Raw genomic sequence first — 72,089 nt, 5'->3', positions numbered from 1 at the left:
AAAGAACATATACAAAAAATAATTAAAACAAGATGTGATTTAGAGTGAGATAGTGGCTACTTTGTATAGGCAGCCTCTTAAGAAGTGAATGACAGGAAAGAACAAATGAAGCCAAGCATCAGAGGAAGAATAATTTTTTCTGGAGTCCCTAATGTTGAACGATATTATTGTTAAAGAAATAATAAGAAGGCCAGTATTACTGGAACATAGTGGATGAGTTGGAGAATAATACAACATGAGCTGAGAAAGGTGAATATGAACAATATCAGGATAGAGAGTTTGGATTTTATTCTTCGGGCAAGAAAGCTATTGGAATGTTTTGTGCAGAGTGTAATTTAAATGTGTACATTACCACTGGCTACTGGGCAAAGAAAAGGCAGTAAGAAATCAGAAGTTGAAAAAGAGAAGCCAATTAGAAAGTATATTAGTCTGCACAGGCTGTCATAGCAAAATATCAAACACTGGGTGGCTAAAATAGCAGAAATATATTTCTTATAGTTCTATGGGCTGGGATGTCCAAGGTCTCAGCGTGGTCAGGTTCTACCGAGGTTTCTTTACCTGGCTTGCAGAGGCTGTGTATTCACATGTCTGAGAGTGAAAAAGAATAAAAGCAAGGTCTCTGTGTCTTTTTTTAAAAGGGCACTGATCCCATCATTAGTAAACTACCCACCTGACCGCATCTAAATGTAATAACCTCCCAAAGGCTCCATCTCCAAATAACAGCACATTGGGAGTTAGGGCTTCAATATATCAATTTTGAGGGAACAATTCAATCCACAGCATTTAAAGCAATAGCAATAGTCTGGATGAGAACAGCTCAGACCAAGTTCATATGGAAAGCAGAGAAGAACACATAACTTTGGCATCTATACCAATGGTAGAATTGAGAACACTCATTAATGGATTTACTATGGTGTAAGGAAATTTGATGAGTCAAAGTGACTCCAAGATGTTTGGGGTGAGTGGTGGAAACTGATGCCATTTATGAATGTGTGGAAGATTGGAGAAGAGCACATTTACACAGAAATATCAAGAATTCTGCCTTGGCTAAGTTAACTTTAAGCTTCCAAATGAGATTCCAAATTACAATATCAAATAAGTAGTTGAATGCATGACTTTGTATTTTTCTGGAAAGACTGAGATTAAAGATAAAGTCTGAGGAACCATAGCATTTAGGTGGCATTTAAAGTTAGATCATTAAATAAAATCACCTAAGGAAATGTGTAAATAGAGATAAGTAGATGGCTCTTAACCAATACAAGACCAAATAAATACTAATATTTAGAAGGTGAGTAGATGAGGAAAGGTCAAAAATAGATACTAAGGGAGTCTGGTGAGAGAGGAAGAAAACTAGGAGAGTATGGAGTTAAGAGGCCAAGAGAAGAAAAGATTTAAAAGTGTAGATGAGGTCTACTCTCTTAACAGTTTGAAAGTTAATAGGCTGTGTGTGAAATATTATCTGTAATAAATGAAAAACAATATAAGGTGGAAAAGTGAGGATGCTCCATATGGACAAGTATTTAAATAATTTTAGTTGGAAAGGGGAGTGAAAATAATAGGGTCATAGCTAAAGAGGAACATGAGACAAAAACACATACTTTTTATCTTAACTGAAAATTCCAGGACATATTTATACGTTGAGGGAAATTATGACATGAAGCAGGATAAATCAAGTATGCATGAGAGAAAATAATTGGAAAGCAAAAATTGAGAAGGCAAAATGGCAAGATTCCAATGTCAGGCAAAATAGATACCTTTGATAGGAGCAGGACATGAATCTGTAGGAATGTGGCTGACAGCAGAGGGCATATAGGGGACTGTCCAAAAAGTATCCAGCCATGCAACTGTTTTTGTTATATTAACAATGGTTGGATACTTTCTGGACAGCCCTCATATACACATAGAGATCAGTTGGTAGATTTGATGTGAGGATGATGAGAAATTTTCCAAGGGATATTTCTAGGGTACATTTCCATAATTGCAGAGAGTTTTATTGTATAAGCTCTGCTCTAGATAAATTCTACTATCCTAAGATTATGGAAATATCCTTTTATTTTTCTGCAAAAATTTACATTTTCTATACTGTATTTAAGATTTTTAACCATAAATAATTACATCAGAATTAAAAATGACATCTGAAAAATAATGAAAACAGTTTATATGATTTTTTTTTTTTCCTTGGTAAGACTGACTTTCTGTTGAATTTAGCCAGGGTATTTCTACGTTTTTTTCTTAACTAGAATGTTTTCTCTAGGTTTTCAGTAGATATTATTTATCAGAATAGGGAAATTTCTTTTGATAACTAACTAAGAGTGAATATTAGAAATGAATATTATTGCTAATATTATATTTTGAGGTTACCTGGCAAAAATACATATTTATAACCCATGTTGAATAATAATCAAAATTTAATAATATAAATCAGACCAAAGTATTTCCTGCTGTGAGAACATAGTTAAAAATATTCCACACCCTTCTCTTTCTTGGATCAATTTTTTATTTTTGTTATGGCACAGCTGTGAAAAATTCTTTCAGAGGGCATGGTAAACTTCTGAATCCTGGCCTGGATAAAAATGTATTTTGCCTTTTGACTTTAATTCATGATTTTCCTGATGGAGAATTCTCTTTAAAAGAGAGTGTCCTCAAGATTTTCAACTTATCTTTTATCAGCTGGTGATTTAAAAAAAAAATCTGATGCTAATATAATTATATATGTCTAAAATATGTGGATAATTATGTCTTCTTTTTCTTATAAAACCTGTATGGGCTTTTAATTTTTGTTTGTTTGTTTGCATTTGGTTTCTGAAATGTAATCACTCTGTCTCTAGGAAGCTCTGAGGAATATTATTATAAGGCATAATAATATCTAATAAATAATAATTATTGCTATTATTACAATGGATTACTTTAGAATACTTTCTCTTCCTCTGCTGAATTTTCCTTTAGATGGTTACGAGAAAAGCTAATCTGTTCTCCTTCTTATAACCTTTCTCCCACCTTCCACATCTGTTTGGATTTTTGTACCTCCTTCTTAAACAATACCATAGCACACACAGGCTTGCAGTAAAAAATGTCAAAGCCTGTGCTATGGTACTGTCATTTTTTTCTTTTTCTCATCAGTTTTTTCCACCATTATTTTTAATTCCTCTAGTAAAACTTTAATATTTTTAATTTGCACATATTCTGATTATTTTTTGCAGCCCAGCCTTGTTATTTGTTTGCATTTGGATTTTTTCTTTGTAATATTTGATATATATAAACTAATATATGTAACACAGGAACAAGATATGACTCACAGTAACAAAATGAACAAAAACATAATTGAACTGGTCAAATTTTCCTGCATCCTTTTCCAAAATCTCATTTCCCTGCCTCTATGCTTTGAATTTTGTTATTTTTTGAATTTTTTAACTGAATTTTCTTTTACATATATGATACTAAATATATTTTCTAAGATTTTTAAGAAACAGCATCAAAACATATGTAGTTTGTAGCTTTATGTTTCTAAGATATGCATGTTGCTGTACTCACTTTTTTACAGGACTCTATAAAACTCCACTATATGCACAGTCCATAATTGACTTATCTCTTCTCTTGTTGATGAACAACTACCTTGTGTCTTTTTTATAAATTATTCAATCAATGTTATTCATGTCTCTTTATCACATTTGCAAGTGTTTTGCAGATAATATAACTAAGAGTGAAATTTCAAGGCTGTACCTATGTTCAGTTTCACAAAATAATATCAAATAATTCTCCAAGAGTGTTGTACTAAATCACATTTAATGTTTGAATTGTTATAACTCCATAATCCTGTACATTTTGATACCAGTAAAAAAAAAAAACATTATTCCTTTCCATTTATTTTTCAAAAATATCACGATTAAATTTTGTATTCATTCTCACATTTAAATTTCAATGCTCCTTGTCAAATTATTGTGATTTTGAGTTAAATGCCATTAAACTTTAAAATTATCTTCCCATGCATTACATGAGCTGTCTTGTCATTTATCCAAATATTCTTTTACAATTATCAAGAATATTTCATAGTTCTAAGTAGCTCATTCCCAGACATTCTATTGATTCATCGTTACTTCATATAATAAATTCTTTCTATGTGACACTTTTTAAGGCCATTTCTTTGGCTGAATCACTCAAATCATATCACAGAATGCTGCATATGTGTTATTGTTTGCTTATTTGTGTACTTGAGTAACACAATTTAACACATCTCCTCCAAGGCTAAAGCTTGATTTCCAAGTTCTTTTCACATCATCCCAACTTTGTGGTAATATTCTAAAAGCATATCAGCACAAAGCAAAGCAGAAAGAATATATTTCCTAGAAATATACCTTATTTGATTGGCAAATAAGGTATTTGTTTGGACCCTGGTAAAGGCCCAAATCTGGCTCAGTATGGCATATGGATTTAATCTGAAATGCAGTTTGTGACAGTAACACAATATAAATAATTTTTTACAAAGTCTCATATTTTAACCCAGATGTCATCTGGGGTATCACTGCCTAATAAAGTCTTGGTAAAACTAATATAAAGCATGGACATTATTGCATTTACTTTCCATAACTTCATTTGTGACTTTTGGGGTTGGGTGCTGGGCTATGTCTTTCCTTATAGTTACCACCTGTCTATGACTAGGTGCTTATATTATTCTTTCATTCTCTGTTCACCATCACTATATTTTTATTTTTTTTCTTTACGTAAAGAAAATTTCCTTGTAGTGATGCAATCATAGGTTACCTTTTCCTTCTATGTAGCTACTAGGGGTCAAAAAGAGAATTTTGTTTGGGGCAGGTAATGAGAAGGAAGCATTATTAGGCATCTTGGACAAATTCAAATATTTTACAATACAGAGAATTTTCTGCCAAATTATAGTGTTGTTTGGATATACAATCTCTTCTTTTACCTCATCTTATAAGCCTGACCACTCCTCAGAAGTACATCCAACAAAACAATGTTCTCCCATTTTTGTATGCTGAGATAGTTCCTTGCTGTTTTGGGGGAGGCTTTTTTTCCTTATAGAATATCTGGTAATTTCATCATTTCTCCCAAATCTATGTTGAATCCATTGCTGCTTTTAACAAACTTAACCAATGTGAAGAATGAGTAAAAAGGGAAAAATAGCGAGGCTGTCTTCCCTTTGGTAGTGTAAGAGATTGGTCACACAATGAAGGATTGAATGAAAACACCATCAGTAGAAGAGAACAGAATATGGAGGGAAGAAATATTTCCTATATTTATCATAAAACTATCATGTGGAATCAGCCAAATAGGTATTTTATTTCTAGTTGTGCTGAATTTATTTGAAACAATATGTTACCAAAACCAAAACCAAAAGCACCTTCTTACACAGGCCTTTTAAATTAAGTTACTGAGTCTGGAGAGGAAGATTATTCCTTCTCAGTTCATGTTTTCCCAAAAGCAGCATGAGGCCAGGACTTGAACTGAGGTGGTTAATTTCAATGGTGTCCCAAGGAGCAGAGGTGCGGGACCTGGAAGAGAAATACAAACCCGTATAAGAGTGCATTGCCCAAGTGGCTGCTTTGTTGATTTCTTAACATTAAAAATAGCAACTAAATGAAATATCCAATTGAAATATAATCTGAGAGGAAGAAGAAACATGTCCTATATGTACCTAAATCAAAGATTTCAATTATAATCTGAAAAATCCTACTCAGGAAATGGGTAACCAACAACAAATGCTCTGATGCCCTCCTGCTAAAATAGAATAAATAAGGCTCTTGGAAGATGATAATACAAGATTCAAACAAAATATTCTGAATCTATAAATTTAGCAGTAAAATGAACTTCCAACTTCAAAGTCAATAAACCATACTTGTTGATTGACTTATATACATATTAATGGGTTATTTTACTAGTTTTTCTTCTAGATGGAAATGAATGCACAGAAACCATTTTAGAATTTGATGTTAGGGAACCAAGCCTCCAATGAAACTCTGGTAAGTTTCTTTTCATCTCCTAAAAAGATTTGTTTTCAAAATTCCAATGTACCCCTCTCATCTAAAAATGATTGCTTAGTACTAAACAGTTGATGAAGCATATCTCTCAAATATTTGACATTCACATGTCTCCAAAGGTCTCAATTTCCTTTGTTGCATTATTTAAAAATTAATTTTTCAAAAAAATAGTCATTTTTTCTGTTATTGCCATTTATAATTCCAATTTGCCCTAGATGAAATTTTATTTTTAGCTTCCATCTTCCACAAATACAGGATAAGAGTGTTATTCATATATATTTTTAAACAACTGGGGAAATGTATTCATGTTTTTTTTTTTTGTTTTTTTTTTTTTTTTTGCTTTAGATAAAAACCAAGATATTAAATGCTTTAGGAAATTATTCCTTCTATAAAGATGAGTGCTAGTCAGTAAATTTTTGCATACGCTAAATGTGTTAAGGTAGAAAGTAGAGTTAATGATTTGATTTTCCAGTGATGGAGATAAATTGTTAATATAATTCTTCAAGCCCCCAGCCCCTACACTCACACACACACATAAAATGTTCAATGTGTGTATCTGGTTTAGCTTAATTAATTCAAGCACTGGTATTCTTTCACAATCATGTATTTTTAATGCCATTTTATATGCATATAGCAAAACAGCATCTGTTTAATACCATTATTTTAAACTTAATATGAATAGTCACAAAAATCTTAAATCTGCACAGGATATTTTCAACTATAGTAACTTTAGGCATGTAGACAAAGGTGCTCAGTTGCTTACATTTTCACATAAATGTACGAATGGATGCCTGAGGTAATGTGAATAGCAGCTCTCAAAACTTCAAAGACTCTATGAAGGATTCTTGCTCAGCTCTTGCCATCCTGAATTGGCCTATGCTCAGGGAGCAATTAAAATTAAATAGCCTCTGAACAGCAAAAAGTGAAAAGCTCTAGTTCTGAGTATGAACATACTCTATCACAGTAGTGGCAAAGAAGTGTTAAGAAAAAATAAAATAACAGAGCAGAGAGGAGGGTCATGGCATTTTGTATTCAGATTGTATATTTTCTAGACAACACTTAATTGTAGGAAAATTTCTTCATGTTCTCTCTCTTTTGGAATAAATATATATGTGTGTGGTATATTTTAATGCATATATATGTATATATATCCCAGAATATATGAAGGATATCTTTTTAACATTCATTCGTGCAGTATTATAAAGATCAATATATTCTTGGAAATTAATCCTTTTAGCTTGTTAAGTAGTTGTTATATTTCCTAATTTCAGCAGAAGTTCCCTAGAATTAGTAACAAAAGTCTTAGATATCTGTTAAAAGTACAACAAATTCTCACTTTTCTGAGATTATAGGTATACATTAGCCTGGATGTTTAACATGTTTTTTAGCTACTAAATCATCTTTTTAAAATATGTTATCCTAAATCATTCAATTTTGACTTTATTTGGCTTAAGCTGAATTTCAGGAAAAAGTCAATTTGAAATTTGGAATTAGCTGTTCACATTGAGAACCAAAACCACACACACACACACACACACACACACGTGCACACACACACAACACACACATATAATACTACCTTATTATTCACGTGGCATGATCACTGGCATTTTCCATGCCCATGATTTTTCTATCCCTGTATCTTCTTTATATTACATTACCACTTTAGGGAACTCTTATCCAGGAAGGTAGTTGAAAATAACTTTATTGTTAAAGAGCTCTTGAAAACGCATTTAAAACTGCCCATTTTTTCAAATATCAAATGCCTGTTTATATTCCAAGAATCTTCAAAATCTTTGTTCCAAAACTTGCTGTGGCCACCTGTCCTGAACTATGTCACAATCCAAATCTAATACAAAACACTTGGATTGAAAGATCTAGTTTAAGCCAGAAAATCAATACCATAAATATTGCAACTCGGCCCTGTCCACACTGGGCTTCTCCCTAGACTCTGTCAATGTAGTGCCCCTCTCACTACAGTAAGGAAAAACTAAGCCTTTCCATATTAAGAGGTTGACATTGTGGCAGTTTCATGGAGCCAGGATTCAGCATCCAGATGGTTGATATACATTCAGACAACTGAAAGGCAAAGGCAATTGGAAGGGGCTACAGTAGGTATTACGTCCTTAGGTTCATGAGACAGTTGTTCTTGACCATGAAAGAGAACAAGAATTGACATGTTCCTCAACATTGCAAACATAAGTGAGATCTAATTTCAGAACATCCACATTCCAGTGAAGTATTTATATAACATCATGGCATCATCTAAATGGTGTAACTTAGATTTTTCTCTGTGATGCCATCAATTTTGCCATTTTTTCATATTGTTTTCAAATTTTTCCTTGTATTCCTCTTACCTGCAATTCATTGAAAATACACACATCAAAATAAAAGGAAAGAAAGACAGGAAAAAAAAAAAAAGAAAGAAAGAAAGCTGCCATCTCTACCAGATTCTCTATACAGGAGACAGAAAGTATTATATTAAGGGAGTGTAGACACTCAAGATTTGGATGGAAAATTAACACAAATTAAAAATGAGTACAAATGAGCAAATCTGTCTGCGAAAAATAGTTTTAACAATGCTGGAAATCATGGTTATCAGAGAAAGCTAAACCTGTTTGAATAGGAAGGTTATTTCAAGGGCATCCAACAGGGGACAGAAGAGATCAAACTATTGCTCTTTGCTGAAGATAAGATCTTATACCTAGAAAACTCCAAAGATTTTGCCATGAGACTACTGGAATTGAGAAACAAATTCTGCAAAGTCTCAGGTTACAAAATCAATGTACAGAAATCAGTAGAATTCCTCTATGCCAACAGTAGTCAAACTGAGAACCAAATCAAATACTCAATACCATTCACAATAGCAACAGAGAAAATAAAATACCTAGGGATATATTTAACTAAGGAGGTAAAAGATTTCTACAGGGAGAACTACAAAACACTGAGGAAAGAAATAGCAGAGGATGTAAACAGGTAGAAAAACATACCATGTTCGTGGGTCAGCAGGATGAACATTGTTAAAATGTCTATACTACCCAAAATGATCTACAGATTCAATGCAATCCCTATTAAAATACCAATGTCATTTTTTTCATATCTAGAAAAATAATTCTATGCTTCTCATGGAATCAGAGAAGACCCCATAGCAAAAGCAATCTTAAGCAAAAAGGACAAATTGGCAGGCATCAATTTACCAGACTTCAAGCTATACTACAAGGCTATATATAGTAAGTAAAACAAAATGGTACTGGCACAAGAACAGAGATATAGACCAATGGAACAGAACTGCCCAGATATAAAACCATCCTCATGTAGCCTTCTAATCTTTGACAAAGCAGAGAAAAACATACACTGGGGAAAACAATCCTTATTCAGTAAATGGTGCTGTGAAAATTGAATAGCCAAATATGGAATACTGAAACAGGATCCACACCTTTCACCTCTCACAGAAATCAACTCACAGTGGATAATACACTTAAACCTAAGCCATGAAATTATAAGAATTCTAGAAGAAAATTTTGAAAAAACTCTTACATTGGCCTAGGGAAAGATTTTATGAGGAAGACCCCAAAGGCAATCTGAACAACAACAAAAATAAATAAATGGGACCTGGTCATGTTAAAAAGCTTCTGCATAGCCAGGGAAACTACTATGAGAGCAAACAGACGACCTACAGAATGGGAGAAAATATTTGCATGCTACACATCCAATAAACAGCTGATAACTAGAATCTTTTTTTTTTTTTTTTTTTTTTTTTTTTGAGACAGAGTCTCACTTTGTTGCCCAGGCTAGAGTGAGTGCCGTGGCGTCAGCTTAGCTCACAGCAACCTCAGACTCCTCGGCTTAAGCTATCCTACTGCCTCAGCCTCCCGAGTAGCTGGGACTACAGGCATGCGCCACTATGCCCGGCTAATTTTTTCTATATAGAATTTTAGTTGTCCATATAATGTCTTTCTATTTTTAGTAGAGACGGGGTCTCGCTCAGGTTGGTCTCGAACTCCTGACCTTGAGCAATCCACCCGCCTCGGCCTCCCAGAGTGCTAGGATTACAGGCGTGAGCCACCGCGCCCGGCCTGATAACTAGAATCTATATAGAACTCAGGAAAATCAGCAAGAAAAAAATCAACCCAATCAAAAAGGGGCAAAGGACATGAACAGAAATTTTTCAAAAGAAAACCAAATAATGGCCAAAAAACATGAAAAAATGCTCACCATCTCTAATCATCAGGGAAATGCAATTCAAAACCACTATAAGATAGCACTTAACTCCAGTGAGAATGGCCTTTATCAAAAAGTCACAAAACGATACATGTTGGTGTGGATGCTGAGAGATCGGAACACTCCTACACTGCTGGTCGGACTGGAAACTCCTATAACCTCTGTGGAAAGCAATATGGAGATACCTCAAAGAGATACAAGTAGAACTAACATTTGATCCAGCAATCCCATTATTGGTCATCTACCCATAGAAAAAAAAAAGACATCTTTAAAAAAGACATCTGCACTAGAATGTTTATAGCAGCACAATTCACAATTGCAAAGATGTGGAAGCAACCCAAGTGCCCATCAGTACATGAGTGGATTAATTAAATGTGGTATATGTATACCACAGAGTACTATTCAGCCACAAAAAACAGTGGTGGTCTAGCACCTCTTGTATTATTCTGGATAGAGCTGGAAACCATTCTACTAAGTGAAGTATCATAAAAATGGAAAAATAGGCACCACATGTACTCACCATCAAATTGGTTTTAACTGATCAACACTTAAGTGCACATATAGTAGTAACATTCATTGGGTGTCTGGCAGGTGGGAGAGAGAAGGAAGGGATGGGCATATTCACACCTAATGGGTGCAGTGCACACCCTCTGGGGAATGGACACTCTTGAAGCTCTGACTCGGTGGGGCAAAGTCAATATACATAACCGAAATATTCATACCCCTGTAATATGCTTAAATAAAAAAAATAATAAATACATAAAAAAGAAAGAAAGAAAAAAAGAAGGAAAAGAAGAAACAAAGAAAGAATTAAGCTGTTTTCATATACAATGATTACAACTGATTTTATATTATTTTATTCTTTATTATGTGACTTTCCTTTTTGTGGCCTTGCATTTATTTAATAATCCTGCCATGCCCCCCTGTCTGTTTCCTTTTCTCCATTCCTTGCTTCTATGGGAGAAAGAAAGAGAGCTGTTTGGTAGACCTGGAATTAAGTTGTGGAAATTCAATGAGTGTGTATAAATGCTTAGTAGAATATCTGGCATACAGTATTCATTCAATAAATATATTTAAGTACATTGAATATTCACCCCTCTATTGTTATTATTCACATAATTTCATGGGAATTTTGTTAATATTGTTAATATTCAAGCTTTTTCAACATTATTAATTATATAGTTTATGAATATTAATTTAGAAACTACTTGTCTTATATATTTATGTCATATTCATCTTGAGACATGATATATTTTCCACTTTAGTAAATGTCACAGATTTATGTTAAATCATAACCTGGCTAAATTTAAAACTTTATTAAAAAATTCTTATGCAGTATGCTGTTTTTCAGCAACTGGTTTAACAATAATGGGCTTTGAATTCAGACTTCCAGGACTTGAATTTGTCGATTATTAGCTATTTCACTTTGGATTCTTAATATCCCTGTTGCTCAGGTCTTATCTGAAAAATAGGGGAAAAGTACCTCACAGAGATGTTGTGAAATTAAATACCAGAATTCATTGAAAGTAGTTATTGAATCAGATTATACCTGTTGAATAAAATATATCAATGTGCTTAAGGTCATTTTCTCATAAATGCTGTTAAAGACAAATAAATAAATAAATAAGAAAGAAAATATATCAATACTGTAAATGCATTCTTTGGTTAATAAAGCAATATATTTTAGAATAAAATACATTTAAAATTTTTATTTGTATTCAGTTGTCTATTGGCAATCTTTCTGAGATGCGTCCCACATACATCCTCTGCTAAACAGTCCCCCTTTGCTATAGCTACTCTTTAGTATTTTGGTAGTTCAGTCATGACATCTAATTTGAAGACTGTCATTGTCTTATTCTCACCATTACTTCACTACTATTCTGTGTATAATATGATATCAGTGAACATTCTTTTTTTTTTTTTTTTTTTAGAGACAGAGTCTCGCTTTGTTGCCCGGGCTAGAGTGAGTGCCGTGGCATCAGCCTAGCTCACAGCAACCTCAAACTCCTGGGCTTAAGTGATCCTACTGCCTCAGCCTCCCGAGTAGCTGGGACTACAGGCATGCGCCACCATGCCCGGCTAATTTTTTTTGTATATATATATTTTAGTTGTCCATATAATTTCTTTCTATTTTTAGTAGAGACGGGGTCTCACTCAGGCTGGTCTCGAACTCCTGACCTCGAGCGATCCACCCGCCTCGGCCTCCCAGAGTGCTAGGATTACAAGCCTGAGCCACCGCCCCCGGCCAACAGTGAACATTCTTAATGCTACTAAGAACATACTTAAAATTCAGCTTGGATTGCTTCTTCATAAATTTATTTTGTAGTCACTGTAAGTGGAAAGGTCTGTAAAATGGTTTCATTCATTCCACTGCCAACATAATCTCTACAGTTAAACACAGGAAAGTATGAAAATACACACACTCAAACACACACACACACACACACACACACACATAAAATGAGAGCTGTTGAGATTCTCATAGGGTAGATAGATGCAGACAAACATGAATAATGCAGAGATACCATCTCCAGAGTAAAATGAACATCAAAAGATGTGAAGTCAGTTACCCTTGAGGGACAATGAAACTGTAGGTAGCCTGAAATATTTAAATTAAATCACATTGTAATATGCATTATACTCCCTGAGAGAAATAACTGAGGAGGAATTAGCTCTTTTAGTCCTCTAGGATACTGTTTATTATGTAACTGAATTAAAAACATATTTATAGGAATATATATGTACACGTATATGTATACATATAGGAATGGATGTTTTAGTTTTATATTGCTGTCATAAATTACCACAAATTTAGGGGTCTCAGAAAACACAAATCTATCATTTCACAGTTTTATAAATCAGAAGTACAGTAGCAACCTTAATTCCATCTTCAAAGTCTATTTTGACATGGAAGGTTAACATATTCATGTATGTAATGTCAGGAGGTGAAGGCCATGTATGTCAAAATCCTAGCTACCATAGCACATGAATCTTAATCTTTTATATACATATTCAAAACCTATTTTATAAAGTATAAATTGTATGACAGGCAACATGCTAAGAATTTTACCCTCAATTACTTGATTTAATCCTCACAAGGTATATACTGAATGTTACTATAGACAGACACCTTATAAATGAGGATGCTTCTATTTAAAATAACTAACTTATCCAATAACATAAAATTAAAAATTAGTTCAAGATCAGCCTGAATTTGACCTAGAGCTGTCTGACACCAAAGCTAAGACTTTTAACTACTATGCTTTTTATTAGTGTGTCAACACTCACGTGCAAATTCTTATGTTGGCTCATGTCTAAATATGAAATGTTAAATCAATTATTGAGTGAATTTTTAAATATGTCAATAGAGTTAATAATAATGTATGTAGGTCAGTCCTGGTTACAATTAAACACACATATACCTGTTATTGTTGCCTTAAGTTTTTATTTTAGAGAGCAATTTTATTATTTTTAAGACAGTAGTATAAATTCACCAATAAATAGTTGTAATTAAATCTAATTTTAAAAGCTTTTATAGAAAACATTCAAATGTTTTTTAACTTCCTTTATAGTGTAGCATAAGTGTAAAATTCAAAAAATCTTTATCATTTTCTAGTTTTCAAAATTTATTTTCTGATTTGTGGTACCTCTATTTTTATAGTTGCCTTGTATCAACACATTAAAACAACAACTTTGCTGTAGAAGATAGTAAATTTATGGAATATGATCTACAAATTCTTCATAAGTGCAATTACATATCCTTAAGTCACTAAGGGCAAATTATTCTTTAATCATCTAGCATTGTCTATGTGTTTCAGATAATATTCATGATTATGGAATCTTGCACACAAACCTGAAGAAAAAGAGACTTTTAAGTCATTTATTCTCCAGTAATTTATCATGTTATTTGTTTCATTTGATTTTACTCACTTTTATCCTTGAAAGTGGCTGGGCAAATATATTCTCAAGCTTGTCTACCTTCGCCCTGCACTTGAAATATATAGTCCTCTAATGCTGTCAGTTATGCCTCTGTGTCCTTTCAGAATACATAGAGGACCTTACAGCCTCACATATCTAAGAACACAGTCAACATCTGTCATTCTTGTTACTCACGAGACAATGATATTGCTCAGGGGAGGTGGTCACACTGCTGCTCCTTGGTTTTAATCTGTCTGGAAGAAAGCAGCTCACAGGGAAGAGTTATGTTGGATTCCATGTGCTTGTCAGCTTTGCCATATCTTTTTCCTCTGGCTATATACTTTGTGATTATGTTTTCATCATTTTCTGCTGATTATATTTCTGAGAGTCCTTTCCACAGTGACAGTTTCTGTCTGACATTAATTTTAACCATGAATCTGAGTTTGGGGACAGGTAATAAAAATTTAGATAAGAATACTGTCCTTTTTTTTGGTACACAATTTTTTTTTTTTATGATTGGAATTTCTATCACAGTTCAAAATAACACAAAGTTATATACTCTGTTTATTTAAGGGTTACAAATTTATGCATTCAGTTTTCACTGAATTAGTCTTAGAGAGGTTTTGGTATTACACAACTAACTTTTGGCTGGCTTGTTCTAAGGGTATCATAGAGTAAAATAAACTCAAGTCAGCTATAAGAGAGGTCAGATTACCAAATTTGGCATTTAATCCTACTGGTAATAATATCAAACACTCCAGACACTCTATGTCTTAGAAATTTTGTCAAAACTGAAAGAGAAGAAGTCAGAGATTTCCAATCAAGAGCTTCTAAGAGCCAAATAATTTTTAGTTGATTAGGGATTGACTTTGAATAAAATGGAAATTATTTTAGTACGTTTTTGTCATAGCATGTAATTTTTAAATATGATACTATCTGCACTTTGTCTTGCAGGAATTTAATATGAAAAGATGCTTTCTAATTTGCATAAATCTTAAAATACTATGTTCAAAAATAATAATAAGAGAGTGGCAAAAGGAAAGGTCTATTATCATGTGTCAATAATCACCTATATAATACTTTCACAGGAATAATACTCATATTTATTTGCTTACTTATTTTGCTTCTTTTCTTCATGCCCCTCTCCTTCTCAAATGGCAGGCATATTAAACAGTAGGATTTCATACAAAAAAGATTATACTTTAATATGATCTTTGTCTCAGTGCTGGATTTCTTTCCTTAAGTGACACATTTTATTGAATCTTATGGTTTACAACTATCCCAGTATTCTTTCCTGCAATTATGCACAAAGAGGCCCTCATGGTTGGAAAACTCGAGACCTTAAAATTCTGCACCCTATTTCCTTTTAGTTTTACCTAGCAAAGTGGATAATTGTTGTCTGAGTCAATCCATTCTGCGTAATAGCTTGTTATAAGCAGTGAAGAGCAAACAATGCACAGTAACATGCCGGCTCTGTCCAACCACTTCCCTTAGAGTACAGACTCAGTGAGCATGGGCTTTGCCTTCCAAAGTAATGGAGGCAAAAGGTCTATATCTTCCCATCCAGGGCTAGTTATTTCCCTGTTGCCTGCCTCCCAACTACCTACCTACTCAATGCTACTTGCATTAGACAATTTTATTCATAGAACTTCCCTTCAAATTACCAATTTCTATGTAGGTTAGTGTAGCACTAGCTACTACAATAAAGAAAATATTGATGTAAATTTATTTCTTTCTGATAATCCTGGACAGTAGTTGTCATTCCTCCATAAGATGATTAGGAGAATCTGACTGCTTCCATATAATACCGCCTACATCTCTGTTGTCATATGCAATTTGCTGGGAAGTGGAAAAGAGAACAAGGTGAAAGCACATCCACATCATAAGTGCCTTAGCCTGGAATTGTTCTATTTCACTTTTATTTTGGTGGTGGGATACAGAGTTTAATTAACTATTTATTTGTTTTACTTTAACATTCTATTACTTTTTCAGCATATTATGGGGGTACAAATGTTTAGGTTACGTATATTGCCTTTGCCTCACCCAAGTCAGAGTTTCAAGAGTGTCCATCCCCCAGATGGTGCACACCACACCCATTAAGTGTATATATACTGATTCCCTCTTCCCCCCTCCCATCTGCCTGACACCTGATGAATGTTATTACTATATGTGCACTTAAGTGTTGATCAGTTAATAGCAATTTGATGGGGAGTACATGTAGTGCTTGTTTTTCCATTCTTGGGATACTTCATTTAGTAGAATGGGCTCCAGTTCTATCCAGGATAATACAAGAGGTGCTAGATCACCATTGTTTTTTGTGGCTTAATAGAACTCCATGTTATGCAGATATCATATTTTATTAATCCACTCATGCACTGATGGGCACTTGGGTTGTTTCCACATCTTTGCAATTGTGAATTGTGCTGCTATAAACAGTCAAGTGCATATGTCTTTTTTATAGAATGCCTTTTTTTCCTTTGGGTAGATGCCCAGTAAGGGATTGCTGGATCAAATGGTAGGTCTACTTGTATCTCTTTGAGGTATCTCCATATTACTTTCCACAGAGGTTGTACTAGTTTGCAGTCCCACCAGCAGTGTATAAGTGTTCCTATCTCTCCTCATGCAGGCCAAAATTTATTGTTTTGGGACTTTTTCATAAAGGCCATTCTCACTGGAGATAAGTGCTATCTCATTGTGGTTTTTATTTGCATTTCCCTGATGATTAGAGATGGTGAGCATTTTTTTTATATGTTTGTTAGCCATTAGTCTATCTTCTTTTGAAAAGTTTCTGTTCATGTCCTTTGCCCACTTTTTGATAGGTTGTTTTATTTTTTTCTTGATGATTTCCTTGAGTTTTATATAGATTCTAGTTATCAGCCCTTGATTGGATGTGTAAAAGGTGAATATTTTCTCCCATTCTGTAGGTTGTCTGTTTTCAGTTATCTTACATCTTTTGGTGATAAGTCATTACCTGACCTACCCATATGAAAGGGACTGAGAAATATAGAATCTGACTGGGCAGTTACTTCACAATAATAATAATGCTTATCAATGTATGGAAAAGCAAAATATTAATAAGTATGAAATTCTACTTAGAAGGTAAGGGATGAGTAGATATAAAGAAAGTTTATTTTATGTTGGTCAGGGAAGAATGGAGAGAATATTGCATACATTATTTTGAAAACACCTTAGAATGAGAAAACTTTATATTTCTTTCATACAGACAAAAATATTCATGCAAGGGGAAGAATAGCACTAATTTCATATGGGAGTTAAATTAATTTATAAAGCAATTTTACTGACTGAGCTATAGTTCTTTGTTGTTATTCCTTTTATTCTTATTAGTATAAAAAGTTTTATATAGGTCACAAATACTTAAATACTAGCAATTACTTGTCAGGCTGATCATATATAGTAGGCAGGATATTTTGGCTCCCATGACCTTCATCTTTTGTTGTTACGACTGTAAATATGTTAATTATATAGCAAAAGGAACATTGCAAATGGAATTAAAGTTGGTAATAAGCTGACCTCAAAATAGAGTTATTCTAGACTAATCTCAAAGTAGAGTAATTCTTGACTATCCATGTGGGGTCAATGCAATCACAGGGCCCTTAAAATCAGAGGAAGAGGGCACATGCATCAGTGAATGATATGCAGCAAAAAAGTGACATAAGACAGAAGGCATGAGGACTAGACCTGTCTTTGCTGGCTTTGAAGATAAAGGCTGGGAGTCAAGGAATGCAGACGGCCTTGAGAAGATGAGAAAAACCCCTGGAACACAGCAAGAAATCTGGGACCTCAGGCCTACAACCACATGGAACTAAGTTCTGCCCACAACTTACTTGAGCCTGAAGGGAATTCTTCCCTCAATACTCCAGTAAAGAACTAATTTCTCCTGATATTGTGATTGTAGCTCAGTGTGACCTGTGTCAAATTTCTGACCTACAGAAAAAAAATAAAAAATGAAAATAAGAAACAATAGATTTTTGTTGGTTCGAATCACTAAGATTGAGGTAATTTTTAGGGAAATAATAGAAAATTAATGCATTAAACTTTACCATATATTCTGAGACTAAACTTCTTTTTTAATATTTTTATATTTTTCTTTTTTATTTCAGCATATTATGGGGGTACAAGTATTTAGGTTATGTATATTGCCCTTGCCCCACCCCAGTCAGATCTTCAAGCATGTTCATCCCCCAGATGGTGCACACCACACCCATTAGGTATGTATATAACCATCCCCTCCTCCCCCTCCCATATGCCCCACACCCAATGAATGTTATTACTATATGTGCTCTTAAGTGTTGATCAGTTAAAACCAATTTGATCGTGAGTACATGTGGTGCTTGTTTTTCCATTCTTGGGATAGTTCACTTAATAGAATGGGCACCAGTTCAGCAGATGTTTTATATCTGGGTTCTCAGTTCTGTTCCATTGCTCTATGTCTCTATTCTTCTGCCAGTTCCATGCTGTTTTAGTTACTATAGCCTTGCAGTATAGCTTGAAGTCTGGTAAATTGTTGCTTCCCAATTTGTTCTTTTTGCTTAAGATTGCTTTTGCTATACAGGGTCTTCTCTGTTTCCATATGAAGTGTAGAATTATTTTTTCTAGGTCTGCGAAAATGCTGTTGGTATTTTAATGGAATTTCATTGAATGTGTAGATCACTTTGGGTAGTATAGACATTTTAACAATGTTGATTCTGCCAACCCATGAGCATGGCATGGTTTGCCCCCTCTGCTTACATCCTCTGCTATTTCCTTCCTCAGAGTTTTGCTACTCACCCTATAGACTTATTTCACCTCCTTAGTTAAATATATCCCTAGGTATTTTATTTTCTTTCTTGCTATTATGAAGGGTATTGAGTCTTTGATTTGGTTCTTAGTTTGACTGTTGTTGGCATATAAGAATGCTACTGATTTGCGTACACTGATTTTGTAACCTGAGACTTTGCTAAATTTGTGTATCAATTCCAGTAGTCTCATGGCAGAATCTTTGCGGTTTTCTAGATATAAGAACATATCATCAGCAAAGAGAGATCGTTTGACCTCTTCTGCCCCCATTTGGATACCCTTGATTTGCGTCTCTTGTCTGATTGCTCTGGCTAGGACTTCCAGAACTATGTTGAATAGAAGCGGTGATAGAGGGCAACCTTGTCTGGTTCTAGTCCTAAGTGAGAATGCTTTCAATTTTCCCCCCTTTAGTATGATGTTGGCTGTGGGTTTGTTATATATGGCTTGTATCATTTTGAGGTCAGTCCTGTCTATGCCTATTTTTTTAAGCGTTCTTATAATAAAAAAGTGTTCTTTTGTATCATTTACCTTTGCAATAGTCATGTAACTGTTCTCCTAGCTTGCACTGCCACCAAATCAAAGCACTTTTCCCTGTGGTGGGCTGGATATTCCCTTAAGAATAGGAATCAAATACTGTCATTCTCCTATCTCAGCCTCTTCAATGGCTTTCCATCCTAGTTTTACTTAAATACAAAATTCTCTCTTCATCTATAAATCCTTATCTTTCCACCAATGAATCCCTTTCCTTTGTACAAGGTGATCCAAATACAATGATCTTCTTGCTTCTCAAACATGCCAAGCACATTTCTATCTCAAGAAATTTTCACATGCTCTTCCCTTTCCTACACAGGTCTGTTTACAATATTGGCATGTTTTCTCTCTCCATACTTTCCATTCTCTATTCAAATGCCACACATTCAAAGGTGACTTTCACATCATTGTCATGAAATAGCACATCTTTTGCATTTTCTGTACCTACTCACACTGCTTTATTTTTCTTTGTAGTACTTATCATTACCTAACATTATTTTATGCTTCTATATTTATCATTTATTTAATGATCTTTATAAGAGCAAAATTTATATTTATTCTATGCAACATTATATTCACAGAGCCTAGAAAAATTCCTTGAAATAGTAGTGTTTATTAAATAGGTGGTAAATCAGTGTTGGCTTATGAAACTATGATTTGGGTGAAGCATTCTGTATCACATTTGCCTTAGGGTACAAAGAGTAAATTCGGTGAGATACTGATTAGATAGTATAATATTATCCTCAAAACTGGAAAACAATACCAGAACCATTCGATACATCTTTTCTCAGATATCTGGCTAAATCTTCAACTTTTGCTGTAAGCTTTCAGATTTATATTTTGAGTCTTTGAGTTCTTTTCTTTATTTACACTGTGCTCTCCTTTTGAATGATCTCATTTACAATCCATTTGTAGTTGCTTTTCAAATACATATTTCTCTTCTTGATCCAGACCATTGTACCCAACTTTTCATTATCACTGTTAACTGTACCATAAAAAGAATGTTGCTACTTATTTTAGGAAGGAAAGTAATCTAACGGAAAGTCAAAACCAACTCACTGTTTTTCTGAATGCTTCCTCTACAAACCTGGCTACATATGTATCGGACCTCAGTGATTACACAAGAATCCATCCAGAATCCCAATTATAAGCTGGGTATCATCCATCATTACTCCGGCGCATACCCTGCCTCAAATTAGCACCTTATCATTTGTTAGTTTCTGTCCAATAAAAGTATTTATAGTCTCTCAAATCTGTCCACTTCTTTCTACAACTAACATTTTAATTCAAATCTTCACCATCTTTCACAGGTTGCAGCAACGTATGAATTGGCAATTTGTGTATAAGACTGAGTTTGCTTAATCACTACAGTTCATGTAGCCCTTGTGTAATTATTTTAGCACTTAAATACATTACATAAATGTTAGGAAGCATACATTACTTTATCCTCATAAACTCTTATAACTTTTTAATATTATCAAAATATGGTGGTTACACACATATTACCATTATTAGACTAATAACACTATTGTTTGCCCTGCTGTGTGTTTATTCTTAAAAATGATAGTTTTAATTGGAATTACATTTAATCCAACACTTTTTGTTTCTTTTACCCAACCTACTACTTTTGCTACTATATTTTAATCCAACTATAAAATCAAGTTGTTACCATCTAGCTTCACAGAATATTTTCATCAGAATCATAACATTTTAGGTATAGATTACTCTAGGAATGTCCATTGCTTGTGAATCATCTACTTCAGATACTACTTTCATAATATTCCTAATTTGATTCTTTATAACACAAAATGCATGCCCATCTTTCTCACATGTCAGAATTTTTCCAAAATTTCCTCAACCTCATCTAGAATTTTTGTTTTTCCATCATAGACTCCCTGTTCCCAGCAGCCTCACTTGACTGACTTTGCCTGCATATCACTTGCTCATTCCAACCTGCAGCTAATTCAACAAACAGATGGCAACTGTGAAACAGTGCTAGACACTCTTGTGCATGTGATTTTGTTCCACTTCATATTCTTCTGTCTCCTTGTTTAAAATCCAGTTTCCCTTTGAATTTCTCCAAGAATTTCTTTTTCTTAATCAGATGTTTCTAACTCCTCACATACTCCTTCTGGATGCTTCAGGCATTCATGAGTGCGGTTCTCACCTTGTATATTTGGACTCGTTTGTACTCTGCATTGTGAGCATGTGAAGGAAGCTCAGGAGCCCATGGTCTTTATGCACAACTACTTCATATGTTCATCAAAAGCAAATCCTTTTTATTATATCTTCCAACCACACCCCCTGTACATGGTTCCATACAGTGGACATTCAGTAAATGATAGTTGACTATCACTTGAAGTGAGATTAAAATAGGATACATTTTTAAAAAAAGTATAATAAATGATATAAGAAAATGAGGGCAGAAATTTAAGAAATGAAAAAAGAATAGAAACTCAGAAAAGAGAATTAAATAGGAGTGCCTTACACAATCATGATATGTAACCTGTCCATAGCCTTCATTAAATAGGTTTAAATCTAAATAGTGAAGAGATTTCTACCCTGAAAGATTCTTAGTCACACAATTTTTAGTGATGCTGCTTCTTATTAACATAGATAACAAGTCAATTTAACTTCATAAGTGAATACTGATTTTCAAGTTCTTAAAAAAAGGGGAGTGTAACCCTATGTATGTACTTTCCTATTCTCAAAGAAACATTAAACCCTTTTAAATGTACTTGAATGTACTTCTGAGCTTAATAAACTTATGTTTTGCCAAAGTCAAACTAAGGTATACTGAAAATTTAATTTACAGGCTAATTTAATAACTCAGCATGTCATCCTTAGTCTTACAGATTTGCATCATTATCGAAACCCCACAGGACACTTTATAATCAAGTAAACAAAATTTAGGAATTATTTAAAACATCTAAAAAGACTGGAAGAATCTATCATATCTAGATCATTTCATCTTTGCTACAATGTATATATAAACTTTGTTATTTCATGTTTCATTATTAAAAGAATAGATATAAAGCAAGTCAATGATAGATTTTTTTAAAGTATTCAAATTTACATTGAACTACTGATAATCACTGTATAAAATGATTTATTGAAAAACTAAGTACAGAAAATTGCTAGTTGGCTAAAATAAGGAATTCTCATTTAAATTAAATTTATATTTCTGACTTTTCCAGTACAAGATATTATATAGAAAGAAACAGATGATTACTCAAGATTGCCACCTGAATATTCCATAATTAATAACATAAAAATTAAAATTCTAAAAACTAATGATTATCTCTCTGATCTTATCCTTGACTTCTTTATCCTGGCAGCAGAGCTCTAAACCTGGAAGTCATCAGGACATTTCCCGTTATTATTTCATAACATCAACATTTCGTTTGAATTCTTTTTCTTGCTCTTCTTGTTTTTCTTTACAATTGGTCCACACTGAGAATTAAACCAGAAATCACAGCTTGAAAAATGGACTGTACTAAGGCTCTCAAAACTGATTAATACACCAAACCAAAGCATGATATACAACACAGAGTTCCAATTCCTTTTACAACAGTTTGTTCAGACCATATTTTTAAGATTAGACCACAGAAAATGTGAATTAACAGTAATATCATCAGTATGCACTCACAGATTTTAAAGGTAAGTCCACTGATTTCTCTAGCATTTGCTTACTATACAAAATCTGACTAATTCCTGCTAAGACTAAAACCATAAAACCTAAGAACTATCCCTTTTTGAGAAGTTTTACACTTCTTTGTGATCATATTGTCGTTTGCTGTAGTAAATAAAATCATTTTTCCCCCTCCTTACTATCTGTATGTTCATTGCAGTCCTTGGGGTGTGTTGTTTAATTTATTTTAATTTTTTAGAGACAAGATCTTGCTTTGTTATCCAGGCTAAAGTACAGTGGCTATTTACAGGCATGGTCATAGCTCACTGCAGCCTCAGACTTCAGGCTTCAAGCAATCCTCTTGCCTCATCCTCCAGAGCAGGAAGGGCAAGAGGTGTGTGCTACTGTGCTAGTCTTAGAATTCTCTTTACTTCATTTTTTTTCACAATTCTAATTCTCTTATACATTTTTTATGTGATCATATATTTTTTGAACCTATTAATCACTATTATTTTAAACTACATCTTATGTTTCCCGATTTGGATTTATCTGTGGATATACTTTAATTTTGTAAAAAAATTTGTATTTATTTTTATTTTCTATATTTTATGTTCAGATCTTATTTGTTAGGATTCTTGGCAATCATTGATAAGATGTAAGAGATTTTGCAGAAAAATTTGAAAATGTTTGAATCATTTTATTTTCCTCAGAGACTGTTTAGCCACAAAGATAAAGTGGGAAGATCATTTCAATCTAATTAGGGACTAAGCTACCTGGATTGTGGCTTGCAGTTTTTGTAAGACTCACTCTCAGTTTTATTCTTACTGCTAGCCTTTACCCTTCCAGGCTTTCAGTTGAGAACATGAGATGTTTCATTTTACCCCTTCTCATTAGTTGGTCCTTGACTTCAATTTTTGTCTTCTCAGTACAGTGAACTTACCCAGCACCCTGATCTCTGTTTCAAAGGTTTTCTTCTTAGATTCTCACCTTCTTTCTCTGAAGAGCTTCAGAAATCAGCAACTACCTATGCTATTCAGTGGAGCCAACACTGAAGATCTCAGTTTGAAGCATTGTAGCCAGTTGTTCTCAAGGGTTGACCGGGAAGCTGCAGTAATTCTCAGTTGTGGTAAATGCCTTGAGCTGACAAATGCATGCAGACTTTCTCTGTCCACCAAATCTTTGAAGAATAAGGAAGAGAGAAGATGTAAAAACAACTATCTGACCTATGAGAGAAATGAATAGCTATGTACTATTTTGAATAATTTCATTTAAGATTAGAAATAGAGTATTATAAGAAAAAACATACTGCCTCTTCATGTATGCATAGGGAAAGTGGGTTTTCCCCTCTACTCTGCAGTCTCACTGTACTCCCTTAAATTGTTTCTCCACAAATGAGGAGGAATATGTGCTCAATTGATAAGAACCTGAAATTAATCTGGCTATGTATTCACCCTTTGGTAGAGTAGATGCATTAAATGTAAATACACAAAATAAGAGGTCCAGCCTCATAGTCTTGGATGTTAACTTTCACACTAAGCTGACGCCAAACTCAAGGCTATACTTAGGATTACATGGCTCAAGGAATCAATCCAAATTGAACGGACAAGAACAGGAGAGACTCTACCCAGATCACTCATTGTCCCCATTTCTAAACCAGAAACACAATTCATTAGGCATTCCATAATTATTCATTCTTTCAGATTTTCTGCTTGACTAGTAGGAAAATCAGGTTAGGTTTGCAATGTGATCCCAACTGTCTTCAATTCAGTGGATGATCTCTGTACATCCCTTCTCTCACTGGTGAATCACAGTGACGTTTTGGGTCTCATAGAATTAGTGTTAGTTTAGAGCTGATGACTCTCCACTTGAGTATTGGTGGAACTGCAACTTGCTTCTAACCAGTCAAATATGACAAAGGTGATGGGATGAATCTCCCATGACTATAGTATGTTATACAAGACTCAAACTTACCCAACTGGATAGGACATGTTGTCCTGCTGGCCTTGAAGATACCAGCTTCCATGATGTGCAAAGGGCCACGTGGTAGGTATACCAGTTAGGCTTCTCCAGACATGCACAACCAGTAGAATATGTGTGTGCATGTGTGGGTATGTGTGTGTGTGTGTTTGTATATAGACACAGATTATTTTAAGTAATTGCTCACACAATGATGCAGTTGAATTATGAGGCTGGCAAATCCAAACTCTGCACAGTAGGCCAGCAGCCTGGAGACCCAGAGAAGAGCTGATGTTGCAGTTCAAGTCCAAAGGCCATCAGGATGGCAGAATTCCCCATTGCTCAGGAGAGGTCAGTTTTTGTTCTGTTAGAGACTTCAGCTGAATAGATAAGGACCACATGTAATATGAAGAACATTCTGCTTTACTCAGAATTCATGGGTTTAAGTGTTAATCTCATCTAAAAATATTTTCATAGAAACATACAGAATAATGCTTGACAAAATATCTGGACTCTGTGGCCAAGCCAAATTGACACACAAAATTAGCCACTGCATCAGGGAACTATGGACAGCCTCTATGAGCTGAGGGCCTCAGGACTACTTCAAGGAACTGAAGTTCGCCAGCAATCGAGTGAATTTGCAAGGGGGCCTGGAGCTTTCAATGAGATCACAGTTCCAGCCGACACCAATTGCAACTTTGTGAGACCCTGATCAAAGAACCTAGCTAAGCTGTGCCTAGATTCCTGACCCACAGAAACTGTGAGATACTAAATGTGTGTTATTTTAACTCACTAAGTTTGTGGTAATTGCTACACAGTAAAATAAAATTAATACAATATTAATCTGCATTAGTCAATATAACAATAAGTTTAGATCAAGTAGATGACTTTCAAAGTATTAATAAAATCTGGCTCCAAAATTCATCAATTGTATGATCTGACAATAAATGCTATAGTTTTACATACCAAATAAATGAATAGATTATCCTTAAAATGCATTGGATTCCAGGAAATCTATTCAGTCTGTATTAAAACAAGGACATTCAGCAATAACATGTTAGTTGAGTTTTATATCAATTATAGATGAATACAAAATACATTTATATCTTTAATTTGCATTTGGAACATGGCAACCAAAACGATCATATGCTAATCAAATCACAGCCCCAAGAAATTTTTAAGACAATAGGTGAAACTTGTATCACTCCCTGTGCTCAATACAGACATTTTCACAAAATGGGATCTTGCTATGTCATTTACAAGGCTCATTCCAATGATTATTAGGGAGTGTAAAATCAAGATAGAAATGCCCTAATTTAGAAAGTATGCTTGAAAACTATTATCCTGTCATTTAAAATTATTTTATTTGATTTGCAAGTATCACTTTGATTCTTTTTTCATGGTAAGCAATTTGCTCCTGTAAAATAATCCTGAAAAACAGTCATAATTCTGCATAGTCACAAAGCTAATTTTTGAGAAAAAAATTATGTAAGAAAAGTAGGAACAAATTGTTTTTTTAAAGAGTTTGAAAAAATGTTTATATTCTACTTTTAAAAAATTCTCTCAGAAAACTGTATTACTATTAATTTATTGTATATCATAAACTCTGTAAATAACTGTTTATATGGTTTATCATATATACATATATTTCTCTGTAAGAATATACTGAATAACAAAAGCAAGTCAGGGTGCCATAAATGATGAGGAAAACATATTTAAAGTGGTATTATGCAATTTAACAAAGAAGTCTTGCACCAACAGTATTCAAATATATTTAGACTTATTTAGACAACATTATATTATTCTGTAAAAGATTAGTAGAAGCAGAAGACATGAGGAGACACTGCCAGAAACTTTGGTGTCTTTGAGCGCTCCTCTCCAATTCTATTTTTGGATAATAAACAAATGGGTCTGTGGTTTTACAGTATTTGGGATAACACATGAAACACATCTAAATAGTCCCAGTGACAAAGAGTGAGAAACTAAAATCTCCATGGGCTCTAACCTAAGTTCCCATGTTCTGAGTAGAATTTAAGCTCCCTGGGGTCTTCCTGAGAATATCAGACATCAGGTGCAAAGCAGGCTTCAGTCTCCTAGTATTCCTTTTCTTTCTGGAAGATCTTATATATCTTAGTATCTTCCTCAATGCTTAGCATGAAGGGGTTATTCAGTCACAACGTGACTGGATGACTAAATAATTCTTGTTTTTCATTTTCCTTATGTTACATTTCTCTAAATTTATTTATAATACAAACATGGGTGATTTTGTCCCCTAGGACATTTGCCAATTTTTTAGACAGTTTTAAATGTCATAACTGGACAGGTATTCCTGAAATGCTTCAAAACACCTTACAATGTATAAAATTGCCCTCTACTGTAAAATTATCTGATCCAAAATGTCAACAGTGCCATGGCTAGGAAAGTGCTTTAAAGAAAAAAAAGTAGGAAATTATTTAATTGCTTGCAAAATATAGGCAGGATTGGGCAAAATATTTATTAGAACATGATAAAAGAGCATTTGGTTCATCAGAGATTCTTTTCTTGAATTAGACAGACAATTTTATATCAACACTGCTTGATTTCCTCAACTCTATGAATTTGTTCTGCTGCAGATATAACATTTTAAAAGAAATGTTAAATGCAAGGATGACGAAAATGTAGTAGAAATGGAGAATACATTGGCAAATCCTCTAATTCTAGAATGACAAAACAGTTCTGATTGCCCTGATGAGAGATTAATTGAAAATGATTTGGGTCGAAAAATAAGATAATTTATTGACATGAATATGCTAATATGAATAATTTGGTATTCATGGTAATAATTTGAGTGCTGTGGCTTTTATGCTGAAAGTTTCCCATTAAAATGTGAATCTAAAATTTTAAATGGCTTATAATGTAGTAGGAACTCATGACTACATGACATAGGTATGCTATTCTGAGGGGTCTATTTAGGGACTCCAAATAAAATTAGACTCAGCAGGATCAAAGCTAGAGATTTGATTAAAAATATAAATAGCCCAGCCCACACTCCCTTGATTTTAAATAGTTTTATAGTATTACACAACCATGAAGCACTTCTACTTAGTTATAGTCATGATACATAAAAGAAATTCCAATATTAGTATTTTTTAGTCATTCAAGGACAGGATTCAAAATATGTATTTAAAACCACTTTCTTATCTATTTTAAAGGAGGAAAAATAAAGCTGATATTTAATATTTTTTGAAACATGCTGAAATTTGAATGCTAATAGTAGGTTATGGTGAAGTCAGAAATTATGTCACTTATTTCCTTATCCCTAATAAGTAGGACAGTGCTTGGCACATAGTGAATGCTCAGCAAATATTTAAGTGAATAATAATTATCATTATGTATGACGATTGCAAAGACTCATCTACAATTGATATACTTAATACATTTAGAGATTTTTAAATAATTTGTTTAATTTTTTTTTTTTAAACTTATTCACTATAGCCTTAGCAGTGATTGATGTTGCTTATACTTTTCTGTTTGGCTTAGGTTAGGCCAAAGATGATAGCTGATTGTCAGTCTGGGTTAGAGTTGGGGTTAGGGTTGGGATTATTTATTCCTTGACTTTCTTGCTAGATGTACATGATTACACAAAGCTGTTAATAAATAGATTCCCAACATTTCTGTTTTAGGGTTAAATGCACATTGTGGGGTCATTTATTTCATGTAATCAACTTTTGAGGGCCGTGAGTATTCCTAATACTCATGAATATGAATATGAATATGAATGAAATAATTATAGCATCATAATAGAGCTCATTGGTATAGCCAATGTTAGAGTGTTTCAAGGACTATGTCAACCATTATACTTCACTTTGTGGTTCCTGGAACCAAATATCAAAACCAAAAGTTAAAACTGCTCTAGGACTTTGTGAAGACTGCATGAATGGCTACCCCTTGGAGTGATTAACTCTGTAAAAAAAAGGAGAAAAAATATCAAGACTGATACTACGCATTTTACTCTAGACATGCCAATGTATACATATATATTTAAGAAGAAATAGAAAGGGATAAAATAGTTGACACAGAGTCTTAAGCAGAAGGTCTATAATTTTCCTTTCAATCATCTCCTAAACTTTTCAAAAGAGAGAAAAGAGAAAGAGAGAGCAACCCCATTTCCTTACTTCCTAGCTTTTGGAAGGATTTCAAGAACGCTAAATCACATTAGGATTTCATTTGAAGAATATAATATTGTTCTTGCTCCAGATTCAGAAACTTCACTGATATTTGTTCCTAGTATTCTATTTGGAGTAGAAAAATAGCCGGCTGAAGATTATACTTGCCAACAAGAGGGAGATCGGTACATTCCAGTCACATGAGACACACTAGGCACTTTGCAACTCACAGGGGTCCAGTGGGAAGACAAGAGATTAATTTTACTTGCCATGATATATCAAAAGAGAGATGGTTATAGTGTTACAGCATCAAAATGGAGAATAAACTGGCACAATTTTAGTCATCAACTAGGAGTGATAAAAAGGATATATATCAGAAAGTTTCTGTCATTGGTAGGGCTAGGACATCTGTAAGATTTTTGGAACCTCAGACACCAGATGAGATGAGGAAGTTAATTTTAAGTACATTGGATATTGTTCTCCTTTTGATTTTGTCCTCTCATAGCATTTCATTGTATACTGCGAGCAAAAGGAGATGGTGGAGAAGGGAATTTCTTTGTAATCCAATACTAAAAGGAGACTCAAATTAATGCTAATAAGATAGAACATTGAGAAATTATATTTATATTTGCATCATCCCTAAACCTTAATGGCAAGTTAATACTTATACTTCTCATTCATGTTACAAAATCTTTTGGAAGTGTTTTGACACTTTGAAACTATAGGATAAAACTATAATATCAACTTATATAAACATATAAAAATTGGCTAAAATTTGTAGATGTCTTAACAGAAGAGTTTTATCTGGTCCTGGAATATGGATGTATAGATGACAGTTGAGTCAAAAGTCACAACAGAAAAGAGTGTTTGATACAGGTTGAAAAATTAAAGGGGTAGCTGATTTGTGTAAATCAGCCACAATGACTTGAACTCTGCAAGTAGCAACTTATAAGAAACTATTTCTGATAAAGTGAAGCTAAAGAAGGGGGTTGCAAAAGGAGAGAAACCTCTTTTGAACTGGACTGGGATTGGGCCAATGAGAAGGCAGTGCATGGGTGTTTCTAAGCATGAGACCCAGGCAAAGAGAAACAACCCTTATTAAGGGTATCAGGTAGTTTTAGGAAGTGAAGTTTTGACCTTGAACTGTAGCAGATATCCCTAGGAAGAATGACAAATGGACTTTGTTTCATCAATGGTCAATGCAGCAAAAGAAGGGGGCTACCTTCAACAGGAGTTGGATGCAAAGGTAAACTCAGAGACCCTGGATCAGTATGTGTAGTTAAGTAAAGTTGAAAAATATAATGTGATGATGCAGTTTTAGGTGTTTTGTACCTCCCAATGTAGAACAGCTTTTCTCTCTTAATTCTAGTGTTTTCCTATGAAACATTGCCAATAAAAGATATTAAATTAAATGTAATAGAGAATAATCTCCATCTACATCATAAGGACCCTACTTTTAGAGGAAAGACTCTCAAGAGGTGACAGTAGGGAACCACCAGAGTTGGAACAACAACAAACTTAATTGAATGTTCCCTATGTTTCAAGCACTCAGTTAAGTATATTACAGGGATTATCTTACCTAATCATAAGCCTTCAGAGTTATATTTGATATATGAAGGAAATAAGGCTTAGTGCAATGAAGTATTAGCCCCCAAATCCCATATAGTTTTAATGACAGTGATGGGATTTTGTCATTAAAAACAAGGCACATCTGAAGTTTGCTAACCTCTAGCTTATAGCAACCAAAAATAAAATCTATGGATTTATGGGGCTTGCTCTGTGGGAAATATCATCGAAGCAGTGTACTTGTTATAATATTATATAAAGTGGAGACATTTAATGAACAAGACAACTCTCCTGTATAGCTGATGTCATCAGATATAGAGCTTATTTGCCTTTATGGCTTATGCCTCCCTCTGCTTTGCAGGGCTTCACAATTAATTGTATCTTTGATATTGTTAGCAAAGCTTCCTGGAGAAGATCTCCAATTTTCTGACTCTCTAACAATCTCATCTTTGGTGGGAACTCAAACACCATTCATGTTTAATAATTTTCATATACAAATATGTAATTGTGCAATGTTTTTATGGAATAACTAAAGAGTGAAAAAGGAACACAACATACCTGAGCACTTAGGATTGCATCCAGAGTACTCCTGCTAGGATAAGAAACGATGATATTGCCTTATAGTATGCCAGTGCTGATGCAGTGATAATGCATGATGATAATGTTGACTAGAATGGCATTCCCCAAGTGAACGCTGAACAAATGAAGATGGATGTTGTACACATTGCAATAATTGCTATTGTTTTTCCTTTGACTTAACATGGGAGGCAGAAGGAAGGTCCTCAGTGCTTAATGTCAGACTAATAGGCAGTGAGCATTCAGTCTTAGGTGTCAGAAAATGAGATGTGGTGGTTAACTCTACTTCACCTTGAAAATTCCTTGTGTTGTACCTGCTACTGGTGATTAATTGTTAATTCTTTTAAAAATGGTGCCTGGTGACCATCATTTATTTTAAACTGCTTATAATTTTCTTGAGACAATACCAGAGTTTTTAGAATGGTCAAAGTTTTGATGTTTAAAATATTTTAGCTAATTCTTGGAAACTTAAACTACAGATATTCCTGTATAAATATGTTACCTTTATTTTATGAATATAATCTTAGCAGTTTCTTTACCTCACTTTTAACCATTGTTTTACTCTGGCCCTCAACTAATCAATCTCTTCTTTCAGGATGTTGATGAAGTTGTCACGATCCACTGTACTACCAACTTACTTGAAAATTTTTTTTTTTTCTGCTTTATAAATTGTTGGGAACACTTAAAATCTTTCAAACACACTTTACATGGCTTTCACCGAAATTCATTAGAATGTTCAAATTTGGTTGTATTCATTGTCATTTTAATATAATGATGCATAGATCAAAATTTAAGGAGTGGTGGTATTTTATCTCTGTCAAATCCATACCATAGGCAAGTGGAATTGGAAGAATATAATACGTAAATATCTGATGTTGAAAGTTGAAATCAGACCTTGTTGCGTAATATGCAAGGTGGAGGTGGTAATTTTCAAATAGATGTTTAAAGAAGTTTCAGCATCATTACATGCAAATTGTAATTCCTCAAGGGGCCAGAAACATTCTATATGACTACTGAGATTTTTAAACTGCAATTGTTTCTCTTTTAGGGTGCCAAATTGGCCTCCCAAATGAGACACTTTTGGCACTGATATAAAAATAAAGCTGTTTTCTCCACAGATTGTTTGTTTGTTTGACCACCAGAGAAGAAATACACATTTTTAGAATGGCAACATAATTTGATTTCTTTTCCTTTATAAATATACTTACATATATATGTATATGCACATGCATATTTAAGTGGAAATGATATAATTCTATAGGAAAACATATATGCTTTTCTTAAATTCATTTTACATGTTGTTTTCATTTCCTATAAAAAATTCTTGTTAGCTTTTTAAGCTATGCTACACCATTGTTTACTGGTACTGTAACGGAGTTCCAAGTGTTAAGATGATTAAATGAGTTGCTCCTTGGGAATAGAAAAACTTAAACACAGTTGTGCTGCTTCATTAGACTCCTAACCAAATAGTGAGAGGAAAAAAAATTGAAACAAACAATAAGGAGGTTAACTTAATAAAACTATCAAAGCCAACTTAAGACAAATGAATCAAAAAAAAATTAAAAAAAGGAAATATCCATGGCATTTGTCATCAATTGGGGCTAGAATTATAAAGCCTGCTTATTAAATAAATGCTGATTCTGATTGAACACTTTTTTTTTTTTTTTTACAACGGGATAGACGATTTTAAGCTTAGTCTTAGGCTCTACTATTTGGCTTTAAAAAAAAATTATTTAAAGTCCAGTAGACAGACATATACTAACTATGAATTCATATTTACACATTTTCAATATACATTTATTGAGAACTATTATAAGGCAGGGAATCAGCTTTTAAAATAACATTAAAAGCTCATATTGAGGAGACGAGAGAAGATGGAGGATTGGAGGTGACCTCCTGGATTTGTGCTCCCAGAGAGGAAGGCATGGATCTCAGCCTGCCACAATGCTAGAGGATCGCTCCCCCACAAGAACAGCAGTGTGAATCCATGGAGAATCAGCGTTGGACATAGAGAGCAAGAAAAGACTGAGGTGAACGGGAAATAAGATCATGAAAATCTGGAGAGTGCGGGATGGACAACAGAGAGTGGAGCATGGGACAGCTGTACCCGCCTCACCAGCGAGTGAGGTGGGTGCAACCCCACAGGAAAGCGGCTTGTTCTCCCACTGACCTCCACATCCACTCAATTAGGGATCTGCCTGAAGTCCGTGCAGAATCACTGTGGGAGACATGGGGCTCTGTGGAGAGGAGACATTAGCGGGAGGCATTTTGGACCCCTGGAGCTCTGTGCGCAGACTGAGCCTGGGGGGGGAGGGTTTGCTCTAGGATGCAGCGAAAGGCAGCTAGGAGATGGTCTGTATCACTGGTGGGTCTCTAGCCTGGAGACTGCAGGCAGCTGGGATCCCTCAATCCCTGGCTCCTCAGACACCTGACAGACCCTGAACATTCACCGCCAGTGCTGGTGATCTGAGGCTGGGCAGTCACCATTTTGGGGGCCCACAGCCTAGCCGCTGCAGAGCGATTGGGTACCGGGCAGCTCCCTGGGTGGATCCCTCCCCTAGTCCGTGGACCATTGATAGGAGCAACGCCCTTGTGTGAACACTGAGTGCTTCCCCAGTCATGAGAGAGTGGAGCATGGACCTTGAGGACATTGGGGGGGCAGACCATCCCCCGTGGGAGCTGCAGCAGCTGGGGTGCTGGGCGAGTGAGAGCACCAGCCCTTCCCCCTAGCCACTGTCTTTCGAATGGAGAGAGGCAGAAACCACCTCTGGAGAGGAAAAGGCAAGAAAAAACGCTTTCCCTCTGCAATGAGTGTGAATCCTGGCTGCTAATCGAAAGTCTACAGCCCAGTGACTTAACTCGTCAAACTGGTTTTAGGTCAAATTAATTCTCCGGGGCTGGACCCACCAGGAGCAGCCCCCTAACTAAGGTAGAAAAATCCTAAACAACACATAACAGGCTACCCATAGTGACAAATGAAGCAACACACCTAGGCTGCTATACAGCCTAAGAACAGCATGCACGGTGTACCTCTATCCAGAATAAAGCTGAAAGAAGACATTTAACGATTGATCCAGATGGAAAGGGCTCAGCAAAAGAACAAGGAGAGTATAAAGAATCAAACGGAAATCTTGCCCTCAAAGAGGAATACCAGTTCTCTACCAATTGACACAAACCAGATTCAAAATAGCAACATGTCACAGGAAGAATTTCAAACATGGATCATAAATAAGCTGAATATTATGCAAGAAAAAATGGATAACCAACACAAAGAAACCACAAAAAAAAATCCAGGACTTGGAAAAAAAATTCACTAAAGAAATGGAAATATTGAAGAAAAATCAAACTGAACTCCTGGAAATGAAGAATCTATTCAGGGCGCTACAAAACACAGTGGAAAGTCTCAAGAGCAGGGTAGATCAAACAGAAGAAAGAATCTCAGAGATCGAAGATAACACTTTCCAATTAAATAAGTCAGTCACAGAGATAGAGCAAAGAAATAAGAGAAAAGACCAGAGTCTATAAGAAATGTGGGATTATGTGAAGAAGCCTAACGTGAGAGTTATCGGCATTCCAGAGGGTGAAGAAGATAATAAGCAAGGGTTGGATAAGCTATTTGAAGATATAATTGTGGAAAATTTCCCTGGCCTTGCCAAAACTCTAGATGTCTATGTTCAAGAAGGTCAAAGAACCCCTGGGAGATCCATACCAAATAGAAAGACACCACGTCATGCAGTCATCAGATTGACCAAAATATCCACTAAAGAAGCCCTTCTTTGAGCTGTAAGGAGAAAGAAACAAGTAACATGCAAAGAAAAGCCCGTCCGAATTACGCCAGGTTTCTCAACTGAAACCTTACAAGCAAGAAGAGGCTGGGGTCCCATTCTAACTCTTCTGAAACAGAATAATGCCCAGCCTATAATCTTGTACCCAGCTAAGCTAAGTTTTGTATACAAAAGAGAAATTAAGACATTCTAAGATAAACAAAAACTCAGAGAATTCACCAAGACAAGACCAGCTCTCCAGGAAGTACTCAAAAGAGAATTACACATGAACCAGCAAAAGAAAGACCCACACATGTAAAACCACTCAAGAGATAAAGATCAAAACCCAGTTATCACAATGGCTCAAGAGAGAAAACATAACAATGACGTTCCACCCAATAAGATGAACAAAAATCTGTCTCACTTATCAGTTCTCTCATTAAATGTGAATGGCTTGAATTCCCCACTCAAGAAACATAGACTGGCCCAATGGATAAAAAAATACAAGCCAAGTATCTGCTGTCTTCAAGAAACTCATCTAACCTGCAAAGATGCAATTTTACTGAAGATAAAAGGGTGGAAATTGATATTTCAAGCAAATGAAAGCCAAATGAAAGCTGGCGTGGCAGTTCTAATCTCTGCTAACTTAGTTTTTAAATCAACAAAAGTAATGAAAGACTAGGATGGTTACTATATACTGGTGAAGGATACAATTCAACAAGAAGACATAACTATAGTTAATATATATGCACTCAACTTAGGTGCACCAAGATTCATAAAGCAAACCCTAATTGATCTGAACCAAATGATAGATAACAATACTATAATAGCCGGAGACTTCAACACGCTGTTGACAGTACAGGACAGATCCTGCAAACATAAAATAAAAAAAGAAATAATGGACTTAAATAGAATGCTAGAACAAATGGGCCTGACTGACATCTACAAGACATTCTAACCAAAACCCACTGAATATACTTTCTTCTCATCAGCTTATGGGACATTCTCTAAGATTGAGCATATCCTAGGACATAAAGCATGTCTTAAAAAATTTAAAAAAAGAGAAATTATACCATGCATCTTCTCAGATCACAGTGGAATAAAAGTAGTAATGAACCCTAACAGAAATTCTCATTCCTACTCAAAGTCATGGAAGCTAAACAACCTTCTCCTGAATGATTATTTTATAAATGAAGAAATCAAGACAGAAATAAAAAGATTCTTTGAATTAAATGACAAAGGAGGCACAAAATATCAAAATCTGTGGGACACAGCTAAAGCAGTCCTGAGAGGAAAATTTATTTCCATAAATGCCACTATCAAAAAAGACAGAAAACTTACAAATAGACAACCTAATGAATAGACTCAAAGAGCTAGAGAAGGAAGAACAGACAGACCCCAAACCCAGCAGAAGGTGAGAAATTATTAAGATCAAATCAGAACTAAATGAAAAGGACAACAATCAAACCATAAGGGAGATTAATAAAACAAAAAGTTGGTTCTTTGAAAAAATAAACAAAATAGACACACCTCTGGCTAGACTACCAAGAGCAGAAAAGAAAAAACTCTTATAACCTCCATCAGGAACATGAAAGGAGAAATCATGACTGATGCCACAGAGATACATGATATCATCTATGAATTCTACAAAAATCTTTATGCGCACAAATGGGAAAATGTGGAGGAAATGGACAAATTTTCAGAAACACACAGCCTTCCCAGACTCAACCAGGAAGAAATAGAGTTCCTGAATAGACCAATATCAACAACTGAAATCGAAACAGCAATAAAAAACTTTCCCAAAAAGAAAAGCCCTTGACCAGATGGGCTCACACCTGAATTTTACCACACCTACAAAGAAGAACTGGTGCCCATCCTACATAAACTATTCTCCAACATCAAGAAGGATGGAATTCTCCCCAACATATTTTACCAAGCCAACATAACTTTGATACCAAAACCAGGAAAGGATGCAACAAAAAAAGAAAACTACAGAACAATATCCCTTATGAATATAGATGCAAAAATTCTCAATAAAATCCTAGCAAATTGAATCCAAGTGTTATCAAAAAAATAATCCATCACAACCAAGTGGGCTTCATCCCAGAGAAGCAGGAATGGTTTACCATACGCAAATCTATAAATGTCATTCACCACATAAATAGAAGCAAAAATAAAGACCATATGATCCTCTCAATAGATGCAGAAAAAGCATTTGACAAAATTCAACACCCTTTTATGACAAGAATGCTTAACACAAAAGGCATAGACGGGACCTACCTAAAAATGATACAAGCCATATATGACAAACCCACAGCCAACATCATACTTAATGGGGAAAAATTGAAAGCATTCCCACTTAGAACTGGAACCAGACAAGGATGCCCACTGTCCTCATTACTTTTCAACATAGTATTGGAAGTTCTTGTGAGAGCTAGGAGGCAAGAGAACAGAATTCAGGGAGTCCAAATAGGGAAAGAAGAGATCAAACTCTTACTTTTTGCTGATGATATGATATTATATCTAGAAAACCCCAAGGATTCAACCAAGAGACACCTGGAATTGATCAATGAATTCAGTAAAGTCTCGGGATACAAAATCAATACACACAAATCAGAGGCGTTCATATATGCCAATAACAGTCAAACGGAGAACCAAATTAAGGACTCAATACCCTTCAAAATAGCAACAGAGAAAATAAAATACCTAGAAATCTATTTAACTAAGGAGGTAAAGGACCTCTATAGGGAGAACTACGAAACACTGAGGAAGGATTTCGCAGAGCATGTCAATAGGTGGAAAACCATACCATGCTCATGGATCAGAAGAATCAACATTGTTAAAATGTCTATACTACCCAAAGTTATCTACAGATTCAATGCAATCCCTATTAAATTACCAACAGCATTTTTGCAGATATAGAAAAAATAATTTTATGCTTTGTATGGAACCAGAGAAGACTCCGGTTAGCAAAAGCAATTTTAAGCAATAAAAACAAAATGGGAGGTATTAATTTACCAGACTTCAAACTATACTACAAAGCTGTGATTATTAAAACTGCTTGGTTTTGGCACAAATGCAGGGACCTAGACCAGTGGAACAGAACAGAAAATCCAAATATAAAACCATCCTCATATGGCCATCTAATCTTAGACAAAGCAGACAAAAACATACTCTGGGGACAAGAATCCTTATTCAATAAATGGTGCTGGCAATTCACAATAGCAAAGATGTGGAAGCAACCCAAATGCCCATCAATACATGATTGGATTAGTAAACTGTGGTATATGTATACCATGGAATATTACTCAGCTATAAGGAATGATGAAGATACGACATCTCTATGGTTCTCCTGGAGAGAATTGGAACCCATTATATTAAGTGAAGTATCCCAAGAATGGAAAAACAAGTATCACCTGTACTCACCAGAAAATTGGTTTCCCTGAACATCACCTAAATACACATCTGGGAACGACACCAATTGGATATCAGACTGAAGTGGGGGGCGGGAGAGGGAATGGGGGTATGCCTACACAATGAGTGCATTGTGCACCGTTTGGGGAGTGGTAACACTTGAAGATGCTGACTCAGGAAGGGGGGGTGGGGAAGGGAGGGATATATACCTACATGATGGGTGCAATGCGCACAACCTGGGGAACAGACACGTCTGGAGCTCTGGCTTGGGGGGAAAGGCGGAACAGGAGCAACATATGTAACCTGAAATTCTGTATCCCCCATAACAAGATGAAATAAAAAAAAAAAATATTCCACATAAAAAAAAAAATAAAAAAAATAAATGGTGCTGGGAAAATTGGATAGCCACATGTAGAAGACTGAAACAGGACCCATAGCTTTCACCTTTCACAAAAATCAAATCACGGTGGATAACAGACTTAAACCTTAGATATGAAACTATTAGAATTCTAGGAGAAAATGTAGGAAAGACTCTTACAGACATTGGCCTAGGCAAAGAATTTATGAGGAAGACCCCTAAGGCAATCACAGCAACAACACAAATAAATAAATGGGACCTGATTAAATTAAAAAGTTTCTGCACCACCAAAGAAACAGTCACGAGAGTAGACAGACAACCTACAGAATGGGAAAAAATTTTCGCATACTACATATCAGATAAAGGACTGATAACAAGAATCTATTTAGAGCTCAGGAAAATCAGTAAGAAAAAATATAACAACCCTATCAAAAAATTGACAAAGAACATGAATAGAAATCTTTCAAAAGAAGATATAAGAATGTCTAACAAACATATGAAAAAATGCTCAACATCTCTAATCATCAGGGAAATGTAAATCAAAACCACAATGAGATATCACTTAACTCTAGTGAGAATGGCCTTTATCAAAAAGTCCCAAAACAGTACATGTTGGCGTGGATGCGGAAAGACAGGAAAACTCACACACTGCTGGTGGGACTGCAAACTAGTGCAACCCCTGTGGAAAGCAATATGGAGATACCTTAAACAGATTCAAGTAGACCTACCATTCAATCCAGCAATCTCATTATTGGGCTTCTACCCAAAAGAACAAAAGTCATTCTATAAAAAAGACACCTGCACCCAAATGCTTATAGCAGCACAATTCAGAATCGCAAAGATGTGGAAACAACCCAAATGCCCATCGATTCATGAATGGATTAGCAAAATGTGGTATATGTATGCCATGAAATATTACTCAGCTATTAGAAATAATGATGATACGGCATCTCTTTGGTTCTCCTGGAGAGAGTTGGAACCCATTCTAGTAAGTGAAGTATCCCAAGAATGAAAAAATAAGCAGCACATGTACTTACCAGCAAATTGGTTTCCCTGATCATCACCTAAGTGCACATTTGAGAATGACACCAATTGGGTATTGGACAGAGGTAGTGGGTGGGGGGAGGGGATGGGTGTATACCTACATGATGAGTGTGATGCGCACTGTCTGAGGAATGGACACGCTTGAAGCTCTGCCTAGAGGGAATGGGCGGGACATGGGCAATATATATAACCTGACCTTTGTACCCCCATAATAAGCTGAAATAAATTTTAAAAAAGTTTATCAGTCTAAAAAAATAAATAAAAGCTCATATGGATAAAACACTTAATATTTACTGAGCTTTATAAGCGTTAACTCATTTTATTATTCCAACAACTCTTAAAGGTAAAGATTGTTCTAATTCCACTTTAAAGACAAAGAAACTGATTATCAAATTATTTATAAAATATATGTTCACGGACACAGTAAGAAATTGGCATGAACAAGACTCAAACTCATGCATTATAACTTCAGAACTTTTCTCTTAAACAATGAACAAGACACAATTGTCAAAAATAGTTCCAAAATAACATACATAAGATATAAACACAGTGCCCCGCGGCCTCTAAAGTATAAACCATCAGCTTAGTAGAGAAGGCTTCCAGAGTAGAAATACTTAAGTAGAGTGAATGAGTAGGGTTTTGCCAGGCAAGGAAGGAAGCTCAGGTATCCGAAACAGGAAAAGCACAACACATGCAAATGCCAGGCCACAAAAATGAACTGGGCTAGATCAGGCCAAGTGGGGAATTGCATGGAAAGAGCAGGATAGCTGGTGCTGAGCTGGTGCATGTGGAGAAAACCAGGAGCCCCATCATTTGTGTGAGGATATAGTTTGCTCATCTGTATGATGTCTTTCTATCTTAAAATTAAGGTGCTATGGGCCGGGCGTGGTGGCTCACGTCTGTAATCCTAGCACTCTGGGAGGCCGAGGTGGGCGGATCGTTTGAGCTCAGGAGTTCGAGACCAGCCTGAGCAATGAGCGAGACCCCACCTCTACTAAAAATAGAAAGAAATTATATGGACAGCTAAAAATATATATAGAAAAAATTAGCCGGGCATGGTGGCGCATGCCTGTAGTCCCAGCTACTCGGGAGGCTGAGACAGGAGGATCGCTTGAGCTCAGGAGTTTGAGGTTGCTGTGAGCTAGGCTGACGCCACGGCACTCACTCTAGCCTGGGCAACAGAGTGAGACTCTGTCTCACAAAAAAAAAAAAAGAAAAAAAAATTAAGGTGCTATGAAGGCTGGGAATGTTTCTGTGTTATTTAGTCTTTTCTTAGCATCCATTCCAATTCTTTCTGTTCCTCAGTAAATATATATTAAATGAATTTATGAATAACATAAATATGGCTTGAAGAATAGCTTGGAGTTATATTCTGTAGGGCCAAGAAGGTTTTTAGGGTGTTCATGAAGGAGAGTTGCAGATGACACTCTCTGTATGTTTCTTAGAAACATGACTTTGGGATTAGTTTTGAAGAAAGAAGCTTTGGAGTTGGCCCGTCATGAAGATAAATGATAATTTATAAATAAAATATACATTTCTACTGCATTTCTGCTACTGGTTTATTATGTCTTTCTGTGGAAATCATGAATACTTTTTGTTTCTTTTTCTGTAAAATGAGGGGATGGGAACATCAGACCATCCTGCCCAGCAAATGCATAGTGTGTATGAAAGCCCGAGAGCATGGGTCCTAGCACATTGAGTTTTATGCTCTGGGAAAATCACGCATTGTAGGGCACCCATGGCTGGAGCCTAGGAAGCATGAGGAGTTGAAGCAGAGGTTGCTTCTAATAAAAAACACAAAAGGAACTTTAGAGCTGTTATCCCTGGTTTATTCCCAGGAACTAAACAAAAAAAGCTTGAGATAAAGGGATAGGATGAGTTTTGCACTTTGGACAAATATTAGAAAATAATTTTCCAGAGGGAAACATCACTAAAGATCTTCCAAAATGGAATTCATACTCTGGACTGTAGGTTGCCTTATTCCAGCAGTTTACTGATATATTACGTTAGAATCCTAGTCTATCCAACTGACAGATTTACTCTGTTCCCAACTCACGGTTCTTTTAACAGCTACGAATAACTATTAAATAGCTAAGGAAACAAGCACCCCCAGAAGGCAATAGTAGAATTAATAGTGGGAGAATTCAAAATGGTTTCAATTATGTGAGTTACAAGATCGTGATTTTTATGATTCAAAACATGAATTGTTTTCCAAAAAGAAATTTTTCCTTATTAAAATAATTTAAAATAGTTAACTCCTCTCTTCTTAATATATAAGTAAAAAGAAGCTTATGAGAAAATTGAAAATAACATTAATTCTATAAGAGTAATTTATGGTTTATAATCTATAAATGAGCAGGTTCTATATTAATTTTCTCATGGTATAGAAAATTAAACTGAAGAAAACAATAATTTTACAGTGATTTGCCCCAATTTAAAATGTCACAATTTGAGAACTAAACTCAAATTTACAACGTCTTCCAAAAAAACTAAAATATCATTTTCTGTCTCTACTTCTATACTTCTAATCAATACATTTTCTAAATATTGGCATTCTCCCAGAGTTCTGATATGCATTTAGGGTGTGAAACTTTGGAAACAGCAGCCAGAGATTTTCTGACCTGATACATCTCAGCAGCTGCCTTCAGAAATATTGAAGCCAAACTCCTTTTCCTCTTTACTTCTATTTTTCTTTGAAACTGTTGACGTAAAAGCTGCTATTCGCCTTTCCATAAATAATGCATTTATGGTAAAGCTCCAATTTAACTTTTCTTTAACCTTGTTGTTTTGTCTCTTCTCTTTCCCCAGTGACACCTAGTGGTATTTTATTTACTTCCCTTTTGTTTTCCAAAAAGATATCTTTACTTTGGTGATAAAATTACTAGAGACCATTATTTCTTCCTAGTATCCATCCATTTCTAATTACCATAGTTTGCATACCATCAGTTTCTTAGTTGAAGTAATCAAATCATTTTTTGTTGTTTTCCTTTTATAAGCTTGTACCAGTAAAGGGCTGAGTCCATATTTTCTCTGAAATCTTGTAACATATACTTGTCACACAGAACCAATGATTTTTTAAAAGCTGATGCGTGCAGAAGAAATGAGAAGTGCCATGATCTCACTGATGAGCTGCTATAGAGTTCGGAGTAGTGGCAGATAATTTGTGTCTGGGGTGGGCAAGGATGGCATAGAAGTAGTATTTTAGTTCAGTCTTGAATGAAATCATGGTTGTGCTGCTCGTTTAGAGCATAGTGACCTGGATAATAAGTTAAAGTCTAAATTACTCATATTATGTTGGTTCCAAGGAGCTGAGGAATCTCTGATAGAGTGATATGATGCATTAGATTCATAATAAATATTTGCTGATTAATTGAATCTACTTGTACTGTTTGATGGGATTCTCTTTTGATGGAGTGAAACATGTAATTTTTATCTAGGAAACAGAGGTTTAGATAGGACCATTACTACTAAGTGATGGGAATGAAGATAAGGAAAAGTCATCTTTTTAAACAAAAAATTATAAAATACAAATATACTGTATATTTTACATATTATATAAATATGATACAGTATCCATATAAATTGCCCTTTAGGAATAACTTGTAATAAATATAATAAATAGTTTAATTTTAACGATCATTTACTTTCTGTCAGATACTGTGCCAAGCTCTTCCCAAGCATTTTCTCAATGTTTTTAATGTTCGTAACAAACACGTATAGTACCACCAGACACCTGAATTTACAAATGAAAAAGGGAGATGGAATGAGGCACAGTATGCAGATGTTAGAAATGCATTCAACCTTCACTTTTAATCCCAAGCATGATACACTTTAAAAAGATTGTATCTCATATACAATCAAATCAACAACGACCACCTCTTTATTATTTTTAGTTTTGTTCCTGTCACCGGACAAGAAGCAATGTAGCATGTGTTTAGTATAATAAAAATGGAGATTGGCAAACAAGAACTTACCAGCATTTATTAAGGCCAGTGAAGAAAAGATTTGTTCTGATCCTAGAGAATGTATCCCTAGATTTGCAGAAGAAAATACCCCTTATGCAGGAGCAATACCACCGAAATGAGTAGACAACAGAAAGATTATTGGCTATATCTTGTTTCTTTTGTTTATATTTTATTACCAGTAAACACTTGATTTTATAGTTTGATCAGCTCTGTCAGCTTATTTTTAAATTCTGCTCATAAATGCTCTCAGGTATATCTTTAGAGTATGTATTAAATTTTTTATTTTGATAAGAACAATTATATTTGTAAGTGCATATTTTTTGGTATCAAGAATTTTTTCTTAAGATCTTGATTATTTGGGTCTGCAATGTTATCTAGTAGGGCTACAGAGACACTGTTTTTAAAAGTTCTTTTAGCTACTTAAGATATTAAATATTTTGCATATATAATAATTATATATTCCAACTATAAATTCCAAAATAGCACTACTACTTCTCAGTACTTTTGATTTTAAGTAAAACTATAATAGAGCATTACTATACATATTCTTCATTTAGTATCAACTACAGTTGTCACAATGTGTTTTGCAAATTGAGTTAAGTAGAATATGGTATCTTATTTTTCTTTAAAAATTATTTTTATTAATTATTTTACATAATTAATTTGATGTATTGAAACCTATATAATTATTAAAATTAAGAAGAACTATTCTTTTACTTATCAAGTGTATTCTTTAGAGACATATAATATGCTAATGTAATGGACTCTGTATCTGTGACAATAATGCTGTATAATCAACAACCTCAAACCCAAAAGCTTAAGACAATAGGCTATTTGACGCTCATATGAGCATGGGTTAGCTAGGGGATCACCTGGTCTGAGAGTTCAGAAATGGAATACTGTCACTTCTTTCATATTCTAGTTTACCAAAGCAAGTCACAAACCAGCCCAAATTCAAGAATTCAGGAATTACTGTCCAACTCTTTCAAAAGCAGCTCCTATATCATGTTGTCAAGGGTGTGGATACAGGAAAGAAGGTTGTGGGATCTAGGACATTTTTATAACTCATCATTTTTTTCTTTTGTTAATTTTGCTACGTAATTTTAAATGGATATATCTGTGAAGAGAAAAAAACTAAACTTGTCTCTGATAGTTTTCGTGCATATATGTCTTTGTGTATATTTTTTTTAGTTTCTACCCTACTAAAATCTACTAAAATAGGGTAGATTTTAGTAATCTACCCTATTTTAAATTATTTCTATCCTGTAGTTTTTGAAGGGTTATTTTATTAATAGTTCACTAAGCATCAAGTTAGATGCTTAGATAATTAATTTGAAGTTACTTTTTTTCTTATATACAAGCAAGTATTTAAATTCCCTATATAGTAAAATTTATCTTCATCTAATAAATTTTAAAGACTAATCATTTTAAATTATTTAATTATAAATGCTAATTTCAACTACAGCTTCTTTTTATTTGACATACATTATTTATCAAGATGTTTTAAATTTTAAAAATACCTTTTAAATTTTGTTTTAACTTTTAGACAGGGTTTTCTAATATAATAGCCTCTGTTTCAGAAAATGTAGATTGAGTTATAGCACAGATGATTCTTATAATCATACTGTGGAACAAACGAAAACAGGCACAAAAAGAATTCAGAACTATGATTTCATTCATATAAAGCTCAAAAACAATAAAACTGTTATTTGTCCTTGGTGTAGTGACGAGTGTGAAATGACTAGGGGACAGCATGAGCGTGGGTTCCAGATACTGGCAATATTTTTTTTTTCTCTTGACCTAGGGCCTAGTTCCATGGCTGTTGGTAGTTTGTGAAAATACCTCAAGCTGTATTTTTCTGACTTATGTACAGTTTGTATGTTTTTTATACTTTAGTAAAAAGCTGGGAGATTCAGTGAACTGGCTTTACAGCAGATTAGACAGAACTGCAAAGAGAATTAGTAGAATAAGATGTAGATTTAAGTTATTACAAACTCATAACACAGAGATCCAAAGAGAGAAAATTATCAACTGGAAGTTATGAGATACAGAGAAGAGCGTGAGAATTCTATTATACTAATACCCCTTTCCAATGTGACATTGTCACTCCTCCCGTCAAGACAAAGACTCCCTCATTGGTGCATCTGGTATAGTTCTAGGGCATGCTTTGACCAATAGAATGTGGCAAAAGTGACATTGTTTTACTTTCCAGTCTAATCTTCGGAAAGCCTTGCAACAATCAAGTAATTAAGGAGTCCCTAAGCAGCTAGGTTGTCTTGTACATTTCATAAATGTAGTCTGTAAGGAGATAACCAGACTAAATAGATTTAGTCAGTTTGTCACTTCTGGTTTAGCAGGTAGCTTGAACTTCATGCTCTCACGGAAGTCCCACGGGGGGGATGCAGAGTAGGCCCCGGTGAATGCCCCCCGAGTCTCACGAGTGTGATGGAGAGTAGGCCCAGGGCTCAGGTGGGTAGATCCACAGTGGGTAGATCCATGATAAGTGGATTTTATCATTAAAATGACCATCCATGAGTGTAGGACCGTCTCATAAGACATAATTTTTGAATCGTGCTTGGTTGAAGCAGTGGCTACTCACTGACTGGCATTAGCCAGGTGATACTTTTTAAAATCAAAGCAATGATGCAAGAGTACATGGGGATGAATTCAAGCAAGTGATTTCTCAGAAACCAAGCAAGTCAGTCCTGACAGAAATACGGAGTCAAATTTGTATCCATAATTTATATTTTATTTTTATTTTCTTTTATTTATATTTATTCATTTTAGAGACAGAATTATGCTCTGTCACTCAGGCTAGAGTGCAGTGGCACAGTCATAGCTCACTGTAACCTCAAACTCCTCCGCTCAAGCGATCCTCCTGCCTCAGCCTCCCTAGTAGCTGGGATTATAAGCGCGTGGCACCACACCTGGCTAATTTTTCTATTTTTCGTAGAGACAGGGTCTTGCCAGGTTGCTCAGGCTGGTCTCAAACTCCTGGCCTCAAGTGATTCTCCTGCCTCACTCTCCTAAAGTGCTAGAATTACAGGCCTGAGCCACTGTGCTTGGCCATAATTTATGTTTTAAGTATAACCCACTTACTACCAACTCCTGCCTGAGCTAGCAGTAGGACTGTATTGCTCAATAATAATAAATAATGCCAGAAAAAGTAAACAAAGTGTTGTCCCTGATTATTACTTTGAGGTGAATTACAAATTTTGAAAAGTCCATGGGCGTGTACTATACACTGGAATGCTATGAAAGGCATTAAAAAAGATACAGATGGTAATATCAATAATTATTTAATGCCAAGGAAGAAAGATCAGACCCTGTAATGTAGTTTGGAATGAAATATTGACAGGATTCATTTACAGTGGAGAAAGGTGAGGATGAATTTACACACAAAAATAAGCAGAAGTAAAACTCCCTTTAATATTCTGTGCCTCCTATATTGTTTTAACCTCAGTAATCAAAGTTTAAGATAATTAGGCATGTTGGTTAAACATATGCTACACAATAATAGAGTAATTACCATAGATTTCCACAATAATATAAGAGCGTATACCCTAATACCTGATTTATTGTGCAAGGCATTGCATTGTTTAACTCTTTGTTGTAAGTCATAAGCATTTCTAAAATTTAGCTCATAGAAATACTAAAAAGCCTACTTAAAGTTATGTGCACAAAGAAGAGTTAAGAAGACAGAAGAATAACCAGAATAGTTGCCTACAATCACATGGTACCAATTAGTGTCTCACAAACACTGATTATTAAGGAGCTCTGTGCAACTTACATTTCCATTTTGATTTAACACGTTTAATCTAGGTGTTTAGTTGTTCGTGGGTATGAGAGTTTATTTTGCCATTCACTGAGATCTCAGTTGTAAGTCTGATATTCCTGACTTGTCTGAGAGTTTTCCCCCTCAAGTTTAAGAAGAAAAAAATTACCATGACTCAAGGCACTAAATTACTTTTAGTATTATAATTCCTAGTCCTTTGTCTCTCCTTGATCCGCTGACATTTTTTTCCTGTCTCTTTTTGTAGTGCACTTACGCAGAGCTATTTTGATTAAATAACTCTCCAGAGGACTGAGATTAAAATACAATAGTCTCCCAAACAGGTTATTCTTGAGTACATATTGCTATTATGCAGTGTAGATATAAAATCAGTATTTCATAAATGCATGTTTCTATGAAATCTGCCAAGTAGATGAATATCTCTTTCATTGTTCCTGACATCATTGAATTATAAATAATAAAGTGAAGCTCCAATTGTTTATTTGCAGTTGAACAGCTCTGAGAAAAATTTCAGTTATCAATGATATAGTAACCTCTAGAAAAGACAGTAACTTTAAAATTACAGTGAGCACTATCTGAAATAATTTCCCTTAAATTGGGCAATTGCTCAGAATTGCCATGAATCAATTCTCCAAATCCAATAGAGATAAAATGAGTGGTGAGTACATTCTTATTCAGTTTATTTCTTTGAATCGAACTGCTTCAGTGTTTTGGAGTTAGGGTGGCATTAGATGGGTGAAGTATTACTAATTAGCACTATTTCACTCAGGTGAATTATAACTAATTAGCACGATCTCACCGGGCAGAGCCCTTCTCTTCTAGTCAGATTCTTTACTCTATTGAGAAGTTGTTTTGTGCCTTTTTAAAACAGCTCCCAGGAAAAGTGGTCTACTTTCTTGAGGTCAAAAGATCACTATCATTAAGCAGTTAGAAAATTTCAAATATTAAAGTAAAACATGGGACAATTTAATTGAATCTTCAGAATTTGACTTTTTAAGTAAAATAAAGCCAAAAGTAGAATTTTTATCAGTGCGATTAATTATTAATCTCTTCTAGTCTTCATATAGCTAGCTTTTAAATAAAGACTATGTATAATTGTTAGTGCACAAAAGGCCCACAAAGCCTGATTTTAGAATTAAGGTTCCCGTTTCACATAGGTATCTTACTCTGCTTAGAAACAATTAAAAATTGTTGACAAAGGGAAACAAAATTGTAAATAGGTGACAAAATACAAAAACCATAGTTTTTGAGGGAACAAATCACTAAAAAAACAGAATGTCTATTATCAAATAGCCAAAAGATAACAATTGTTGATTAGGATGTAGAGAAAAGGGAACCCCTGTACACTGTTGGTGGCATTGTAAATTAATACAACTATTAAGGAAAACACTATAAAACTTTCTCATAAAACTAAAAATATAATTACCGTATGATCCAACAATTCCACTGCTGGGTATTTGCTCAAAAGATACGAAGTGTGTGTGGAAGAGACACCTGCACCCCGTGTTCATTGCAGCACAGCTCACATCAGCCATGCCATGGAATCAACCTAAGTATCCATCAAAGGATGGATAGATGAAGAGTTCTATGCCTTTCAATATCACTAAAAGAGTAAATTTCTAATGTTCTCATCTCAAAAAATGGTTAAACATTTGAGGTGATAGATATGTTAATTATTAATTTAATCTTTCCACATTGTATTCAAAAATCATATTATCACTTTGTACTGTGCATCAATATATACAACTATAATTTGTCAATATATAGTAATCTTATAAAAAACTGTTTTGTGGTGTATATATATGTATATTTAATAGCTTCTCTTTAAAAATATATTCCTCATTTTTTCTAGTTGATTAATTTGAGAAAGACCCTATCATTAATTTTGAAAGATTTAATACACATTGATAAGAGGTTAGGAGTTTAGCTTTATTTTGGATCTCTTTTTAGACCAGGGCTATACAAAATAAACTGAAGACAATGATAGCAGAATTGTAGAGCTAGTTGAAGAAAATAGAAATGTTCTTTCTATTACATAACCAATTAAAACTAAAAGTAACATTTGAAGGCTTATTTTGCTTGCTATTTTTTTTTAATTAAAACTACCAAGTTAATCATGTTTGGTGATCTATCTAGTTTTTCACATGGATGGATATACTTATTAAATAGTGTATCTCCAAATTTTCATCAGGGTGTTGGGGGTCTGAAAGCAATTCTGATTTTCCCACTGAAATACATGACAAGTACATTTAACTAAAAATATTTGAAAGGTAAAACTTCCTAGAATTTTCTGAGATATATTTCCATATTAACAATGAATAAGATTAATAATAAGGAGGAAAAAGAATTTGCTTCAAGAATAAAATTCTCTCTCACTCTCTTTTTTTTTGAAAAAATTTAAAAGAAAAGTCTTCTGTAACCTGATTCATCTCCACTGACAGCCCAATACCCAAACTGATTTACTTCACTTTCACCAATCCTTCATCATTTTCCCTGTGATCCCACAGCTATTACAGTTTCTTTTGACTTGACCAAACAAGAACACTAAAAAGAACATTTACTGTATATCTAAATTAATGAAACCAGGGTTAGAAAAAGAAGCACGGTGCCACTTGAGATATTTTTGCTCTCATAAAAGATAGAGGTGCTCATGAGGTCAAGAGCTCTTTTGGTTATAACTTCCAAGCATTCTAGCACTAATAAAAAAAAAAGTTCTATATTTTACTGTACTTCTTCAAATTCTTCTTTTTTTCCCACTATTATATGTGTAGTACTCTTGAAAATATAATACAAAAAATCAACTCTCACTTTTATCCTGGCTGAATATAAAAATTCTGAATGTTTTCACATATATCTTTTTACTATTTTTCATTATTCTGTGTGTGTTGGTAAAATGAAACTGAACATTTTGTTCATGGTAGTGTACATTTTAGGTATATTGTATACTTTTATTTTTACACAAAAATGCTCTTTCTCCTCATTAATTTATTTCACACTAACAGAGAAATATGTGAAGGATAACAAAAAATGGAAAGATAATGACATTAATGTTTATACATGTTTGGGATATTTATTATTTGATATTTCCATTGTCATTGTTATCGCTATGTTGCTCTTAATCTTAGCTAGAACTATATCTAAGAAATTTGTTCTTCCATATAAAATATGGTGTAACCTCATTAATTTTAATAACACAATTATTCTAACATATGATTGCTGAAAATCCAGCATATTTAAAATTGTAGGATATTTATTCCAAAGTTGTGACTTCGAGGTTTTTATCTATTTAGGTTTAAACCAATCTGGGCCTTCAAATATTAATATGAATACATTAAGTTGAAAGTGAAAATCAAGGTCAGAAATAGAATCTAAAGTGACCAAAATTTACTCAATTATTAATTGCTCTAAATAAATTTGAAATTTAAATGTCATTTCATAGGGAAAAGAACTCAACAATTTTCAATGAGCTTAAGACTGTGATTTTTATACTGTTACTAATTATTGGTGGTTTTTTTCCTCCCTCCATCCACATTTTTATTTATTTTTTCATTCTGAACACATGAGACAGATCCAATTAAAGTACAATCATGCAAAATAATCCAATTTTTAAAATTATTTTTCATAAATGACATCTATTTGTTTCTGTCATATTCAAAATCCTTTATCATAAGTGAACACTACTAGCGTGTAAAATATTTAGTAAAACAACCAACTTTTACAATAATATTGATTGTTTTGTCATCATTATAAAACCAATATATAATACATTATACTTAAAAATAAAAAACAAAATATTATACATATTCACAATCTGAATAAAAATACTTTACTATTTTTTAAGCAATTCTTTTCATACTCTACCCCCACGCATACATTTTACATTCACTTCCAATGGATATTTTTGCTTGCATTTGCATTTAACCACAGTAATATTTTCCCTGTTCTTCAATTCCTATTCGTGACATAGTTTTCAAGGCCAACACCGATCAGTTTGGCTTTGCCTGCTATGAACACTCATGACTGTGAGGCCAGCTGTAGAGCAGTGGGATTTTCTCACCATGCAAATGAATATTGACACGCCCTACTGCTTTCCAGTTCAGGGTACATTTCTGCCCGTAAACATTGGTGTCTATGGGTGAAGCCGTTACTTCCTTTATTCTAATATTGTATCTAATTACAGGCATCTGACATTATCTTCAAGGAAATATACAAAAATTAAAACTATTTCTTTATAATAATAAAAATTCATACATTGAATTAAAAGTACCCTTTACAATAGCATCAAAGCTCTAACATACTTAAGGATAAATCTGATAAAAGATATGCATGAATGTGCACCACCTGTGTACTGAAAACTATAAAACATTGCTGAGAAAAAGTTAATATCTAAATAAAGGGGGAAACAGCTTGTTCATATATCAAGAGACTAAATATTGTTAAGATGTCAATTCTACCCAGATTGATGTATAAATTCAAGTAAATCTCAATCAAATCCCCAACAGACATTTTTATAGAAATTGAAAAGCTGATTCAAAAATCCTGAATCAGCCAAAATGCATGAATTAAATCACTGGAATAGCCAAAATGACACTGAAAAATAATAAAATTGGAGACTTAACATAACCTAATTTTCAGATGCATTATAAAGTAACAGTTATCAAGGCATTGTGATATTGATATCAGGATAAATAAATAGATCAATGAAAAGGAGAGTTCAGAAATAGATCCTCATATGGTCTATTTCTGATTGTTTTTATTAACCTTTAACAACTGATTTTTGTCAAATGTAAAAAGACAATTCAGGAAGTAAGGCTAGTGTTTTCAACAAATAATGCTCAAACCTTTGGCTAATCATTTGCAGAAATATGAACTTCACATCATATACAAAATTAACTTGATATAGATTATATGCCTAAGTGTAAAGCCTAAAGCTATAAAGCCTCTAGAAGAAAAACAGGTAGAAACCTTTGTGATGTTGTATTATGGGAAGATTTTTTTTAGATATGGCACCAAAAGCACAATCTGTATTACCAAATATGGAAATTAGGAATATCTGTTCTTTGAAAGAGATGGCTGAAAGAGTGAAAAGACTGACTACTGACTGAGAGAAAAATATTTGCAAAGCGTATATCAGATAAATAAATCATATCCAGAATGTGTAAGGAACTTTAAAAACAAAAATGGCAAAATAGTTCAACAGACACTTCACCAAAGAAGATCTCTTTTATATTGGTTAGGGTTTAATCCAGGAAGCAGTACCATATATTCAGGAAACTTTAGGTGATTTTAATTATTTTTGTGTCATTTATATTTTAAAATGTTAACGTATTTTTCCTTATTTCTTTTTGGACCTTATAAAAGAAATATGAGACAAGCAAATTGGTCTTCAAATAGACACCTGGGTATTAAAAATCCTGGCTTATTAGTTAATAACATCTTACCAAATTCTTAATTTATATAAAATATTTGTGATTCTATTAAGCTTTTACAGAGCCTGTAGTCAGCTGGGAAAATAAATTACAACAAAATTTTATTTTCTTTAAATAGTACACCACATTTACATTAGTTTATACAGCGTAATTACTCTTTTTTAGTTTTATCCGCAACATAAGCACTTTTATGTTGCCATGGCCAAACATAAAGCAAGATATTTGACAAAGTTAGCAAGTGGGGAAAAATTTGTTGCTCAAAGCTGTATGTTTGATCAAAAGCTTTTTAAATGAAATTTGACTTAAAATATACCATTATTCTCTTTGTTCACCACTTTTGCTTGAATACATTATAGTCATTAAGGAACACAAAATGCTGATATGGTTCTGGTTCCTGGAGTTTTATTTAGCACAGACCTTAAGCACTTGGGTGGGATTTTATTTTCTTATTCCAGATGTAATAATGCTGACGTTATTTGTCACAGGCCAAAACTGGACAGCTTAGTGTTTTAAAACCAGACCTTTCTATCAATCATTTCTAATAGACCAATGACATTAGCACTACAGGCTTCATATTATTGATTATTATTAAAGTTATAACTCTAAAAGTTCATTGTGAGAAGAGTACCCGATTTCACCAATCAAAACGTTAAAGGAGAAAGGTTAACACTTTCATCAACTCACCAAACAAATCTTTGGCATAGCCAAACTGCATATGTAAATTCAATATGCTATGTTTTAAATTTGTTCATATATATTTTGGGATCTTTAAACTATTATAATCTGAATTGTATTTAATTTTCTTTTTTAATAAGCCACTTTCATGTGTTTCAGTAATAAGAAAGAACATTATAATGCTAGTTTATTTTCATTGACCTAAGATATTCTAAAGTAATCACACGAAGTTAAATATTAGATCTCTAAGCCATGTTCTCAAAGAATATTTGAATTAGTGGCATGATAAATGAATTTTGTTTTCCTTTCTCCCTCTTAACCCCCACTTATACAAATAACACAATATCCAGAGAGCTGATTTTCCAGGTATTTTCATTGCTATTAATAAAATTTTAATGTTCTTTAACCACTATATAATGTGGTGTCCACTTGTTATATAAGAACTACGAAACATAATCCTTGAACACATATATGCAAGTGTCAAACTTGCAATCTTCAGACATTTGGATATGAAAAAGAAGGAAATTTTAGGAAAAAAATGAATAAGACCAATATAAAGTTTCCATTTTATCTTTTAAAATTTTGTGAAGGACATTGACACAAACAAAAGAGTGCTGTTTACTACTACCATTGCTTCATAAAAGCAAGGGAAATATTAAAACCAAAAAGTGGGAAGCATATAATATCGTGGGGGAAAAAGTAAAGTTCTAGTTAAAATTCACCTTGTTGTCTTTATTCTCTTTTCTCAGCATACCCAAAGAAATAAACAAAAATAACGAAACAAATAAAATATATTGCCACTGATTAACACTAGACTTTAGACCAGCAAATGAACCATGAACAGACATAAACTCAACCTCTGATAATGGTGTACAGAATGCATTCAAAGCATGTTCAAATAAGCTTTCCCACCTCTTTTTAGAGTTCTCAACTTGCATAACTGTCCATTGTAAAAGTATATTATTTGATAATATTGGTTTAATTTGGTTTTCTTTTTTATATCAATTCTGAACTTTATGAAACTTATATCGTAATTACAAAATATATGAAATACTGACAATATTTTTAAAATCATTTTTAAAAGTTGACAGCTATGGTTTGAGATATCATCATGTTAGAGTACTGACATGTCTGGGGGGAAAAATGAGGGGAATAAGAGTGGGAAGGATACAAAAAGCTTTCAACTCTAGTTTTAATTTTTATTTTACAAAAAATGGTCAGAAGCAATATGGAAAATGGTAACAATTTTTAAAATCTGGGATGAGATACATGTGTATGTGTAATATTTGTTCTCCATACTTTTCTATGTGATTGAAATATTTTATAATAGAAAACAAAAAAGAAAAATGGTATTCAAAATATAATGAAACTCTAAATCTCTTTTTTTATTTCAGCTTATTATGGGGGTACATCAGGTTATGTATATTGCCCATGCCCCCCATCCCCCCAAGTCAGAGCTTCAAGCGTGTCCATCCCCCAAACAGTGCACATCGCATTCATTATATAGGTATACACCCATCCCCTCCCCGCACCCCCTACATCTGTCTGACAGCCAATTGGTGTTATTCCCAAATGTACTCTTAGGTGATGATCAGGGAAACTAATTTGCAGGTGAGTACATGTGGTGCTTATTTTTCCATTCTTGGGATACTTCTCTTAGTGCAATGGGTTCCAGCTCTATCCAGGAAAATACAAGAGGTGCTAGATCACCATTATTTCTTATAGCTGAGCAGTATTCCATGGTATACATGTACCACATTTTATTAATCCACTTATGTATTGATGGGCACATTGTATTGATTATTTCCACATCTTTGCAATTGTGAATTGTGCTGCTGTAAACTTTTGGTTGCAGTTTTCACTGGATGATTTTAGAGTCACAGAAGTACTCCTCTTTTTCACATTAGACTGTATTGACTGAACTCTTAAATTTTTGTTATTCAGCACAGCTAGAGGTAAAAACTATAAAACATGGAAACTCACTCCTCAATAAATAATTGCAATATGTATAGTGCACTGTATCATCTTCTCGTTGCCTCCATTTCTAATACTGCTTTTTTGTTGTTGTTGTTTTGTTATTTTGAGGCAGAGTCTCACTCTGTTGCCTGGACTAGATTGCCGTAGCGTCAGCCTAGCTCACAGCAACCTCAAACTCCTGGGCTCAAGTGATCCTCCTGCTTCAGCCTCCTGAATAGCTGGGACTACAGGCATGCACCACCATGCCCGGCTAATTTTTTCTATATATATTTTTAGCTGTCCATATAATTTCTTTCTATTTTTAGTAGAAACAGGGTCTCATTCTTGCTCAGGCTGGTCTCCAACTCCTGAGCTCAAATGATCCACCCGCCTCGGCCTCCCAGAGTGCTAGGATTACAGGCGTGAGCCACCGCGCCCGGCCACTGCTTTTGATTATAGTAAATAACAATACTTCCTCTACGATTTGAAGTGATGAGAGAATATCCATTGTGAGTATGAGAAATACTTCTATGAATTTTATGCTTTAGAGCTGGAAGGAACTTTATAAACATTAAATAATTAGTTTTCACAACACTGAAAGCAAACTTTAATATTCTTACTTTATAACCAGGAAATGAAAACAGAATGCTTAAGTTACTTGCTGAATTCATTTAAGTGCTCGTCAGGCCTATGATTATTTGTAGATGCTGTAAAAGAAACCAGGGTTAGAAGAATTAAAGAATATTATTATGTTTTCAATTAATAATACACTCAGAGATCTTGAGAAGATTATAACTTGTGTTTTCTTATAAGTTGTTGAGTAAAACGGTTTAACTTTTTGAAGGAATTGGAACTTTGGTAAATTTCATGAGTAGGTAACATAAATCATAAGCTCTTTTCACTTCATTTTACTTTGTGCCTGTATTTTTAGCATATGTGTTTGATTTTTTAGCTGAATTTCACATTTCACTGAATTCCAAATTACACAATTTATATTTTGCATGCACAGGAGTAATTCGAATTACTTGAATAAAGTTCATGCTAGTGATTGGATAAAAAATATATAGTATGAAATAGCAATACTTGTGCTTAGAAAGGGACAGATTTCCTTGTATAACTGATTTTCTTTCTATACAATATAGCTATAAGTATAGAAAAAAACTCAATGTGAAAATCATTTCAAAGACAACTTACTGGGTACTTGACCTAAGCAGAGAGAAAAGCTATTTAAAATGAGAAGCTAACATAGGGAGTAAATGTTGGAAAACTTTCCTTATCTTGTTCTGTATTCCACACAGCTGATCACAGGACAGAGATTCCACTAAAGAGACCCAGCAAAAAGAAGGGCAATGGAAAGAAGCTGGATTTTAAGTTGTAGTTGACCTGAGATTTCTCATACAAAATCCATGCATTCTTTATTTTATACTTTTCTTTCTGTCTATTCCATAATTGAGGGAGGATGGGATAAAAGAATCTTGGATGTCAGAGAAAATAAAATGTAAGCTGAGCTTTTGGATAACAAACTTTGAAATAAATTTGCCTATTCCTCTTGCATTTCTAAATCTATTTTTCTGAAGACACAAACATATTTCTACCTACAGATGACTCTAGGCATATTTTAGATTATCATGATGCATTAATCTAATTTATGTTAAAGGATTTAATAATAAGACTTTGTTTGCAGGCATTGTCTGAACTTTTAAAAACTAAATGATTTTTTTTCTTAGTTACTTCAAATGCATTTACACTAGTCAGAGTCTTGTTTGCTTTATTGTTTTGCTTCAGATGCTGACCACTTGCTGTCATTTCACTTTTAAAAATATTTGAAAAAATTGAGAGTTATTCTAGAATTTTATTCTTGTACTGCTGAGTTTTTATTTATAATTTTTTTAAATTTCTAGGCTTCTACCACTTTGTTACATGAAGATGTATCTTAAAAAAGCGGAACAGTAAAACTCCAAATTGAAAGAAAGAAAATTTGAAGTAAAATATTTTCCCAAAGGTAATTTGTTATATTTTGCAAGGAAAAAACAGCTCAATTCTATCTTGACTTTTGTCTGGACTACTATATGACCTTACTGATACCTCCAAGTTCAGATATGGTAAGAATTAAGTAATAATAACTTTATACCTCATATTTAATGAGCATTAATATAAAAAACTCTCTAAAATTACTGAAATTCACATTAAAAGCTAATACTCTGAAACTTTAGTCCAACTTGACTATATTAATCAGAGTTCCCCAGAGAGACAGAACCAATAGGGTATGAATGATAGATTGATAGATAGATGCTAGATAGCTAGATAAGAGGTGATTTATTAGGGGAATTGGCTCACATGATTATGGAGGCTGCGAAATCACACACTGGGCTGTATGCAAGCTGGAAAACTAGGGAAGCCAGTAGGGTGGCTCAATCCAAGTGTGAAAAGGTCAGAACCAGGGAAGCTAATGGTGCAACTTTCAGTTCAAGACCAAAAGCCCACAAATTCAGAGGGCTGCTCATGCAAGTCCTGAAGACTTGAGGCTGAATAATCTGGGTTCTGATGTCCAAGGGTAGGAGAAGAAGGGTCCCAGCTCCAGAAAAGAGAGCAAATTCACCTTTTCTCTGCGTTTCTTTCTATCCAGGCCCTCAGCCGATTGGATGGTGCCAGGTCACGTTGGGTGAGGGCGGATCTTCCTTACTCAATTCATTGATTCAAATGCCAATTTCTTCTGGAACCACCCTCACAGATATATCCCAAAATAATGCTTTACTAACTATCTGGGTATCCTGAATCCAGTCAAGTTTACACCTAAAATTAACCATCACATATACTAATTATTTTTCTTATGAATGTGTGGACAATGAGAGAACATGTATCTTATGGTATAAAAACCTGTTTTTCTATTTCTTACCTTATGGAAACTTCAGCATATGTTTGCCTATAGTAAGTATAATTCTACATTAGAGCAATGATCAAATATGGACTGTTTAAAACTAATAAACTCTTTCTTCCTCTCTTCTGGAAATGCGTTTGCTCCCAAATGACTAAATATCAAAGGATTCCATTCTGAAATGTTTTCCAAGGGCATAATAATTTATCGTTTTCAAAATCCATTCTTTATTTGAGAATTCGGGGACATACTGAGAAATCATATAGAACATAATTAAACTATAATAATCTTATAGTAAATACATTTATTTAGTTTGTGTAAAGCAGCACCTGAATTTTTATCTCATACATTTAATCTCATTTAGTACTCCAGTATTGTTTTCTAATTCTACCTTAAAGAACCTAAAAAGATCTCCATTGAATGAACCAAACTGAAAGTTCACCTGACACATTTAATTCTGAAGCAATGCAATTTTCCACTGGGGGCAGATAAAGAAATTAATTAACCAGCCAATTAAACATTTTCCTTCTCAAACCTACACTAGCTCTTGATAAGTAACAGGCTACATCTTATGAGATACATAATAATAATGTTTACTAATATATAATCTCCAATTAAAATATTTTCTACTGTAGTTAATTTAGTAAAATGATTAGTAAAATAATTTATTTTCCCACTAAAATAGGTAAAATAAGTAGTTGATATATTTTCAGCTGCCCTGGATAAATTATATTTCATGTTCCAATCTCAGTGCATTGGCAAAAATTTTCTGGCAGCAGTATTTTGAGAAGACTGTGAAACCTATCTTGGCTCAATATGATACAATAACATAGAATAGAAGTGATTTATTTCTAAAATAAAAGAATAAACTTTATGACACATGAATAATGGTATGCTATCCCAAACTTGAGTCAATTTAACTGATATATAAACATTGAAAGAATTCATGATTAAAAAATGAAGCTAAAACACCACTCAAACTTGCAACCTGTTTGTATCTTACTTGCCATACTACTTGTATATCAAAACTTAGCAAATAAGACATGACATTTAATAAATACTTAAATATTCTCTGTGTGTTTGCATATTGAGTAGGATATCTTTAAACACTGGTTTCTGGCCAACATTTAATTGGTCAATTCACATGCTTCTATCTTTTAAAAATAGCCAGTTTGTAAACTCTGTGTGAATGAGGGGGAAAAGGCCTTTTTATAATCTTTTCCTCACAAAATAAAAATGTAGACTTCTGTCTCATGTTGATTTTATATTTACGTATAAATAATATTCAGTTAGAGTAAGTATAACCTCTTTTTATCAGTTTAATCTAGTTGTGTTCACTATACATGTCTAATCATAGGGAGCATATCTCTCTGGGGGCTGATCTATATAAAATGTTTTAAAAAATGCTTCCTAAGACATACATTAAGTAGACTCCATTAGTGACCTGTCATGAGCTCAAGCCCATAAAACCTTTGTAAAATATTTTCAACGTTCTAAGATGTGACAAGGCCATTATAAGTTAATTTAGTATGCAATATTTTTGCAAATACATATAACTTTTATTATTTTCAGGAATTAAAAGTCATTCATAAAAGCGGTTTACATAAAACGAATTTAATTAAGTAATTTGTTCATTCCCCTGTGACATTCTTCACACATGATTGAAGACACAGGCTGAACAAGTATCATCATTTTTAATAACTTCAATATGTTTTTCTAAATGCAAAAAAAATACAGATGTAATTGGGAAAGAAATATAATAAAAGTCTTTGCCCCATAAGAATAATTGAAATATGATATTTAAAACGAAGTACCCACTTGATGAGTGATGCAAGGAAGCCACAATTCATACTTTAAAACCAGAGCCAGTAAATAACCAAAGTACTTTATGTGTGTAAGCATTGACTGCTCTGAGTTTCTCATAAAATGCATGTGAGTTCACAAAGGCAATGACAATTGTGGCCACTTGGGCAAAAAATGCATTCAACTTACCAAAGACAGCCTTTTTTTCAATAATATCTTTGAATATTAAACATTTGCCTTTGAAGGCTTGAAAGAAAACATTTAATTCTTATAGCCTCCAGATGATTTAAGTATGAAATAATTAAGACATACACTTTTTATTGCTGAAGTAGTTTAATGTAGAGTTATGCAAATCAACAAATGCTTTAAACACTAATCCAAAAATAGTCTCTCGTCACTTATTGTTCAAGTCGCAGTTCTTGTATGGTAGTATTTGAAGAAGTGCTGAGATGACTATTCCTTTTATCTGATGCATTTTCTCTTACAATTTATCATTACATTTCCACAATTCTGTCAGAAGTTCTGTCTTTTCTTTAAGTCTTCTATTTTAATATCTTTTACCTAGTATTTAAAGAACAATTACATTCAAATTTCACAAAAGTATATTAAACATGAATCATTTTGCCACCTTAATGGAAGACAGAATGAGAAGGAAACATAAGGATCACTATAAACTTCATAGATCCTGTTGGGGTTAAATTTGTCACCTGTAGCCTACATTTCCAACTATTTACATTTTCACTAAACCTAGTAATTTTATTTCCGAGGGAAAAAAAATTGTACTTTATTGCTCTGAAATTTATAGCTTCTTAAAGAAACTTTTCTTAAAGAAAATGCTTAATACAATATTTGCAGTCTTACTAAATCACATGATTCAAAAATTCCTTCTAGATGAAGGAATAACTTAATTAAATAAAATAACTTAGGTAAAAGTAATACAAAACTGAGGTGATTTTTATGAATATTAATAAAGATAGTTGACCAAAATCTTCTTTATACCAGGCACTGGGCAACATTTTTGCGTGCATTATCTCTTTTAATTTTTGTTATGCTTCTATGACAGAGGTAGTATTATCACTGTTTTCCATATTTGGAATATGATTCAGAAATAATTTAAAATGTTTCCCATTGTACTATTTGCTAAATATAATGATTCTATTTTGAATTACCTGAGTCTTAGTCTGAATTAGCTCAGTTAACATGCTTTATGGAATCTAAGAAGTAACTGGAGAAAATATTAGGCAAAATGATGTGTGTATATGTGTTTGTGTGTGTATGTCTCTTTTTGAATAACACCATTATAAAGTAATAATTTAGAAAAAAATTAAATCCATTATAGAAAATTTCACAAAGAAATATGTATGTGTGTGTACTTTGACATAGAACTAAAAATTCAAATATATATCCAACAAAATAATATTAATAACTTATTTTATCCAATTTTTATTTAGATTAATAATATATAGTAAAATGTTCTAATATTTACCTATTGTGGGCTTTTTGTAATTATGGATGCTTTATTGTTGAAATCACACAGCTTCCTAGAGCATATTTTCAATTAAAAGAAAATATATCTAAAATATTTTTATGCAAATGAAGTTTGAGAAGATTTGATTTTTTTAATAAAAAAATGAAAATTAAGAAAGAATGAAAATGAGAAGTCACTTAGGGTTGGGAAAAAAGTGGAAAACAAATGTTACATGACACTGAAACATAGAATAGAGAGAATCTGGACATTATTTTTTTAAAAATCAGTAAGGATAATCAGTAGTACCAGGTGTTGACAGAGGGCACGTGGTGGTGGTGGGGGTGCAGGGGAGTTTGGGTGGGGTGGGCAAGTTCAGGAAACGTTTCCTCGAGTAAATGATATTTGGTGGTTTTAATCTGGTTTCATTGAAAATGGAGAGTAAGAATAGTCCAGGCAAAACAAACGGGCTCACAAAGTCTCTGAGGTTGAGGAAGAGAAATAACTCAGCACCTGTGGATGGAATACTTGACTCTCGGATCTGTAGAGAATGGAGGGGCGTAGATAATCTTTGTTTTTTTCAGAGCTGACCCTGGAGCCTTCTTCTGCAAAGAAAACACTATGCGGTCGTTTTCCCAAACTGTGGCAAACATCTCAGGTTTATCTGGCTGCCAGACTGCTCTGGCCAGCAGGATGCGGCTCCAGTTCCTGCACCTCCAATGCACAACTCCAGGGCCATTCCAACCCATATTCTCAGCCACAGAGATAGAAGAATACTTTATGATCTTAGAGGAAACAAAATTGGACTTCATTAAAATTAAAACATCTGCTTTATGAAAGATACCATTAAGAAGATGTATAGGCAAACCACAAAGTGGGTAAATGTTTACAGTACATATATCTGAATTGCAGAACATGTGTTACACAAGAAAAACAAAAGCTCCAATGTTAAAAGACAAACCAGTGAATTAACAACAATAAAAAAGATATACTTCACAAAGGAAGACAAGACAAACAAATGGCAAACACGTGCATGGGGAAAGAGAGTGCTCAACATCATCAGGAAAATGAAATTTAATCCACAGTGAGATATCAACTGACGGTGAGGATTGTGGAACAATCAGAACTATTCTACGTTGCTAAGTAGAATGTAAAACAAACAATCATTTTAGAAAAGAGTATGATGATTTCTTACAAAGTTAAAAATACACACATACCTTATAACTGAGCGTTTCAATTCCTAAGTGTTTATCCAGGAGAAAGAAAATCAGATGCCAATGTAAAGTTTTTTACAAAAATGCTCCTAGAAAATTCACTCATAATTGCCAAAAAACAGAAGAACATCAAAAGGTCCATCACAACATGTAAATAAAATATGATGTATTAGTACACTATAGCTACTCAGTAATAAAAACATCAAATTACTGATTCGTGCAATAACATGTATGAATCCCAAGGCATTAAGCTGAGTAAAAGAAGCCAAAAGCAGAAGAGTACATACTTTGTGATTCTATTTATATATGTTCTAAAACTGGCAAAGCTATCATATGGTGAAAAGAAGCCATAATAGAATTGCTTTTAGAAGTTTGGTGAGAGTGGAGAGGTTATTGATTGGGCACTGAGACAAACAGAGCTATGTCTATATTTTAATGCAAGTGTGACTTACATGGATGTATACATTTGTCAAGATCTATAGTACTTATATTTAATATCTGCTTATTTCAAAGTATGTAAAATATACTTCAAAAAAAAAGAAAGCATTGTAAGATATTATTTCAAAAAGGGTATTTTAAGAACAGTGTTCCTGAAGGAGCAGTGAAGATGAAAATACACCCCTCCTGTTCTTTCTCTGTGCTCTTTGTCAAGCCCAAAATCCCAACGTGAATGTAATATCACATCTATAATTTCAGGGATATTTCTCTGACAATTTCTTATCTCTCTCTTGAACCATTTTTTTTCCCGTTTTTGTTGCTGAATCCTTATCATCAACATAAAACATGCTCTAATTTCTTCCACCTATGAAAAGAATAATTACCTCCCTGTAGCTGCTAATCCACATCTCTGCTTGACTTAACATTCCTCACACTAAACTTAAAAGTTTTCCCCTAATACTTTATTATCCCACGGGTGGGAAACCTGGGGCCTCAAGGCCACATATGGCCTTCTAGGTCATTAAGTACAGACTTTTGACTGAATCCAGCTTTTACAGAACAAATCCTTTTATTTTTATTAATATATTTTTGTTCATCATTTATATTTTATTTTATTTTAAAATGAACATATGTTTCAATGAAATAATCCTCCCAGATTGACTGGCACAATTAGAACATTAGTAAGCCATAGGGGCTAAATTGATAGCTTCTGGACTCTTGATTTAGTTCTTACTACCCCGACCTGTCTGGTGCCAATACTACACAAGGCTGGTTACTGAGAGTTTATGGGCATCAAGTAAGTCGGTCTGTTATCAGTTTTTGGCAATGGTGCACTCTGTTTCTGCTTGAAGTGGAATTTGTGAATTGTTGCACAGGTCAACAGTATTTTTTAATTGTATCTTCTTAACAGCCCATCATGTCAAAAAAGACCAAAAGAAAGCTGAAGGAAGAAAATAGTTTTTTTAATGAGGATTGGGAATTACAATATTATCTTGTTTCTGCTAAAGATAAGATGATTCGCTTGCTTTGTGATACTGCAATATCAACATTAAAGAAATTCAATGTTTTTCAGCATTAAAACACTCATAAGGACCACAGATATCTTAAATTAGAGGGAGAGGCATGAAAGGTTGTATTGCAGAAATTAAAAGACGAAAAGCAAAAGCAAAGACTATTCTTTCAAGAAGCAATAAGACCTGGAAATAATGCCACTGAAGCAACTTGTAAAGTAATTTATATATCAGGATTTTGTCAAATGCTTTTTCTGAATCTATTAAGATGATCATATGGTCTTTGTTGGAGACCAATCTCCTAAGTGAAGTATCCAAAAAATGGAAAACCAAACATTACACGTACTCACTGGAACTAACTGATGAGCATGCATGAGCACAGAGGGAAGTAAAACTCAGTGGAAACCAACTAGTGTGGAGAGGGAGGAGGGGAGGGGCAAAATCTACCTAATGGGTACAATGAACATTATTTGGCTAATGGACACACCTACAGTAAGGACTCAAGCATTACAAAAGTAATCCATGTAACCCAAAACATCTGTACTCCCTTAATATTTTGAAATTTTTTAAAAAAGCAGCTTATGTACTTGGGGAAAAAGGGAAGCCATTCAGTGATGTAGAAATTGTGAAAGAATGGATTGTCAAAGTGGTATGATGCTAGATCCTGATAATGTTTCAAAGTACAAATAACTGCCTCTTTCAAGGAGTACCATAACTGATCAGCAGCATGAAATAGCCTTCCACTTAACAGAACAACTTCATACAATACTTCAAAAAGAAAATATATATTATTCAATTGCTTTGGATGAATCAACTGATGCTATTAGCTTGGCACAGGTTTTATACTTCATTTGGGTCATAACAGAAGATTCCTTTTGCTATGAAGAGTTACTTGTTTGGGCACTTTTGCAAACAGAACATAGGGAATAGATATCTTCAACAACTTTCAAGATGAATGTCGTGATGTTGAACTGAATTTGGTAAATTTAGTGATTGTATGTGCAGATGGTGCTCCTTCCATGACAGGAAAAGATGAAGGGTTTATCGCATAGATAAAAAATGTATTAACACATCCAGATATTCTCAGTTCTTTTCATTGTACCTTGAACCAGCAAAATCTCTGTTCTAAACCTACTATTTTAAGTGACACTTTGCAAGAAGTTATAAGTATTGGTGACCATATTCATGCAAATTCAATACAGTTTTCATCACCAGTTTCATAACATGCTAAAATTGAACAATGAGGTATTCAGTGTGAATTTGCCTTATCATTTTAAAGTGCGTTGGCTATCGCAGGGACAGGTTTTAGCCAAAATTTTATCTCTGTGAAAACAGATTGTTAAATTTTATGAAGCACAGAATCAGAAATGTGAATTATTGAAAGTAGATTTCTGTAAGAATGTAGCATTTCTGTGTGATATGCCAAATTAAAATGACTCAAATATTTCTCTGCAAGGTAAAAGTAAGCCTATATATGATACATGGCAAAAAATCCAAGCATTTTGAAAAAAATCTATCATTTTTCAGAACATTTTTTCTTTGAAAGGAAATTTCAGATGGAAATTTTCCCCAGTTAGCAAAGGTCATTGATGAGCAGGATGATACAGGCTAATCATTTGAAAAATACACAGCTATTATGGACCTATTAATTGGACAATACAATGAAAAGTTCACTGACTTTGAGAATCATGACATCACACTCAATTTAGCATTTCAGCCTCACCTAGTTGATATCACAAAGGCACCTAAAGAACTACAGATGGAACTGATTGAGCTCTCCATAGATAACATTTTAAAGTCATTGTTTGATGCTAGGAAAGATCCAATTAAAATACGGAAAAATACATTAGCATATCCACGCCTTTTGCAACATGCTCAAAAAAATGTTTTATTGCTTTCCAACCACTTATTGCTGCAAATCTACATTCTCCTGCCTAACCCAAATCAAGACACTCTTAAGGTCACAAATGACTTACAACAAAAAGCAGACACAACAAAGTCATTAAAAGGCTAGTTAACCTTAAAATTAACAAATCGTTTTCATTTTTTGAAATTATTCAGTATAGAGTAGTTAGATTTTTACAAAATAATGCACATTTTTAAGTATATCTAATTAAAGTTTCTTGAATATGGCCTTATTTGGTTACAGGTAAATTAATGCAGTCTTTCAATGTGAAAAGTTTGCCCACCCCTGCTCTATACTATAGGATTAAAAGTGGGAACACCACATTCTTTACTGAGGATATCTTTGAATCGTCCTGGATTCTTTTGTTTCTCACACCCTATATCAAGATCTTCAACAAATCCTATTTCCTCTACTCTGAAAATGCATCCAATTTTCCACAGTATCTGACCACCTCCATCTACTTCTAATGCTGTGATTGAAGACACTGTTGATTCAAGCCTTGGTGACTCCCACAGCCTCCTAATGGCTTTTCCTGCTTCCAGCCATCTCCCCCTCTGTGTGTTGCTGGTACAGGAGCCAGTACAGCAGAGTAGTCAACATATTGCTGCTCTGCTCCAAATTCTCTAATGGCAGAATACTGACAATATCTTCCTCACCTAATATGCTTCTAGCACCTGAGATCTTTCCCATTCTGAACAAGTCTTTGACTATACTGAGCCTCATTGTCTCTTTTGTTCTTCCTGGGACAGTCAGGTCACACTTATGTCAGGGTTTTCATACTCTTTTTTTCTCTGCATTTTATATTGTGACATATGAGTAGCTCTCCCTTGTCTCCTTCCAGACTTTGTTCCAATGTCTCCAACTCAGTAAGATTCCTCAGAAGCTTACTCACAATTTTGAGTCCCATTAAGCTTCTCTATCTCCTTCTCTGCAGCATGTTTCTCCAGAGCATCCCTCACCTTTTAACATAATACATATTTTATTTTATTGTCTGACTCCTCCCACTGAAAGATAAGCTCCATGAAGACAAATATTTTTGTTTTATGCAGCATTTAAAATTTAGCATCTCACATATAATGAACACTCACTAAATATTCATTGAGTCAGTAACTCAATTTTGAAAAATTGCTGTCTCTCAATACATTGAGGTATAGTTTTATTCTTACGATTTTATTGATTGATATATAGTGCTATGCTTGTAATTTAAAGTTTCTTTCATGTTTTCTGGATTCTACGGAGCCTGCAACAAAGCATAGAATGTATTCACACATGATTTAATATTTCCAGTGAGAGCTCTAAACATTAAAAATAATTTAAGAACATTATTATCAAAGAATATTTATAATGGCTAGTTGTTTAAGTGTTTTATATCTCTCTTAAGTGTTACATGTTTTTTATATATGAATATATATTACCATTTATATTGTATAGGTATCAGTTTTCTATTATCATATTAAAGTTGTCTGTAGTATTTAGCTTCAGGGGAAAATTCTCCCTTTTTAAATCTCTCACTAAAATAAAATACGAAGTATTTTTTTTTTATCACAAATAGAATAAGATTTTAAAGAATGAAATTAGTCCCCATCAGGAAAAAGTGGCAGAAAAGTTGAAATATTTATGATGTTTTTACAGCCAGCCACTTCTGCAGCATAAATAAAACAGGTAGCTTTGCTAAAAGCTAAAAAATATCATTTTTGAGTGCCTGAGAGGTAAACATTGGGAATTTCCTCTTTGCCCTGGAAAAAATACAAAAAATAATAAAACAATAAAGTGAAGCTTAGTATTATATTGTCTTCTGGCCCAATTATTACTTTGTTTGTTTTATTCTTAATGCTACCTTTTATTCTGATATAATGAGTTCTGCTTGTGGGATAACTGTATTCATTTGAAGGAAATGGATATCATTGTGATCCTTTTAGGTAGGTTTCTGTCTCCATAACATGTCTTTTTCCACACGATATTAAACTCCACCAGATAAACAGCTTACAATGGTGAGCATCAGGTTTTTTTGATGAACTACATGTCAAAAAATCAGGAACCCACAAGAAATTTAAATACTGAAGAGACAGTATTTAAATCTTGGTCTGAAGGTAAAAAGATACATGTACTCAATATACTCTGTTACTCAGTGCAACTTCGAAATAACAAGAAACAACAAAAATGTTAATAATTTATGCTATAATGCTTTGATTTATTTAGGTATTTCAAAGAATAATCATGTGGCCATTTCTAACCATTTCACATTTTCTTAAGGCAATCATTTATCACTACAATATTCCTACATCCTTCTTTCTAGGCTTGTTTCCACTGTGCAAATTTTTACTTATGATGTAATTTTATCATCAAACATGGAGCTGTCTATAATTAATTATAGACTAAATGGAGGCTGTCCTATTCTTGGACAAGGAAGATAATTACAAGGCATATCATATACTTTGCTTTTGAAAACCTTTGCCATATAAAATTGTCACCTGACTGACTGGCACATTGTTGAAACACAGAATTCTTATACTTGGTGTCATTGGAAGGAGTAAGTTAAAGAAGTTTCTTGATACCTTTTAGTTTCATATATTTAATCAGTCCTGTGACTACTTAACATATTTTAAGAATTATTTTTCACACAGCATATTTTCGTTTCTAAATTAAGATGAGCAATTAGCCATCACAAATTGTGGTAACGGGTTGGAAGTTCTATGCCAAATTATGGCATAAAGGATAGGCACAACATAAATCACCTGAGTGCCACACATATTGTTCCTTGTTCCTTGTGATGGTTAATTTTGAGGGTCAATTTGGCTGGGCCGCAGTGCCCAGTTGAACAAACCTTGTTCTTGATATTTCTGTGAATGTATTTTTTGGATGAGATGAACATTTAAAATTGGTAGATTTTAAGCATAGCAGATTACCCTCCACAACATGAGTGGGCCTGATCTAATCACCTGAAGTTCCTAATAGCATAAAATGTGACCTCCCCATAGCAAGAAGGAATTCTGCCTGCAGACTACCTTTGAACTCAAAATGCAACTCTTCCCCGAGTGTCCAATCAGTCTGCTGGCCGACTCTGCAGATTTTAAACTTACTAAGCCTCTACAACCATGTATGCCTACTATTCAAAGTAAAGAGAGGGAAAGAGGGGTGAAGAAGATATGTACACACACACACACACACACACACATCCTATTGCCTGTTTGTCATGCTAATACACTTCCATTATGTAACAGCAGTCATAACCTTTCATGAAGATCAGAGTCAATGACCAAAACTAGGGTATTTCTGTCTACTATATTCTACCAACACAACCAGCCCAAAGAGACCAGGCAGTAGATATTTTTTTTAATAAAGCTTCTTTACAGCTTTGGGTTTATAGGGACGCTTATTCTATTACCTGCAGGAAGAATACAGTCCTTTAGAATTGCTATAAACACAGGTCCTAAAATGGCTACTTCTATCTCCTTAGTAAACAGACCTATATATTCTATTTGTTTGACAGAGAACCATATACTAATCATTGATTTAATGAGTATACAGCATCATGAAATACAACGCTCCATCATTGTAGGATGTGATCTCTAGCCTCAAACCTCACCTGCATCATTAAGAGGTCATTCCAGCATTCTCTTACACTAGCATCTTTTGGAAGTATGGTGTGAGGTAGGACCAGTGAATTACATATTTGTGTATCTACTGGTAGACTTTCTGATTTATAAAGTGTGTCCCTTGATTCCAAGAGATATTATGAGGAATCCCATGTTGGTCAATCAAACACTGTGACCTTTTAGTATTGTTGTTCAAGGTCCTTTAGACATGAAATTCATATACACCTGATTATGTGTTCATCGGGTCAAGATGGATCACAGTCCTGTCCACAGTGAAAATGTGAAAGGAGTCTGACATAATTAGTTTGCTACCAATAGACTGATTAGTCTCCACAAGAAATCAAGAGCTCAACATCCTCCTCTTTTGCTGATGAGTCAAACATTAACCAGCAGAAGTAGCTAGGTCACCTTTAGTGAATGGGAGCCTGCATTACTAGGCCCACATATAGAAGCTATCTCTGACACTGTGGCTACTCTGTTAAACATTCCATTTTGAAAATATGGGGGGCAGAAGCTGATTAACATCAACTTCCTGAGCCATCTAAAGGCACAAATTATTTAGACCCTCTTCTGCAATAGTGGGCATTAACATTTGATACAAAGATTTATATTCATTATACACATTCTAAATGTGTATTCACAGGCCTCCTTTCCTTCATCTTCCAGGCCGTTAACTAACAAGCCATCTTCCTGCATGCACATCTTTAGGTTGGGCAAATTCTCACTCCATAAGATGTAGATGACGGGCATCCAATACCAGAGGGAGGAATTTCCTTTACTACTATGTCTAGGCCCACTTCTGGGTGTAGCTGTAGCGTAGCAGGAGTTCACATTCAGCTTTCATCCCTGTATGGATCCAATTCATTTGTGAATGCAGCTTTATTTTGTCCTCCTTTGGCAGCTTGCTATAAGGAGCCCCATGATGCAATGGATGTGAGCTAAAGGGAAAATATCTGTGCAACCGTGGTATAGGTGGTAAAGGAATCTTCTCATTCCATTTACTTGTGTTTTCTGGACCTGTTCAAGTTGTTTCTTGAATAAGCCATTTCAGTATTAGAGGTTAACTGCTTCTGGACCAGCCCACCCTTGTCAGTGGGTGGGTCTGGCAGTACCAGCTCACAATGGGCAGTTCTGGATGCATGGTTAACTGATGGCCTATAGTTAGACAATTTATCTCTACCAGAACCTAGTAGTATGCTAGAAGGTGATATTTTAATAGTACCAGTGCTAATGGCATGGTCTTGATCCAGACCACTAGGGACCTGTGCTGTGAATCTTCTACAAGGGCTCCTAACTCAGATACCTCTAATTGAACAGGTGGGCTCAATTATATGTGTCATGTGGCAGGGATGCTTAAATTACAGCCTTTACTGGTTTTCTAGACTTTCTTCTTAGTACCACTCAAAATGATATCCTTCCATGTCACATGACAAATGCATTAGAGCTATACTCTGAAGCATGAGATACACATGTTGCTTCCCATACATGAAGAGTTCTACTCAAGCACTGGATCTATTTATTAATGGTAGGAAGCAAGGTGAATAACTTATGTTTTACTTTGTGTATATAACCCAGCTTTCCCCAAACCACTGGATTCTTAAACTGTACCCATGTACAGGCTCTGAACCTTGGTAGGTCTTATCTCACACCTGCTAGAGTGTATTTATCTTACTAAGGATTCCAAAATATTCCTCACATATCAGTCACTAAATACGATTAATGTAATTTCATCATTACAGTGGACAAGTATGATGTTGTGTGGAATATCCAGATGGCTCAGTGAACTTTGGAATATATTATGATAGAGTACAAGAAAATTAACGAAGATTTGTGGCATAATTCTAAATAAATATAGTCCCATTTGAATGTAAACTGCCCATTCATTTTTTAGATATATATGGAAGGTGATATATTCATAAGATTAATAGAGGCTTATCACATATACTAATTAGCATTAAGATTCTCTAGTAAAGATGTCATATTAGGTACAATAGCTGCAATCTGGGCTACCACTTGGATACATTTGCAGTAGATCATTGTCATTTTG

This window comes from Eulemur rufifrons, chromosome 19, assembly GCF_041146395.1.
Source record: "Eulemur rufifrons isolate Redbay chromosome 19, OSU_ERuf_1, whole genome shotgun sequence".
NCBI lineage: Eukaryota > Metazoa > Chordata > Mammalia > Primates > Lemuridae > Eulemur > Eulemur rufifrons.
This window is presented reverse-complemented; position numbering follows the sequence as displayed.